We start from the raw sequence: 70,074 nt of genomic DNA on the forward strand, positions 1-70,074 counted from the left end.
CTGTCCATTTCTTACCACCCAAAAACCTCTTGGAGAAGAAGATGAAGAAGAAAGAGGAAGGACAAGAGACAACACCCTAAATCCTTCATCTTGTCTCCTGTTCTCTAAATTAACTTTTTCACCCAGTGATTTAAAAAACTTTCTAATCTACACACACTTTTACCTTTTTCTATCTAAGTTTAACGTTTGTTTTCATGTCTCACCATCAAAACACGCTCATTAATTTCATATTCTATGAAATTCAGTGTTTCTCTTGATCTTATACCCAAGTATCATGAACAAGGGCACTCACTCTGTATCCCAGCCTCCAGCAGAAATCACGAGGCACTGGTGAGAATATTCCTCACCCTACATGGGAAAGCTTTCCTGCCTTGCTGGACAATTCCTCGCGGCTGGGATGGAGGAATCTTCCCCAGAGTCATGTGCAGCAGCTGAGATAATGAACTATTTTCACTTGGCAGCTCCAGGAGAGTTTTCATGAGGTGTTTATAAGGGAAGAGAAAGGAAAAAACATTCCACAGGAGTTTGCCTGGAGTTTCCGACAGCTCAGAGATGTCTCAGAGATTTTTATAAAAATAATATTTATATTATCATAGAAATAAGACTATAAACCATTTATTTATATATATATATATTTATATTTATTTATAGAATATATTTGTATTATACTTATTACTTATATTTGTATAAGTATGTATATCAAATATTTCTATCAAATATTTCTATCAGATATTTCTATCAAATATTTCTATCAAATATTTTTATAAAATATTTCTATTATTTATATTTTTTTTTATACTCATATTTCAGATTTTTCAGATCCTGCACTGCTCTAGTGTATAACTCTAAAATACCACAGCCTGTCAGAAACTGCTGTTCTCCCATTTAATTATTTATGATGTATTTATTAGTATTTATTATTTATTTATATTTATATATATTATAATATATTATATATATTATATAAGATATATTATATCTTGTCTCCTCTAAATTTTTTCACCCAGTGATTTAAGAAAACTTAAATTTAATTATTTATTATATATTTTTAATTATTTATGATATATTTATGATTATTTATTATTTATTTATATTTTATATATATTATAATATATTGGATATAATATATTGGATATAATATATTGGATATAATATATTGGATATAATATATAATATATAATATATACTATATACTATATAATATATAATATATAATATATATATAATATAATATAATATATAATATACAATATCTAATATTATATAATATATATAATATACTATATACTATATACTATATACTATATAATATATAATATATAATATATGTATATTATATATTATATATTATATATTATTATACATATTTATAAATGAATTATTTATATATTTATTATTTATTATTATATTATTATTTATTTTATTTATCTCAGACAAAACTGACAGTCTCAAGCCCAGAAAAATATCAACAAAACGAATTGGTGGGGAGGGAGAACAAACTTTAATAAATGACTTAATTACCTGAAGCTGTAATTGGGGGATTACAGCTCTTATGGCTTTAAATCCCTCTTGGAACTCCTGGTCTGAGCTGTCAGAACTTTGGCAAAGTCTGTGAGAGGGAGCAGTAGGAGGTGAGAAATTCCAAAGGAAATGTCCTGAGCAGCATAAAAACACAAATGTATTTTTAAAAGGGTGATGGGGTTTGTTAGAGGAAACTCTTGTGACAGCTCCTCACAGCGCCTGCCAGGAATTTATTCTGTTTTCTTACAGCTCCTTCTTGAATTAGGATTTCACAGCTGCTTTATTGGGGGTTTTATTTCTCTTATTTTTTTGTCCTGCCCACTCGAGATCTTTATTTATTTTATTATATGGTTTATTTATTTCTCTTATTTTTTTGTCCTGCCCACCCGAGATCTTTGGGTGAAAGAAACTACTCAGTTCTTTTATCTTTATACCTATTTTTATCCAATTAACAATAGACATGTATATTATTTTTCTTAATGACCCAATGACCCATCACCTCTGTGATGCACTGTGGCATTTTCTATCCAATCACTGACTATTACCTAAAAACCTCCAGGAGAAGAAGATGAAGAAGAAAGAAGAAAGGACAAGGGACAACACCCTAAATCCTTCATATTGTCTCCTGTTCTCTAAACTATTTTTTTCACCCAGTGATTTAAGAAACTTTTTAATCTACACACCTACACTTTTTTATCTAACTTTAGCATTTGTTTTCATGTATCACCATGAAAACATGCTCATGAATTTCATGTTATATGAAATTCAGTGTTTTCTTGAATCTTAGAACTAAAAATTAAAAACAAGGGCACACAGTCTGTATTTCAGACTCCAACAGGTGTGAGCAGGGGGTGTAATTAGACAATATTTTCCTGTAGAGTGACTCCTTTTAGCAATTTTCTTCACAAGCAATTGCTGTTCAAAGGTTCTGCTCGATGCTTTAAGTAGAGCCCAGGTTTTTTTTAATTTTAATTTTAAAATTAAACCTCTCCTTTCTAAACCAGCGCAAAGGGAGCAGGTTCTGATGGCTCAGGGATAAAATCCCCTGTTTGGCTCTGATGTTTGGGAATTGTGATGCTGGAATGGTTTTTGGCAAAGAGCTTTTGTGGAGGGGGTGTTAAAACAGGCAGAAACACAATTTCACTCGAGTGCTGCTGTTCCAGCCTAATGGAATCAGCCCTTCCCATTAAATTAATTTGTTTTCCACAGAGCCCCATTAAATAACATTTAATTTCTTTCAATGAGCTTGGGCAGGTTGGATCAAGGCTTGGGATAATCGGGGAGAATCCCTGGGGTTGAAAACATCTTCAAAATGCTGATTTAGACAGAGTTACTGCTCAAAGCAACACTTTTCCTGTCGTGGGATTAAACCTGATGGATCTGGAGAGTTTCCCTTCCCTTCCTCATCCCTGAGAGGTGATGGGGAAATGTTGGAGTCAGAGACACAGAGAGCGTGTCCTTATCTCTGATACCTGGCTCTGACATCCAGGAAAGCGCTGAATTTCATCTAATTTCATATAATTTCATATAATTTAATATAATTTAATATAATTTCATCTGTATTTCATATAATTTCATCTAATTTCATCTGTATTTCATCTATATTTCGTATAATTTCATCTGAATTTCATCTAATTTCATCTGTATTTCATCTATATTTCATCTATATGCCATCTGTATTTCATCTATATTTCATCTAATTTAATCTAATTTCATCTATATTTCATCTATATTTCATCTAATTTCATCTATATTTCGTATAATTTCATCTATATTTCATTTAATTTCATATAATTTCATCTGCATTTCATATAATTTCATCTGTATTTCATCTATATTTAATTTAATTTCATCTAATTTCATCTAATTTCATCTATATTTCATCTATATTTCATCTATATTTAATTTCATCTGTATTTCATCTATATTTAATTTAATTTCATATAATTTCATCTGAATTTCATCTAATTTCATCTGTATTTCATCTATATTTCATCTAATTTCATCTAATTTCATCTAGTTTCATCTATATTTCACCTATATTTCATCTAATTTAATATGTATTTCATCTAATTTCATCTATATTTCATCTATATTTCATTTAATTTCATCTAATTTCATCTGAATTTCATCTAATTTCATCTGTATTTCATCTAATATTATATTATATTACATTATAGTAATACTAATATTAAGAATATTAAGAATATTAAGAATATATATTAATTATAATTTATATAATATATATTTATGTAATATATATAATATATTATATAATAATGATATAATATAATGTAATAACTATATAATATAATATAATATAATAATGATATGATATGATATGATATGATATAATAATGATATGATATGATATAATAATGATATGATATAATATAATAATGATATAATATAATATAATATAATATAATATAATATAATATAATATAATATAATATAATATAATATAATATAATATAATACAATATTATACAATATTATACAATACAATACAATACAATACAATATAATACAATATAATACAATATAATATATTTATAACACCATTCCAAAGGGGATTTTGTCAATCTGCTGCCTTTCCCTGCTCTGCATTCCTGGGAAAAGAAGAGGATCCCATTCCTCTTAATTCCCATTTAAGGCAATTTGTGGCTCAGCACCGAGCTTGGTGTAATTCCATTTTTTGTGAAAACCTGGAGAAGCTTTGTAGGGACCCCAAGGTGTCTCCAGGTTTTTTTTTTGGGATTTTGTCTCTCCCAATTTCCTGGAGAACAGAATTGTGACTCAGCTTTGAGCAATGCTAACCCTGAGTGCTGTTTCTATCCAATATCCTCTGCAGAGCTGCCTTGTCTCCTTCAGGACTTTTGGATTTGGGTTCTTTTTCCCTTTGAACTGAAGATTGATGAGAGGGAGGCAGTTTTCTCTTGTTCGGTCTCAGTTGTTTATTCTTTTCTTATCAGTATTACAAGGAGCTGTGTGCACTATGATAGAAAAGGGGTAAAAAAAAACCTCTTCAAGGTCTTTTTTATGTCCATTTACCCAATTAACAGATGCCAGCTAAATTATTTTTCTTAGTGACCCAACACCTGTGAGCTGCACTGCAGCATTTTTCTACCCAATCACTTCAAACCACCCAAAAAACCCCAGGAGAAGAAGATGAAGAAAGAGGAAGGACAAGAGACAACACCCTAAATCCTCCATCTTGTCTCTGTTCTCTAAACTACTTTTTCACACAGTGATTTAAAGAACTTTCTGATCTACACACTTACACTTTTCCTGTCTAACATTTGTTCTCATGTATCACCATGAAAACATGCACATGAATTTCATATTATATTAAATTCAGTGTTTCTTTGAATCCTAGAACTAAATATTAAAAACAAGGGCACACAGTCTGGATCTCAGACTCCAACAAACACCCTGAATCCTCCATCTTGTCTCCTGTTCTCTAAACTACTTTTTAACCCAGTGATTTAATTAACTTTCTAATCTACACATTTACACTTTCCCTATCTGACTTTAACATTTGTTCTCATGTATCACCATGAAAACACGCCCGTGAATTTCATATTCTATGAAATATAATAATAATAATAATATAATAATATAATAATAATATAATAATAATTTCATATTCTATGAAATTCAGTGTTTCCTTAAATCCTAGAATTAAATATTAAAAACAAGGGCACACAGTCTGGATCTCAGACTCCAACAAACACCCTAAATCTTCCATCTTGTCTCCTGTTCTCTAAACTACTTTTTCACCCAGTGATTTAAGAAACTTTCTAATCTACACATTTACACTTTCCCTATCTGACTTTTTGTTCTCATGTATCACCATGAAAACATGCTCGTGAATTTCATATTCTATGAAATATAATAATAATAATATAATAATATAATAATAATATAATAATAATTTCATATTCTATGAAATTCAGTGTTTCCTTAAATCCTAGAACTAAATATTAAAAAGAAGGGCACACAGTCTGGATCTCAGACTCCAACACTGGGTGTCCTTTATCCTCCTCCCAGACACGAGGCTGAGCCCCAGGAATGACGGAACGCCGCTGGAATGTGATGTGTCACATCTGGGAAAAAAAAAGGGCTGCAGGAAAAGTCAGATTTAACCTTTATTTGTGAATGGATAGGAGGAAAAAATAGAAAAAAATTAAAAAAAAAAAGCCTGGCTAGGTTTGAAATTCATGTTGCTTTTTTTAGAAGAAATTACTAAAAATGTAATAAAAAGCCCCAAAGTCTGGGAGCTTTGGATGAGTCAGGAAAGGGATTTTTGGATGCAGCTGGAAACCATTGGAATTGCTGCGTGGGAGCCAAGAAATAAAGTGAATTTCAAGGAGCAGCTGCAGGGTTCATATCCTGCTCCAAGGATTGGTGTGAAAAACCAGGTTCACATCATTTTTTTATATAGAATTTAAAAGTTTAATTAAAAATTAAAGAAAACAATTAGGAGAAAAAAATAAAGTAAAATATACAGATCAGGCTGGGTGTCTCTGCATTCACCTCCCTTAAAAACAGAATTTTCCTACATATCCATAAATTCTCACACATATTCAGACATTCTTCTTGAATTTTTTTATGTTCTTTTTTTTTTTAGTTTTTACCTTGCCAAGAGGGTTGATCTATTGGGAAGGGGGCAAGAATATATTAGAATGTATGAGAATATATTCTACTCTGATATATTCTAATATATCCTAATATATTCTAATTTATTCTATTCTAATATATTATATTGGAATATATTTATTATGTATTACATATAACAATATATGATTATATATTTGTTATATTGTATTGTATTATATTATATTGTATTTTATTGTATTATATTGTATTGTATTATATTGTATTATGTTATATTATATTATATTATGTTATGTTATGTTATGTTATGTTATGTTATAATATATTATATTATGTTATGTTCTATTCTATTCTATCATATAATATATCATATTATATTATATTATATTATATTATATTATATTATATTATATTATATTATATTATATTATATTATATTATATTATATTATATTATTACTAATATTAAGATTATTAAGAATATATTAATTATAATTAAAATAATTAATATATATTTATATAATTTATATTATATTATATGTAATATGTAATATATAATATATAATATATAATATATAATGTATAATATATAACATATAACATATAATATATAATATATAATATATAATATATAATATATAATATATAATATATAATATATAATATATAATATATAATATATAATATATAATATATAATATATAATATATAATGTATAATATATAACATATAATATATAATATATAATATATAACATATAATATATAATATATAATATATAATATATAATATATAATATATAATATATAATATATAATATATAACATATAACATATAACATATAATATATAATATATAATATATATATTGGGTGCCCAAAGGAGCTGAGGCTGAATCCTTGGAAGTTTCTGGAACAATCTGGGACATTGGGAGATTCCAAGCCCATGGCAGGGCTTGGAATGAGATTTTTTGGGGTTCCTCCATCCCAAAATTCTGCCATTCCCTGTTCCTGGCACGTTGGAGAGCAGCAGGAACGCTGATCCCAATAAAACCCATCTGTTCTGCATTTCCAGTGCCTCCCATCCTCCCACATCCATCACAACTCTGTCATTTTGAGCAGAAAAAAGCACTTTTCTCTCTAATTAACACTTTGTTTCATCTTCCAGATGGGAGGAGGAGCTGAGCAGGAGGATGAGCCTGGAATCCATGGTGGAAACCTTGAGAGAGGTGAGGTTTGGGGTGAAAGGTGCAGGGATTTTCTGCACAGCATTTTATTTGTCTTTTAAATAAAAATAAATCTGCCTTCTGGCTGGAGCAGCTGTGCTCTAAAAAAGTGTTGGGAAGCTGGAGCAGGAAATGAGGAAGTTTGTGATTAAGTTTGTGATGGAGTTTGTGATGAAGGTTGTGATGGAATTTGATGAAGTTTGTGATGAAGTTTGTGATGAAGTTTGTGATGAAGTTTGTGATGAAATTTGTGATGAAGTTTGTGATGGAGTTTGTGATGGAATTTGTGATGGAGTTTGTGATGAAGTTTGTGATGAAGTTTGTGATGAAATTTGTGATGAAATTTGTGATGGAATTTGTGATGGAATTTATGAAATTTGTGATGGAGTTTGTGATGGAATTTGTGATGGAATTTGATGAAGTTTGTGATGAAATTTGTGATGGAATTTGTGATGGAATTTGTGATGGAATTTATGAAATCTGTGATGGAGTTTGTGATGGAGTTTGTCATGGAATTTGTGATGAAATTTTGATGGAATTTGATGAAGTTTGTGAAGTTTGTGATGAAGTTTGTGATGAAATTTGTGATGGAATTTGTGATGACATTTGTGATGACATTTATGATGAAGTTTGTGATGGAATTTGTGATGGAATTTGTGATGGAATTTGTGAAGTTTGTGATGAAATTTGTGATAAAATTTGTGAAGTTTGTGATGGAATTTGTGATGAAGTTTGTGATGGAATTTGTCATGGAATTTGTGTTGAAGTTTGTGATGGAATTTGATGAAGTTTGCGAAGTTTGTGATGGAATTTATGATGAAATTTGTGCTGAAATTTGTGACAAAGTGGGAGGAGGGAGTGAAGTGCAACAATTAAATTTCACTCAAGAAAAATTCCTTTCCATCCCATTTTTCCTGCTGCCTGGCCATCCTGCTGAGGCTGGGTGTGGAATTTTCTGGGCTCTCACCTCTGGGATTTTCCCTTGCAGGAGGCCCAGGAAGCAGAAGCTCTCCAGGAGGAGCTGAATGAGAAGATTGAGAGGCTGAAAGCAGAGCTGGTGGTCTTTAAGGGTCTGATGAGTGATGTAAGTACAAGGGTTTGTGTGTGTGTGTGTGTGTGTGTCCTGCACAGCTTCATCATGGCCAGGTGATTAGCTGCTGTGTTAATTAGTGCTGTGTTAATTAGCCATGGCTGCTGGCATCTCCTGCATCAGACAGATTCTCCCTTTCCCTGCTTCCTGTCTGGTTTGTGTGGAGATGCATTAAGTGCTGCTCACCCCCCTAAGCAGGACTCTCCCCTCCCTTCCCCACCAGGATCTGGGAAAATTCCAGGAAAATCCCAAAAGGGGTTGGAAAATTCCAGGAAAGCCCCAAAAGGGGTTGGAAAATTCCAGGAAAATCCCAAAAGGGGTTGGAAAATTCCAGGAAAATCCCAAAAGGGGTTGGAAAATTCCAGGAAAATCCCAAAAAGGGGTTGGAAAACTCCGGGAAAATCCCAAAAGCGGGATTGGGGTGAAGGTTCATCCTAAAGGAACACCTTGTGTGGGGTCAGGGAATGGTTTGGGCTTAAAGATCATCCTGTTCCACCCCTGCCATGGCAGGGACACCTTCAGCTATTCCAGGCTGCTCCAAGCCCTTCCCAACCTGGCCTTGGGCATTTCCAGGGATCCTCCTCATCCTCACAAGTTTCCCATTTCCCTCAATAAAACCCTGAAAAGATTAATCCAGTAATCCTGGTTCAGGTATTGGATTTGCTTCCAGGTTCAACCACAAAAAAAAAACAAAAAAATTAGAATAAAAAGTTTTGTTTTCTCAGGAATTTCCTCATGTCTCATTAGATACTGAGTTGTCTTTAAAGCCAGGGGATCTTTATTTATGCTTTGGGGGGTTTTTTAATGTTTCTTCCTTCGTTAGGAGCTCTGTGTGAGTGGGAGGATCTGTTAGAAATTAGAATTACTACAAGGCAGTGTTTTCCACAGAGAAATTTTCATGCAGAACTTTTGCTGGGCTGGAGGCCAGGTTAGTGCCGAGGTTTTCATGGATCTCTTTGGATCCAGTCACCATTTGCTGGCTCCATGCTCTGTGTGGAGCCTGGATTCTGCTTTGGATTCTGCTTTTGTGTCTGGAAGAGGGGAAGTGTTAATTCCTGGCTGGAATTTACATTTCATTCTCTGCACAGCCCAGAACTGGGGGTGTTTGACATTTTTTAAAGCGTTTTTTTATGGAATCCCAGAATGGTTTGGGATGGAAGGGACAATCCAGTCCCACCTCAGCCTCGAGCGCTTCCAGGGCAGCTTCAGCTTCTCTGGACATTCCATTGTCCCATTCCTGGAGGTTCCCTGAGCATTTTTGGGGTGGGTACAGGAATTTTTTTCCCCCCTCCGAGTCGGAACTTTGTTGGAATCAGGGCTGAGCCGCGGAGCCGTGCCCGACATTTACCAGCGGTGTGGCCCGGGGTTGCAGAGATCCTGCGGGGTATCTCCTCTTGCCTGAACTGTTTAATAACAGAAGATAATCCCTGCTGTCCTTCCTGCAGCCCATGACAGACCTGGACACAAAGATCCAAGAAAAGGCCATGAAGGTGGACATGGACATCTGCCGCCGAATCGATATCACGGCCAAGCTGTGCGATGTCGCGCAGCAGCGCAACTCGGAAGACGTTTCCAAGATTTTCCAGGTGATCAGGCCCTGAATTTTCCATAGGGTAGGGCAGGAGGGAGCAGAGAAATGTGGTCCAGGTCATTTTTTTTTATTTTTTTTTTTGCCTTTTCTTGAACTCTGTAGCCATAAAACAAAGCCCCCGCTGTCTGTCAGTGTCAGGAGCTGCACCAAGAGCACAAAGTGTGGAGTATTTAACAAAAAAAGGAGTCCCAGGATGATCTTTAAGCCATGCTGAGTTTGATGTGAGTCTGCACTGAATGCAGGGGGAAAAAAGAGCAGAGTTATAGGGTCTAGGTTTGTATAATCCCTCCCTCCCATTTGTTCCCATCACAAGTGAGAGGTTTTAAGCATCTGAGTGTTCTTATTTCTGGCTCGAGCTGCGTGGCCAGAAATAACATTTCTGTGGCTGTGAGCTCTGGCTGCTGCAGTTGCTTCCCTTGGAGCTCCAAGGAAAGTTCTTTAATTTGCTCCAAAAGCGAGCGGTGACAGCTCTGCCTGGCTCAGGGCTGGCACTCCCAGTGCAGCTGGTCTTGTCACAACTGCAGTTCCAGGCTGATTCACCCCCACCTTCCTTCTGCTTCCATCTAAATGTGTCTTGTTCAGGCTTTCAGTAAATCTTTTCTGTGTGTAGTGATGCCACACTGGGTGCTAAATGCTGTGCAAACCACTCTAAAAGATCCTTGTGCTCTCTGCTGGCTGAAATGTTTGATGGGTTTTTTTTTCCCCACCTTGTGTTCTCCAAAAAACTCCTGAGAGGAGAATGATTTCTCTGGCGAGTTGAGCCGCTGTGTGTGTGGTGCCAGTGCTGCTTTCTTGTGTCTGAGTTGAAATGCTGAGTCCCTGTGCTCAGAGGAGATGGCAGAGCACACTCCTGGCCAGGCCTGCAGGGGTTAAAGTGAGCAGGAGAGCAGGGCTGCCAGGGGATGGTTTGTGTGCCAGGGAGAGGGAAACCTGCTCTGGGTTGGGACTGGATGGTGAGTTTGTGGTTCTGGCACCAGCAGGGAGCATCCTGAGTGTTCCCAACCCTATGGGATCATCTGGGATCCTCTGGGAGCATCCTGTGTGTTCACAGCCCTATGGGATCCTCTGGGATCATCCTGTGTGTTCCCAACCCTCTGGGATCATCCTGTGTGTTCCCAACCCTATGGGATCCTCTGGGATCCTCTGGGAGCATCTGGGATCCTCTGGGAGCATCCTGTGTATTCCCAACCCTATGGGATCCTCTGGGATCCTCTGGGAGCATCCTGTGTGTTCCCAACCCTATGGGATCCTCTGGGATCCTCTGGGAACATCTGGGATCCTCTGGGAGCATCCTGTGTGTTCCCAACCCTCTGGGATCCTCTGGGATCCTCTGGGAACATCTGGGATCCTCTGGGATCATCCTGTGTGTTCCCTCTGTGCCCCTTGCAGGGTTCCCCAAATTTCTTCATTTCTTGGGCACTGTCCAGGCTCTCCCATGCCTCATCCAACCCTTCCCACATCCCGGGGATCCTCCATCTGCCTGTGGAATAAAATCTGTCTGGAGAGGTTTCCTGTCTGTTCCTCGCTGGGGTTCCCGTGGTGCTGGCAGGAGAGGGAGAGTTCTGTCACTGGTGCTTTTCCCACCCCTGGCTCACCCCAGGCTGGCTTTGGTGAGCACCCCAAGATCACCCCAGGCTGTGCATGGCCCTAGGCTGGGCTTGGTGAGCACCCCAAGATCACCCCAGGCCAGGTTTGGTGAGCACCCCAAGATCTCCCCAGGCTGTGCATGGCCCTAGGCTGGGCTTGGTGAGCACCCCAAGATCTCCCCAGGCTGTTCATGGCCCCAGGCTGGGCTTGGTGAGCACCCCAAGATCTCCCCAGGCCAGGTTTGGTGAGCACCCCAAGATCACCCCAGGCTGTGCATGGCCCCAGGCTGGGCTTGGTGAGCACCCCAACATCTCCAGAGCAGCCTGCAGCTCACTTTGCTCACTCCAGGCTGGCTTTGATGAGCACCCCAACATCTCCAGAGCAGCCTGCAGCTCTCTCTGCTCACCCCAGGCTGGCTTTGATGAGCACCCCAACATCTCCAGAGCAGCCTGCAGCTCTCTGCTCACCCCAGGCTGGCTTTGATGAGCACCCCAACATCTCCAGAGCAGCCTCCAGCTCGCTTTGCTCACTCTAGGTTGGGTTTGATGAGCACCCCAACATCTCCAGAGCAGCCTCCAGCTCTCTGCTCACCCCAGGCTGGGTTTGATGAGCACCCCAACATCTCCAGCGCAGCCTCCAGCTCGCTTTGCTCCCCCACATCCTCATCCCTGCTCCGCTCCGCTCCTCACCGCCCACCCAGGGAACCCCTGGAGCTCCTCCCAGCCCATCCCTGCTCTCTCCTCACCCCAAAAATCCCCCCCTGGGCACATCCCCGAGCTCACTGCTGCTCCTCTCTCCACCCAAGGTGGCCTCCAAGAAGAAGGAGAGGAAGCTGGCGTCGGACGAGGAGCTGTCGGAGCAGGACGCGGACAACGGGAGGTTCTCGGATGAGGAGGTCAGCTGCTCCCTCAACATCACTGATGAGATGAAGAGGATGTTCAACCAGCTGTGAGTGTCCTGGCAAAAGTCCTGGGAAAAATACTCCTGCCTGAAAAAACGAGGGGCACTCGCTTCAGGAAAGGTTTAAAATAAATAAAATGATAATTAGGAGACAAAGATAATAAAGAAAAAGGGTTAAAAACGGCCCTGGAGCGCTGCCAGGATCACACCTGATATCTTTGGGAAACTCCTTTTATCCCATTCTGTGGGGTTTTGATGCATATTCATATTATTCCAATTTTTTTCCAATTTTTTTCCATTTTTTCCCCCATTTTTTCCCATTTTTTTCCCATTTTTTCCCATTTTTTCCCATTTTTTTCCAGTTTTTTTCCCATTTTTTTCCCATTTTTTTCCCATTTTTTTCCCATTTTTTTTCCATTTTTTCCCATTTTTTTCCACATTTTTTTCCCATTTTTGACAATATTTTCCCGTTATTTTGCATGGCCCCGGATCCTCCTTTTTAGATGTTAAAGATTTTATTTCCCTTTATCACATTTTATTTATCACCTATTTTATTTCTGCAGTCCATCAGTGTTGATAGCAGCCTGGGCACCATCACCTGCAGGTTTATCTGGATTTTTCACTTCTCCAGGCAGCCTGTGTGTGTGTGGGGGGATTTTATTTTTAAAAAAATCAAGAAGTTAAAATATATTTGGGTTTTAATTTTGTTCTGTCAAGCTGGGCTGGAAATGTTGGCTCAGGGTCTTTGTGAAATATAGATATAAAATTATACATATTATATATATATATGTAATATATTTTATATAATATATATAATATAATATATTATTAATATATTATAAATATTTAATTATTATATTATAATATGTTATAATATAATATATTACATTAATACATTATATTATCATATATATTATATAATATATAGTATACATATTATATATTACATATTTTTAAATATAGTAATATATTATAAATAAAATTATATAATAAATATTTAATATATTATGATTAAATATTATTATTAAATATTATATTGTATATAATATAATATATTTATAATATAATAATTAAATTATATAATAGATAACAGATAATGTATAATATATAAAATATATATTATATATAATATATTATACATAATACATAATACATAATACATCATAATATATAATATAGAATATATTATACATTATATACAATATATTACATACTATATATATTAAATTTAATTAATATTATATATTAAATATATATATATTATATAAAATATATACAGCTTAGAAATGGAGCTGGTATCATTAACAGAAACAAACCAATTTGCATTTCTTTTGTTACTATATATATATATACATATACATATTATATATACATATATATATGTATATATATATACATATACATATATATTATATATATTATACATATATATTATATGTATATAATAATATATATAATACATATTATGTATTATACATATATTATATACATATTATATATATATAATAATATATATAATACATATTATGTATTATAATATGTATTATTCATCAATAACAGAAATAACATAAGCTATATTAATACAGCTAAATGATAATATTAATTGTAATTATTATAATATATTTATTCTAATGATTAATTCTAATGACAGTATTTGTGCAAAGGCAGTAATTTAAGGTGTAATTAATTAATGGAAGGAGTGAAGGGTGGGTTAATGAGTGGCTGCTCTGCTCTCCAGGCGGGAGACGTTTGATTTCGATGACGATTGTGACAGTTTGACGTGGGAGGAGAACGAGGAGACGCTGCTGCTTTGGGAAGATTTCACCAACTGCAACCCCTCCATCGACCTCCAGGGAGAGGTGAGTTCATTCCCAGGGTTTATCCAACTCTTCCCCAGCCAGTTCCTCCTTTACAGCCAAAATATATATATAAATATATAAATATATACATTTATAAATACATATTATAAATATTTATAAATATATATAAATATTTATAAATATATATTTATATATATATTTATATATAAATATTTATAAATATATATTATATATATTATATATATAAAAATATATATATTATATAAATAAATATATATATTTATAATATATATAAATATAAATATATATTATAAATATTTATATTTATATATAAATATATATTAAAAATATATAAATATATAAATATACAAAAATATATAAATATATAAATATATATAAATATATAAATATATATTTATATATAATATATATAAATATATATAAATATATAAATATATATAAAAATATATAAATATATATTTATATATAATATATATAAATATATATAAATATATAAATATACATAAATATATAAATAAATATATATATATAATATATTAAGTTATGTTATTAAATTATATTAATTATATGGTATACAGATTATATAAATTATATATATTACATAGAATATAATATATAATTTATCTATTATATAATAGAATATAATATATAATTTATCTATTATATAATAGAATATAATTTATAAATTATATATATTATGTAAAAATAATATTAAAAATATTAAAAATATATATATTAAATAATATTTTAAATTATATTAATTATAGATAATATATAACATATTATATAATTTAATAATTATAATTATTAAATGGAATAATTAATTAATTAATTACATTTAAATGGAATGGGCTGAGAATGACAGGGAATGGCTGGGAATGGGTTGGGATTGGCTGGGAATGGGTTGGGAATGGCTGGGAATGGGTTGGGAATGGCTGGGAATGAACTGGGAATGATGGAATAGCAGGGAACAAACTGGGAATGATGGAATGGGTTGGGAACAAACTGGGAATGATGGAATGGGTTGGGAATGGCAGGGAACAAACTGGGAACGATGGAATGGGTTGGGAACAAACTGGGAATGATGGAATGGGTTGGGAATGTCTGGGAACAGCCTGGGAATGATGGAAGGGCAGGGAACAAACTGGGAATGATGGAATGGGTTGGGAATGGCAGGGAACAAACTGGGAATGATGGAATGGCGGGGAACAAACTGGGAATGATGGAATGGCAGGGAACAAACTGGGAACGATGGAATGGCAGGGAACAAACTGGGAATGATGGAATGGCAGGGAACAAACTGGGAATGATGGAATGTCAGGGAACAAACTGGGAATGATGGAATGGCAGGGAACAAACTGGGAATGATGGAATGGCGGGGAACAAACTGGGAATGATGGAATGGGTTGGGAATGGCAAGGAACAAACTGGGAATGATGGAATGGCAGGGAACAAACTGGGAATGATGGAATGGGTTGGGAATAGCAGGGAACAAACTGGGAATGATGGAATGGGTTGGGAATGGCAGGGAACAAACTGGGAATGATGGAATGGCGGGGAACAAACTGGGAATGATGGAATGGGTTGGGAATGGCAGGGAACAAACTGGGAATGATGGAATGGATTTGGAATAGCAGGGAACAAACTGGGAATGATGGAATGATGGGGAACAAACTGGGAATGATGGAATGGGTTGGGAATGGCAGGGAACAAACTGGGAGTGGCCGTGTCGCTGCATCCCGGAGCAGCGCAGCCCTGGGAGGTGGGAAACATTCCCAGCCAGGGAGGAAGCTGAGGCAGCAGCCTCGGGAGCACCAGCTCCTGTTCCAGCTCCCCATTCCTGGACCATCCATGAGGAGCTCCGGGAGCCTCCGGGGATTTACCGGGAAGCGCTGGGGAGGAACCGCGCTGAGCTGGAGCGGGGATAACGGGAGAGGGATAACGGGATAACGGCAGAGAGACACCAATAACAGCAGCAGAGAGTGGCAGGGTGATAACGAGGAGCAGGAATTAATGAGGGCTCATTTGCATATGCTGGGGCCTGGCTGAGCGCAGCAATAGCGCCGAGCCCAGGCCCCGCGCGGGGAAACTCTTTATATATAAAGATTTTAAGAAGCTTAAATCCTTCTAAATGAAAATTATCCAAGGAAAGGGTAGATTTGGCTTGTAGATGAAGGTGCAGAATAAAGAGTTCTCCGGCTGTGCCTGCTCTTTAACGTGTGCTTTACATGCCGGAATCTTCCTTCCGTGGGTTTTATTCCTTTCAAGTCCTTACGTGCTGCCCTCGCCACCTCCTTTTCTGACCTTCCTCCTTAAAGCTCCTCTGCAGATAAAAGGATCAGTGGGATGATTCTTGTTAACTCCAGGTGGAGGAGAAGCTTTCTGGGGATGGTCTGAGACACAGCAGAGACCTCTATAATTGAGTTGGGTGTTAGGAGTTTATTTCAGGGTGTGGGATGGAGAGAGAGAGCCTGATATGAGCCAGCAGATTGAGCTCAGGGCTCAGAAAGAACAATACAAAAAGGGGGTAAAATATGAATACATGAGCTCAAGAATTGAGAGTGACAGAACAGAAGTGAGAGAGCTGGGAAAAAAGAAGAGCAAGAGTGTAGAGAGAGTGAGACAAGAGAGACAAGAGAGACCAAGAGAACTCAGAAAACCAAGAGACAAGAGAGACCTGGAGAACTTCAGTTAAATAAAATCTTTAGTTATATAAGATGTTTAGTTGAATAAAATCTTTAGTTAAATAAAATCTTTAGTTAAATAAAATCTTCATTTAAGTAAAATGTTTAGTTATATAAAATGTTTAGTTAAATAAAATCTTTAGTTAAATAAAGTCTTTATTTAAATAAAATGTTTAGTTAAATGTTTAGTTAAATAAAATGTTTAGTTAAATAGAATCTTTAGTTAAATAAAATGTTTAGTTAAATAAAATGTTTAGTTAAAATCTTCAGTTAAATAAAATCTTTAGTTATATAAGATGTTTAGTTGAATAAAATCTTTAGTTAAATAAAATCTTGAGTTAAATCTTTAGTTAAATAAAATGTTTAGATAAATAAAATGTTTAGTTAAATAAAATGTTTAGATAAATAAAATGTTTAGTTAAATAAAATGTTCAGTTAAAGGAAATGTTCAGTTAAATAAAATCTTCATTTATCTCCCAAATTCCTGTTTTTCCTTGCTGATTCTTTGTGTTCTCCTTTCCCCTGCAGGAAGAAAACCTGGGAAATTTGATCCACGAAACAGAATCCTTCTTCAAAACTCGAGACAAGGAATACCAGGAGACAATAGGGCAGATAGAGGTGAGGAAGAGGAATTGTTCCTGCAGTGTCCTGTCCAAATATCCAGGAATTCAGAGGCATTTCCCTCTGCTGTGCCCTGGGGGTTTTAATAAATTTATATCTTGAAAAGATAGAAATTGGAAATTTGATATTTCAGCATCAATCTGTGGCTGCTGCAGAGAGAACCTGCAGAAGAAAAGGGAATAAAATAAAAAATATTATTCTTTTTTTCATATTATTCTTTTTTTTCCCCACCTCTGTGTTCTGCATGTTCACCCTCAGGTTGCCAGAAACAGAATTTCTGTATTTGATTAATTAGTGCTTTCATTAATTACTGTTGACAAACAAGGTGCCAAGAGCAGGAGAAACCCTGCAGGGCTGTTGAGGCTCTGCCTGCCCTTCCTGGGCTCATCAGTGAATTGATAATTAGCAATTAATTAGATGAAAAGGTTGAATTTTAATTAAAATTAATTAATTAATTGAAAGAGCTGGGGAGGTTTGGGTGATGTTGGAGTCTGGGATACAGAGTGTGTGCCCTTGTTTGTGATATTTAGTTTTAAGGTCCAGAGAAAACTCTGAATTTCATAGAACATGAAATATGAAAATAAGATGAAAATTTCATATAACATGGCATGTATTTCATATTTCATATAACATGAAATTTAAATATTAAAATAACATGTTTTCATGGTGATACATGAGAACAAATGTTAGGTAGAAAAAGCTGAAAGTGTGTGTAGATTAAAAAATTTTCTCGAATCACTGAGTGAAAAAGTTAGTTTAGAGAACAAGAGACAAGAGAATTTAAAAATTAAAAAGAAATTAAAAATACAAAAAATACAAAAAAATTAAAAATAAAAAAATAAAAAAAATTCAAAGATACAAAAAAAACTAAAAATACCAAAATTAAAAAAAATTAAAAATACAAAAAATAAAAAATTCAAAAATACAAAAAATAAATAAAAAATACAAAAAAAATATTAAAAAATACAAAAATAATAAAAAAAACCCTAAAATTTCAAAAATACAAAAAATAAAAAAATTCAAAAATAGAAAAAATAAAAAAATTTAAAAATACAAAAAAAATATTGAAAATACAAAAAATAAAAAATATTCAAAAATACAAAAAATAAAAAAAATTAAAAATACAAAAAAATATTAAAAAATACAAAAAATAATAAAAAAATAACGAATTTAAAAATACAAAAAATAAAAAATTCAAAAATACAAAAAATAAAAAAATTAAATACAAAAAAAAAGAAAAATACAAAAAAAAATTTTAAAAATACAAAAAATAAAAACAATTCAAAAATACAAAAAAAATAAAAAAAATAAAAAATACAAAAAAATATTAAAAAATACAAAAAAATAAAAAAAATAAAAAATACAAAAAATAAAAAAACACAAAAAAATTTAAAAAATTAAAAAATACCAAAAAAAAAAATTTAAAAAATACAAAAGAGCAGAAAAACAGGGATTTCACCTCATTCTTTGCCCTTTTTTTTTGCCTCCAGCTGGAGCTGGCCACAGCCAAGAGCGACATGAACCGACACCTGCACGAGTACATGGAGATGTGCAGCATGAAACGGGGGCTGGACGTGCAGATGGAAACGTGCCGCCGGCTCATCAAGGGCTCAGCAGACAGGTACCACCCTCCTGCTGCTCCAGGAGACTTCCCTGCCTCTGCAGCACACAGAAAAATCACAGCAGGCAAAGTTTGGGTCTCTTAGGAGGCAAAATTTGCTTTATTTTGGGGTTTTTAGCCCTTTTTTTTGAGGTTTTTTACAAGGAGCAGCAGCCATCCCAATGGTGGGACAAGATAAAAATGCTCTTGTTAGAGTTCAGGAACACTCAAAATCATCAATAATTATATGAATGTGATTTATTTAAAGAGTTCTGGGTGTCAGGGGTTCACAGACCCAAATCTGACCCAATTTAGTTTTGAGTTGAACATATTTTTATACTCTATCATTCTATAATTTACATATTAATTATTAAACTTCCATTGGATGTTCTATTGAAGTTTCACCTGATCTTTAGCAAGACCTGACATTTCCAGGGCTTTCCAAACCCAACTTTCTTTCTAAATCCCAAATTTTCGAAGATTTTAACACCTTTTACTCTCAACAGCAGAAAAAGTTTGGTTTTCTTAGGAGGCAAAATTTGCTTTATTTTGGGGTTTTTAGCCTTTTTTTTTGAGGTTTTTTACAAGGAGCTGCAGCCATCCCAATGGTGGGACAAGATAAAAATGCTCTTGTTAGAGTTCAGGAACACTCAAAATCATCAATAATTCTATGAATGTGATTTATTTAAAGAGTTCTGGGTGTCAGGGGTTCACAGACCCAAATCTGACCCAATTTGGTTTTTACAATCTATCATTCTATAATTTACATATTAATTACTAAACTTCCATTGGATGTTCTATTGAAGTTTCACCTGATCTTTAGCAAGCACAAGACCTGACATTTCCAGGGCTTTCCAAACCCAACTTTCTTTCTAAATCCCGAATTTTCTAAGATTTTAACACCTTTTACTCTCAACAGCAGAAAAAGTTTGGTTTTCTTAGGAGGCAAAATTTGCTTTATTTTGGGGTTTTTAGCCCTTTTTTTTGAGGTTTTTTACAAGGAGCAGCAGCCATCCCAATGATGGGACAAGATAAAAATGCTCTTGTTAGAGTTCAGGAACACTCAAAATCATCAATAATTCTATGAATGTGATTTATTTAAAGAGTTCTGGGTGTCAGGGGTTCACAGACCCAAATCTGACACATCTTGGTTTTTATACTCTATCATTCTATAATTTACATATTAATTATTAAACTTCCATTGGATGTTCTATTGAAGTTTCACATCATCTTTAGCAAGACCTGACATTTCCAGGGCTTTCCAAACCCAACTTTCTTTCTAAATCCCAAATTTTCTAAGATTTTAAGACCTTTTACTCTCAACAGCAGCCAAGGTTTTTTTTTTAGGAGGCAAAATTGCTTTATTTTGGGGTTTTTAGCCCTTTTTTATGAGGTTTTTTACAAGGAGCTGCAGCCATCCCAATGGTGGGACAAGATAAAAATGCTCTTGTTAGAGTTCAGGAACACTCAAAATCATCAATAATTCTATAAATGTGATTTATTTAAAGAGTTCTGGGTGTCAGGGGTTCACAGACCCAAATCTGATCCAATTTAGTTTTGAGTTGAACATATTTTATACTCTATCATTCTATAATTTGCATATTAATTATTAAACTTCCATTGGATGTTCTATTGGATGCACTTTTTTTATTTTGATATTTAATTTTCTGCACTTTTTTATTTTGATATTTCATTTGCTGCACTTTTTTATTTTGATATTTAATTTTATGGCTGCACTTTTTTGATATTTACTTTTCTGCCTGCACTTTTTTATTTTGATATTTAATTTTCTGGCTGCACTTTTTTATTTCAATATTTAATTTTCTGGCTGCACTTTTTAATTTTGATATTTAATTTTCTGCCTGCACTTTTTTGATATTCAATTTTCTGGCTGCTCTTTTTTATTTTGATATTTAATTGGCTGCATTTTTTTATTTCAATATTTAATTTTCTGGCTGCATTTTTTTATTTTGATATTTAATTTTCTGCACTTTTTTATTTCGATATTTAATTTTATTGCTGCATTTTTTTATTTTGATATTTCATTTTCTGCACTTTTTTTATTTTGATATTTAATTTTCTGGCTGCATTTTTTTATTTTGATATTTAATTTTCTGCACTTTTTTTATTTTGATATTTAATTTTCTGCACTTTTTAATTTTGATATTTGATTTTCTGGCTGCTCTTTCTCCCTGCAGGAATTCTCCATCCCCCAGCTCCGTAGCCAGCAGCGACTCAGGAAACACAGACGAAATCCAGGACGATTTGGACAGAGAGACGGACGTGGAGCCCATGGTCAGCTGATAGGAAATGGGAAGAAAATTCAGATTTCCAAACCAATTGCTGGGGGAAAAGGTGAAAAAACTGGAGAGCCCCTGCAGAGGAACTCTGATTCCTACACAAATCCCCTCCCTCCCAAGGATTGGTGCTGTACATTTCTATTCTTCAAAGCATAAATGCAGAATTCTGTAGGAAAAAACGGTGTTTTAAATGTGCCTTTGCCCCAAGCTGAGCCACTTGGAGCTCCAGTGGAATATTAATAGCAGGTGTTTTTATAAAAAGAAATAAATGTATATAATTTAAAATAAAAAGCAAACAACCAAAGGGGGTTTTGGTAGCAGAGGATGGTGATGGAGAAGCTCTGGGTGTTTCAATTTTGTTGAACTGCTGAATTGATTGGTAAAACAACACTTTTGGCAAAAAAAAAAGAGATGATTGTGGTGTAATTAGGAATGTCTAGTCTGGCACAAAAAAAAATAGAAAAAAAATAAAGGAAAAGGAAAATAAAAATGAAAATGTAAAGGAAAGTGAAAAGGAAAAGGAAAATAAAAAGGAAAGGGAAAATGAAAAGTAAAAGGGAAGGAAAAGGAAAAGATAAAGAGATAAAGATAAAGAAGAAAGAAAAAGGAAAAGGAAAAGAAAAAGGAAAAGATAAAGATAAAGAGATAAAGATAAAGAAAAAAAGAAAAATGAAAAGGAAAAGAAAAATAAAAATGAAAAGATAAAGATAAAGAGATAAAGAGATAAAAAGATAAAGAGGTAAAGAGATAGAGATAAAGATAAAGATAAAGAGATAAAGATAAAGAGATAAAGATAAAGATAAAGAAAAAGAAAAAAAGAAAAATAAAAAGGAAGAGGAAAAGGAAAAGAAAAATAAAAATGAAAAGATAAAGATAAAGAGATAAAGAGATAGAGATAAAGATAAAGATAAAGAGATAAAGATAAAGAAAAAGAAAAAAAGAAAAAGAAAAAGGAAGAGGAAAAGGAAAAGAAAAATAAAAATATAGAGATAAAGAGATAAAGAGATAAAGAGATAAAGATAAAGAGATAAAGATAAAGAGATAAAGATAAAGAGATAAAGAGATAAAGATAAAGAAAAAGAAAAAAAGAAAAAGAAAAAGGAAGAGGAAAAGGAAAAGAAAAATGAAAAGGAAAAGATAAAGATAAAGAGATAAAGATAAAAGAAAAATGAAAAGGAAAAGGAAAAGATAAAGAGATAAAGATAAAGGAAAAGAGAAAAATGAAAAGAAAAAGGAAAAGATAAAGATAAAGAGATTAAGATAAAGAAAAAAAGAAAAAGAAAAAGAAAAAAAGAAAAAGAATTGCCTCCAAATCGAACTGCAGACATTTAAAAGTGAGTTTGGAGAGAGCTGGCAGGGCAAAGCAGTTCTAGAAAATTCCCAGGGTTTTTCTCCACCTGACTTTTTTTTGGGGTGAGGGAACCTTTGGGATTTGTCCAAGGTTTCTGCTGGACTCAGCTCGGTGGCAAAGCAAGGAGGGCTCACTGCTGGTGGTGGGGGGAACATCACTGAGTAATTTCTATGCAAAAAACCATAAAAACAAACAAAACAACCACAAAAAAAAGCTGGCCTTATTTCTATGGAATGTTTTATCCCTTGGGAAAAGGAAAATTTGCACACTTGGATGTGTGTGGAGCTCCTTTGGAGGTGGAATTTGTGGATCACAACGCCTTTGTTTCCAGTGGTTGGATTAGGATTGGAATCAGCCCTTCAGCTCCTTGCTGGTTGGTGTCTTTTATTTTTTATTCAGGGTTTTGTTGTGTTATTTTATTTTATTTTATTTTATTTTATTTTTATTTTATTTTATGTTATTTTATGTTATTTTATCTTATTTTATCTTATTTTATGTTATTTTATGTTATTTTATTTTATTTTATTTTATTTTATGTTATGTTATGTTATGTTATTTTATTATTTTATTTTATTTTATATTTTATTTCATTTTATTTCATTTTATTTCATTTCATTTTATTTCATTTCATTTTATTTTATTTCATTTTATTTTATTTATTTTATTTTATTTTATTTTATTTTATTTTATTTTATTTTATTTTATTTTATTTTATTTTATTATTTTATTTTATATTTTATTTCATTTCATTTCATTTCATTTCATTTTTTTATTATTTTATTTTATTTTATTTTATTTTATTTTATTTCATTTTATTTCATTTCATTTCATTTTATTTTATTTCATTTTATTTTATTTTATTTTTGAGCAGTTTGCAGGTTTTTCCTTTGCTGACAGGGAGATATCTCCATTTTCTGCTGATGTGTGGAGCGAGGAGCAGGTGAAGGATAAACCAGATGTGGGAGCCAGGATTTGGGAGAGCTCCAGAACACTGGAAAACGCTGAAAAATCCCTTTTAGGGCATAGAAAACCAAACCCCAAACCTCCCCTAGAGCTGGGGAGGAACTTTCTCTGTGAGAAAAGCAGCAAAACCTTGGCTTTGCCCATTTTTCTGTATTTTTTACCCAGGAAAAGCAGCATCAAAATCAGATCAGGCTGGAGGAAACTCCGAGTAAAAATGAGAATTATTGGAGGAAACTGTTAATTTCTGAATTAAAATGAGAATTGTTGGAGGAAACTCTTAATTCCTGAGTTAAAATGAGAATTATTGGAGGAAACTGTTAATTCCTGAGTTAAAATGAGAATTGTTGGAGGAAACTCTTAATTCCTGAGTTAAAATGAGAATTATTGGAGGAAACTCTTAATTCCTGAGTTAAAATGAGAATTATTGGAGGAAACTCTTAATTCCTGAGTTAAAATGAGAATTATTGGAGGAAACTGTTCATTCCTGAGTTAAAATGAGAATTTTTGGAGGAAACTCTTAATTCCTGAGTTAAAATGAGAATTTTTGGAGGAAACTGTTAATTCCTGAGTTAAAATGAGAATTGTTGGAGGAAACTGTTCATTCCTGAGTTAAAATGAGAATTTTTGGAGGAAACTCTTAATTCCTGAGTTAAAATGAGAATTTTTGGAGGAAACTGTTCATTCCTGAGTTAAAATGAGAATTTTTGGAGGAAACTCTTAATTCCTGAGTTAAAATGGGAATTGTAACACCTCAGCCAGGTAAAAACAGGGTAATAAACCTCAGCCAATAATTTTTTTGTTTGTTTTTAAGCCAAAATTGAGGTTGTAGTTTGCTGCCCAGAGGCAGATGTGGGGTTGGAACTCGGTAAATACCAAATGTGTTTTCTTCAGCCTGCCAGGGAGTTTGGAAAGTGAGGGAAAGGCAGGGAAAATCCCAATTTCAGCGTTATGGAAAAAGCAAAATGAGCTTCCCAAGTGGTGTTCCCAACTTCTGGAGCATTGATCCGGGATCTGTGGATCCACACAGAGCTCAGGTGTGTTGGAAAAGAAACATTCCTGGCTGGAAATTCCTCTGGAATTCCACTCTGGAACTGAGGAGTTCCTGCTGGAACACGGGAATTCTTCCTTCATGGGAATCCTTCATTCCCAGGAATCCTTCCCAGGAATCCTTCCCAGGAATCATTCCTTCATTTGAATCCTTCCTTCCCAAGAATCCTTCCTTCCCAAGAATCCTTCCTTCCCAAGAATCCTTCCTTCCCGGGAATCCTTCATTCCCAGGAATCTTTCCTTCATTTGAATCCTTCCCAGGAATCTTTCCTTCATTTGAATCCTTCCTTCCCAAGAATCCTTCCTACCCGGGAATCCCTCCTGCCCAGGAATCCTTCCTTCCCAGGAATCTTTCCTTCCCAGAAAACAACTCATTCCTGGCTGGAAATTCCTCTGGAATTCCACTCTGGAACTGAGGAGTTCCTGCTGGAACACAGGAATCCTTCCTTCCCGGGAATCCTTCCTTCCCGGGAATCCTTCATTCCCAGGAATCCTTCCCAGGAATCATTCCTTCATTTGCATCCTGCCTTCCCAGGAATCCTTCCTTCCCAGGAATCTTTCCTTCATTTGAATCCCTCCTTCCCAGGAATCCTTCCCGGGAATCCTTCCTTCCCAAGAATCCTTCATTCCCAGGAATCCTTCATTCCCAGGAATCTTTCCTTCCCAGGAATCTTTCCTTCAGGGGAATCTTTCCTTCCCGGGAATCCTTCCCAGGAATCCTTCCCAGGAATCTTTCCTTCCCAAGAATCCTTCCTTCCCAAGAATCTTTCCTTCCCAGGAATCCTTCATTCCCAGGAATCTTTCCTTTCCAGGAATCCTTCCTTCCCGAGAATCATTCCTTCCTGGGAATCTTTCCTTCCCGGGAATCCTTCCCAAGCATCCTTCCTTCTCAAGAATCCTTCTTTCCCAGGAATCCTTCCTTCCCGGGAATCCCTCCTGCCCGGGAATCCTTCCTTCCCAGAAAACAACTCATTCCTGGCTGGAAACTCCCCTGGAGTTCCACTCTGGAACTGAGGAGTTCCTGCTGGAACACGGGAATCTTTCCTTCCCAGAAATCTTTCCTTCCCGGGAATCCCTCCTTCCCAGGAATCCTTGCTTCCCAGGAATCTTTCCTTTCCAGGAATCCTTCCTTCCCAGGATTCCTTCATTCCCAGGAATCCTTCCCAGGAATCATTCCTTCCTGAGAATCATTCCTTCCCGGGAATCTTTCCTTCCCAAGAATCTTTCCTTCCCAGGAATCCTCCCTTCCCGTGAATCCTTCCTTCCCAAGAATCATTCCTTCCTGGCAATCTTTCCTTCCCGGGAATCCTTCCCAGGAATCCCTCCTTCCCAGGAATCTTTCCTTCCCAAGAATCCTTCATTCCCAGGAATCCTTCATTCCCAGGAATCCTTCTTTCCCGGGAATCCCTCCTGCCCAAGAATCCTTCCTTCCCAGAAAACAACTCATTCCTGGCTGGAAATTCCTCTGGAATTCCACTCTGGAACTGGGGGGTTCCTGCTGGAACACGGGAATCCTTCCTTCCCAGAAATCTTTCCTTCCCGGGAATCCTTCCTTCCCAGGAATCTTTCCTTTCCAGGAATCCTTCCTTCCCAGGATTCCTTCATTCCCAGGAATCCTTCCCAGGAATCCTTCCCAAGAATCCTTCATTCCCAGGAATCTTTCCCAGGAATCCTTCCCGGGAATCCCTCCTTCCCGGGAATCCCTCCTTCCCAGGAATCCCTCATTCCCAGGAATCTTTTTCCTTCCCCTCCTGTGTTGCTGGCAGCTCCATGTCCCACCTGGCAGCAGCTTTGCTTCCAGAGGGATCTGAGGATCTCCCAGCCTTTTCCAGCAGATCCATGAGGATCCCCAGGGAGGATCAGCTGAGGATCCACAGATCCTCATTTTCTCCATGGATCCACGGATATTCCCGTGCTGAGGGGCTCCAGAGCCTGCTCTGTCCTGGAAATGTAGATAACTTTTTTTTTCTGGAATAGAAACCTCATTCCTGATATTCCTTAGGTGGCCAAAGTGGTGAATGTGATGTTCACGAGGGGGCTGGGATTGGGAGGGGGGATTTGCGGGATTTTTTGGGGCTGCATGTTTGAAATCTGTGATCTGAAGGGTTTGGAAAGGTTTGGAATCTGCAATCTGAAGGGTTTGGAATCTGCAATCTGAAGGGTTTGGAAAGGTTTGGAATCTGCAATCTGAAGGGTTTGGAAAGGTTTGGAAGGGTTTGGAAGTTCAGCTGCTCCTGAGGCTGAGGAATTGTCCGCCAGGAATGTTCCTGGAGCCTGTTCCTGCTCCTCTTCCCCCTGGGAATGTTCCTGGAGCTCCAGGAATGCTCCTGGAGCCTGTTCCTGCTCCTCTCATCTTGGGAATGCTCCTGGAGATCCAGGAATGTTCCCAGAGCCTGTTCCTGGCTCTCTTCCCTCTGGGAATGTTCCCAGAGCCTGTTCCTGCTCCCCTCACCTTGGGAATGTTCCTGAAGCCTGTCCCTGCTCCCCTCATCTTGGGAATGCTCCTGGAGCTCCAGGAATGCTCCCAGAGCCTGTCCCTGCTCTTCTCATCCCAGGAATGTTCCTGGAGACTGTCCCTGCTCCCCTTCCCCCTGGGAATGTCCCTGGAGCCTGTTCCTGCTCCTCTGACCTTGGGAATGTTCCTGGAGCCTGTCCCTGCTCCTCTCACCCTGGGAATGTTCCCAGAGCCTGTTCCTGCTCTTCTCATCCCAGGAATGTTCCTGGAGCCTGTCCCTGCTCCCCTTTTCTCCAGGAATGTTCCTGGTTTGTTCTTTTTCCTTAAAACTCAGCATCCCAGTAGGAAAAAGGCCGAGTGTTCCCAAACCCAGGAGCTGGAGCTGTTGTGCTGAGGACAGGGAATTCCCAGAGCAGGAATTTGGGATAGAGTGAAGAGGAACACCTGCAGTTAAGGACAGGGAATTCCCAGAGCAGGAATTTGGGATAGAGTGAAGAGGAACTCCTGCAGCTGAGGACAGGGAATTCCCAGAGCAGGAATTCGGGATAATGTGAAGAGGAACTCCTGCAGCTGAGGACAGAATTCCTGGAGCAGGAATTTGTGATAGAGTGAAGAGGAACTCCTGCAGTTAAGGACAGGGAATTCCTGGAGCAGGAATTCTGTGTAGGATAAGGGAGGACAGGGAATTCCCAGAGCAGGAATTTGGGATAGAGTGAAGAGGAACTCCTGCAGCTGAGGACAGGTTTTCTGTTTTCTTTCTCCATTCCCAGAGCAGGAATTCTGTTTGGGAAAAGGGAGGACAGGGAATTCCTGGAGCAGGAATTTGGGACAGAGTGAAGAGGAACACCTGCATTTAAGGACAGGGAATTCCTGGAGCAGGAATTCAGGATAATGTGAGAAGGAACACCTGCAGCTGAGGACAGGGAATTCCCAGAGCAGGAATTCTGTTTGGGAAAAGGGAGGACAGGGAATTCCTGGAGCAGGAATTCAGGATAATGTGAGGAGGAACTCCTGCAGCTGAGGACAGGTTTTCTGTTTTCTTTCTCCATTCCCAGAGCAGGAATTCAGTGTAGGATAAGGGAGGACAGGGAATTCCCAGAGCAGGAATTCTGTTTGGGATAAGGGAGGACAGGGAATTCCCAGAGCAGGAATTTGGGATAGAGTGAAGAGGAACACCTGCAGTTAAGGACAGGGAATTCCTGGAGCAGGAATTCAGGATAATGTGAGGAGGAACTCCTGCATTTAAGGACAGGGAATTCCCAGAGCAGGAATTTGGGATAATGTGAAGAGGAACTCCTGCAGCTGAGGACAGGGAATTCCCAGAGCAGGAATTCTGTTTGGGAAAAGGGAGGACAGGGAATTCCTGGAGCAGGAATTCAGGATAATGTGAGGAGGAACTCCTGCAGTTAAGGACAGGGAATTCCCAGAGCAGGAATTCAGGTATAGGATAAGCGAGGACAGGGAATTCCCAGAGCAGGACTCTTGTGACTTTGACAGATCAAAACTTGCCAGAGAGAGAAAAAACACCACCAACAAAAAGAATTTAATTGTAAAAATGCTGGAAATGATTTTGATGACCTCTTTCTTTTTTTTTCCTTTGTAAAGCTGTAAATACTTTATTTTTTGTTTTCTATTCTTAATGGGGTGTCATATTGACACGTTTTTAGATTTACAATCAGGAAAAAATCCTCCTCATCCTTTCTCATTTTTTTAAAAGGGGATTTCAAGGAAGCAAATTTTTTTTTTGCTCGTTAGGAGTGTAATTAATAGATCAAATTCCTAAACTGGGTTTGTACAAAAAAAAAACGTTTTCAGTGAACAAAATGGCAGTTTGTGGATGCATGTCCTTCAAAAATATCCAAAGAATAACGTGGTACAAATGTTTTAAAGAAATAACGTGGTACAAACTTGTTTTTCAAAGATGTAGTGATCATCTTAGTTCACACAAGATAAAAAAAAAAAATCAAAATTCTTTTAAAACAAAAAAAAAAAGTGTTTGGGGAGGGGAGAAATGTAATGAAACTCATCTAAGCTAAAGGTGGAACCTATTTATAAAAACACAGGATATATTCTATTTTTATTAGAAGTTTTTAAAGTGCAAACAGATCTCTGTTGGCAGATGCAGTCGTTCCCTTGTAAATTCTCTCCTGCTGTGATGGGATCCCTCAAATTCTCTGATGTTTCCAAGAGTCAGGGTGGAAATAATCGGGACAGGTTTGGTTGTGGAGCACTCACAGGTTGCTTCCTCCAGGCCAGGCTTTTCTGCCTCTTCTGTGATTTAATTCCCCCAATTTAATAAATAATTATTCAAATTATTGAAAAAAAAAATTATTGAAAAAATTTTTAAAAATTATTATTATTATTTAATTCTCCTTCCCTGTGGATTTATTCCATTCCCCTGCCTGGGAGGAAAAGGTGAATCCTCCTGAATTGTGGGAGTGCAGAAACACAGGGGTTAAACTTAAATATAAATGACATTTGTACCTGCAGAGATCGGGGTTAACACCACCAAACAAAGGCTGAATATGCACCCAAAGCTGCTTCTAAATTGAGATTATTTGAGTTTTCTTTTCCCCTGATCATTCCTGCCAGGAAAACCAGGAGCTGAGGAAAAGCTGGAGTGCTCCCAGAGTGTTTCCCTTGGCTCTGGGAACACCAGGGAATGTTTGTGTTGGAAGAGTTTTCACTTTTGGAGTGCTTCATTTTAGAGCTGAGCATTTAAAGAATGATTTATCCTGGTTAAATGAAGAGATTCCACTTCCTCCACCAGGCTGGAACATCCCAGGGAGGATTTCCCACCTTTAAAATCAGGAATTTTGGGGTTTTTTTGGTTTTTTTTTTAATTCTTCTGCAGGGGGACACGCAGCTTTTAAAACTCTTTTTTGGCTGGCAACACCAAAAGCAAAAAAAAAAATAAAATAAAAAAATTCAAAACTAATCAAAAGCAAACTGTTGATTCCCAGTTTGAGGCTTCAACCTGGGAATTCCTCCTGGTGGGAATTAGAGAGGGGAGCTGAGCACTGCCTGCCAAATTCCTGCTGGGAATGGGATGGGAATGGGAACACTCAGTGAAGGAAAATCTGACCCTTCCCTGCTTTCAAAGCTTTTCAAAGCTTCTCTTTGGAAGGAGCAGCAAAAAATTGTGTTTTATTGTGGTTGTTTGATTGCAGAAATCACAATTTCCCCCTAATTTGAGGCACTCCAGAGTGAAGCACTCGGGGAAGGGGGTGTTTGTGTTGTGAAGCTCCCTGTTTATTTATTTTTGGGGGGAAATCACGGTGTTAATGGTTAAAACAAACCCTGGGGTGGCTTCAAACCGTGGCAGAACAATCCCAGAGCACGGTGCCACAAACCCAGACTTCCACCCCCCCAAAAAAACCCCCCAAATTTCTGTTTTATTGAAGATTTAGGGCAGCTCACACACTCCTTCGTGTAACACCAAAAAAAAACTCAACAGCCCAGTCCCTAAAACGCCTTCCCCTGGTTAAATGTAACGACCTTCTGCCAAAAAACGATTATTTATGATTTAAATGTTAAATAATATTTAATATTTAAATATTAAATAATATTTATTATTTAAATATTAAATAATATTTATTATTTAAATATTAAATAATATTTATTATTTAAATATTAAATAATATTTAATATTGTGTCGGAGTGGAGGGGAATCGACGCCTCGTCCCTCCTGCTGTGTCACTTCTTGTTGTTGGTTCCTCTTGAGGTTTCTTTTATCCCCAAGGAGCTGCTGATGGTGCGGGAACAGCCCCCCTGGTTACCCTGTAAATATTGTGCTTTATATTCTGTATATTCGCTCATTTTAATGACAAAGACTGGACTGATGCTGGTGAGGGAAGGCCGGAGGATGAGCCCGGGATGGGGCTGGAATTCTGCGCTGGGAAGGGAAAGCCCCGCTGGATTTGGGACCGAGAAATGCTCTGAGAATCCAGCAGGGCAGGAGGAGCCCCGAGAACTCGCCGGGACCTCCCTCCCGCCCTGCGCCGAGGATTTGCTGCCTTTCCCTTTTTTTAGTGCCAAAACCGAACCCATCGCCCCCTCCCGGGACTGCTGGTGGCTCCCTGGCCAGATGTGGTGGCCAGATGTGGTGGCCAGATGTGGTGGCCAGATGTGTCCAGCTGTGTCCTGCCACATCCAGCTGTGTCCTGCTGTGGTGTCCAGCTGTGTCCTGGCTGTGTCCAGCTGTGGTGTCCAGCTGTGGTGGCCAGATGTGTCCAGCTGTGTCCTGGCTGTGTCCTGCTGTGGTGTCCAGCTGTGTCCTGCTGTGTCCTGGCTGTGTCCAGCTGTGTCCTGCTGTGGTGTCCAGCTGTGTCCAGCTGTGTCCTGGCTGTGTCCAGCTGTGTCCTGGCTGTGTCCAGCTGTGTCCTGCTGTGGTCAGCTGTGTCCAGCCATGTCCAAACAGTGTCCAGCTGTGTCCAGCTGTGGTGTCCAGCTGTGGTGTCCAGCTGTGTCCAAGCAGTGTCCAGCTGTGTCCTGCTGTGTCCAACCAGTGTCCAGCTGTGTCCAGCCAGTGTCCAGCTGTGTCCAGCTGTGTCCAGCCAGTGTCCAGCCATGTCCAGCTGTGTCCAGCCAGTGTCCAGCCATGTCCAGCTGTGTCCAGCCAGTGTCCAGCTGTGTCCAACCAATGTCCAGCTGTGTCCAGCTCCATCCAGCTGTGTCCAGCTCCGTCCAGCTGTGTCCAGCTCCATCCAGCTGTGTCCAGCTGTGTCCATCTCTCCGTCCTGCCCAGGCCAGCGCTCAGCCCCCAGGGGTGGGAGCTGTCCATGAAACAGGTCCCAGTCGGTCTCTGGTGACGAGGAAAACCACAAAAATCTATCAAATAAACACCAGGCTCCTGGTTGAACGGCTCTGCGTGTTAATCCTTGGGGTGGAAAACAAGGAAAACATGGAAAAGCAAAAGGATTCGTGTCTGGGGAGGGAGGGACAATCCTCATGTCTGAAAATCTGCCCAGCCCAGGTCCTTTGGGGTCCTAAAATAACCCAAACTCCCCTCAAAACGAGGCTCCTTCAGCTGCTGCTCTTGAAACTCGGCTCTCCTTGGAAATTAAAATCCCCCTGCCCACCTCAGCCTTCTCCTGGCCACTTTTGGGTTAAAATCTCCCCTTTCTCGGGAATTCTCCGTCGCCAAAGGGACTCTCGGTTGCTTTTCTCTTTCTCCCCGCCCAGATCCTCTCCCGGAGGGCTCAGTCCCAGCCGCTGTTCTCCTCGCTTTGTTTTTGTTGTTGTTTTTTTTTGCCCGAATTTTCCCTTTTTTAAACCATTTTTGGCTCCCGCCCGCGCCCCGCCCCTTCCCGCGCGCCGCGCGCGCCACCGCCCCCCGCTCCGGGCGCAACCATCGCCGCGCTGGGGGGGGGGGTGGACGCGCCGCTGGGGACACCCCACAAATACCGCGCTGCCTTGGGGGGGGGGCACGGCCCTCACCCTCACCTACAGCGAGCGGTGAGTTTGGAGCCGCCCTCGGGGTTTAATTAATTTATTAATTAATTAATGATTGTGGTTTTCCCCCCCCGCACCCCCCCCCCCTCAGCGCGGTGGGTAGTGGCGGCCGCGGGCCGGGAGCGCGGCGGGGCCGGGATGTGGCGGCGGCTGAGGGCGCTGAGGGGCTGTGGGTGAGTGTGGGGTCCTTTCCTTTCCTTTCTTTTCCCTTCCTTTCCTTTCTTTTTTCCCTTCCTTTCCTTTCTCTCCCCTTCCTTTCCTTTTCCTTCCCTTTCCTGGCTCCCTTCCCGGGTGCCGCTCCTGCCATCCCCGCTCCCGCCGGGACCCGTCCCGCTGCCAGCCGCGGGCACCGCCAGCCCTCAGTTCCCCTTGTTTTCCCCTCCTTCCCAGTTCCTCTTGTTTCCTCCTCTTTTCCTGCCCTTTCCCCCCTCATTTTCCCCTTTGTTTTTTCCTCCCTCCCCCCGTTTTCCACAGTTTACCCCGTGTTTCCCCTTTCACCCTTGTTTCCACCTGTTTTCCACTGCTTCCTCCTGCTTTTCCCCCTTGCTTTCCCCCCTTTCCTCCTTGCTTTCTCTTTTTTCCTCCCTCTTTTTACCCTTGTCTCCCCGCTTTCCCCCTCGTTTTTTCCCCTTGTTTTCCCTTCCTTTTTCTCCCATTTCCCCCGTTTTTTGGTGGGTGTTATCCTGAATTACAGCCAGGGCTGGGCGGCTGCCAAGGCTCCGCTGTCCCCGGGGCGTTTCGGGGGTGCCAGGCCGGCTTTTGCCCCCTGGACTTTGCCAGGAGCCGGCGGAGCATTGCGATATTGGAGCTCATCCTGGCCTCATCCTTTAGAAATCCCTTTCCCAGCGCTTTTTTCCCCATCGTGGAGAAGGGGTGGTGGGGCTGGGGGCTCGGCTCTGGCATCCCCATGCAGCGGGAGGGATGGAGCGGGGGATGAATGGGGAAGGCAGCCCGGGATGGAGGTGTCCCCGGGATGGAGGTGTTCCCAGGACTGAGGTGTCCCCAGGACTGAGGTGTCCCCAGGACTGAGGTGTCCCCGGGATTGAGGTGTCCCCAGGACTGAGGTGTTCCCCAGGATTGAGGTGTCCCCAGGACTGAGGTGTTCCCCAGGATTGAGGTGTTCTCAGGACTGAGGTTTCCCTGGGATTGAGGTGTCCCCAGGATTGAGGTTTCCCCAGGACTGAGGTGTTCCCAGGACTGAGGTGTTCCCAGGACTGAGGTGTCCCCAGGATTGAGGTGTCCCCGGGATTGAGGTGTCCCCAGGATTGAGGTGTTCCCGGGATTGAGGTGTCCCCAGGACTGAGGTGTCCCCAGGACTGAGGTGTCCCCAGGACTGAGGTGTCCCCAGGATTGAGGTGTCCCCGGGATTGAGGTGTTCCCGGGATTAAGATGCTCCCAGGACTGAGGTGTCCCCAGGACTGAGGTGTCCCTGGGATTGAGGTGTCCCCAGGATTGAGGTTTCCCCAGAATTGAGGTGTCCCCAGGATTGAGGTTTCCCCAGGACTGAGGTGTCCCCAGAATTGAGGTTTCCCCAGAATTGAGGTGTCCCCAGGATTGAGGTGTCCCCAGGACTGAGATGTCCCCAGGACTGAGGTTTCCCCAGGATTGAGATGTCCCCGAGACTGAGGTGTCCCTGGGATGCTGGGGAAGGAGGGAACGGGGGGATTGCAGCGGTTCCTGTCCTGCCCCTGTCCCAGGCGGAGATGGCAGCACCTCCCGGCCATCCAGGTGACCAACGAGCCCATTCTGGAGTTCAAGCCGGGGAGCCCCGAGCGAGCGGCGCTGCAGAAGGTACCAGCGCTGGCATTTGGGGATTTTTGGGGCTGGAAGGGTCTGGTTTGTGCTGCACTGCTCTCCCTGGTGTGACAACCCCATCCTGCCCAGCTCCTGTGGGCACCCCATGCCCCTGGAGCCTGTTCCCAGTGGGAAGGGGGATGGAGGGCAGCTGGAGCAGGTGGGAGCTGCTCCCACCACGTTCTCTCTGCCAGGCCCTCGCTGACCTGAAGGGCAAGACCGAGGAGATCCCGTGTGTCATCGGGGGGGAGGAGGTGTGGACACCCACAGTGAGGTACCAGCTCTCGGTGAGTCCTTAAACTCTCATTAAATGGGGGAGAACAGAGCAGGAGGGTCCTGGAACTGCTTCCTACAGAGCCTTTTCTTCTCTTCCCAGCCCTTTAACCATGCACACAAGGTGGCCAAGTACTGCTATGCCAGCAAGGTGAGTGCACCTCTCTGTCCCTGCCCCCTTTCCTGGCTGTTTTTTGGGGAAGCAGCAGCACTTGGCCTGGGTCTAGCAAGTGAAAGGCATTCTGTGAGCCTTTCCAAGCCCCTGAGATCCTGGAATAAACCCTCACCTGCACATTTGGGGTTGTGATGGCACCAGTGGTTTGTGCCTGGGGTGGATGGTGACCCCTCACTTTTCCCTGAGAGCTGATGGTGGAGAGGAACCTGGAGAAGTTCCTCCTTGCTGCCTTTTCCCCTTTGCCTCCGCAGGAGCTCATTAACAAAGCCATTAACGCTGCCTTGGCAGCCAGGAAGGAATGGGACCTGAAACCTGTGCAGGACCGGGCCCAGATCTTCCTGAGGGCGGCCGACATGCTGAGCGGCCCACGGCGAGCTGAAGTGCTGGCCAAGACCATGGTGGGACAGGTAGGAGGTGCAGGAGAAGCTGGGGGAGGAGGGGGGAGCTGGGGGGTGCAGGAGGGAGCTGGGGGGAGCAGGAGGGAGCTGGGTGGAGCAGGAGAAGCTGGGCTGAGCAGGAGAGAGCTGGGGGAAGCAGGAGGGAGCTGGGGGAAGCAGGAGAAGCTTTGGGGAGCAGGAGGGAGCTGGGGGAAGCAGGAGGGAGCTGGGGGAAGCAGGAGGGAGATGGGGGAGCAGGAGGAAGCTGGGGGGAGCTGGGGGAGCAGGAGGGAGCTGGGGGAAGCAGGAGAAGCTTTGGGGAGCAGGAGGGAGCTGGGGAAGCAGGAGGGAGCTGGGGGGAGCAGGAGAAGCTGGGCTGAGCAGGAGGGAGCTGGGGAAGCAGGAGGGAGCTGGGGGGAGCAGGAGGGAGCTGGGGGGAGCAGGAGGGAGCTGGGGGGAGCAGGAGGGAGCTGGGGGAAGCAGGAGACGCTTTGGGGAGCTGGGGGAGGAGGAGGGAGCTGGGGGAGCAGGAGAAGCAGGAGGGAGCTGGGGGAGCAGGAGGGAGCTGGGGAAGCAGGAGGGAGCTGGGCTGAGCAGGAGGGAGCTGGGTGGAGAAGGAGGGAGCTGGGGGAAGAAGGAGGGAGCTGGGGGAAGCAGGAGGGAGCTGGGCTGAGCAGGAGGGAGCTGGGGGGAGCAGGAGGGAGCTGGGGGGTGCAGGAGAAGCTGGGCTGAGCAGCAGGGAGCTGGGTGAAGCAGGAGTGAGCTGGGGGGAGCAGGAGGGAGCTGGGGGGAGCAGGAGGGAGCTGGGGGAAGAAGGAGGAAGCTGGGGGAAGCTGGAGGGAGCTGGGGGAGCTGGAGGGAGCTGGGGGAAGCAGGAGGGAGCTGGGGGGTGCAGGAGAAGCTGGGCTGAGCAGCAGGGAGCTGGGGGAAGCAGGAGGGAGCTGGGGGGAGCAGGAGGGAGCTGGGGGAAGCTGGAGGGAGCTGGGGGAAGCAGGAGGGAGCTGGGGGAAGCAGGAGGGAGCTGGGGGAAGCAGGAGGGGATGCCTGGGTGGGTTTTGGCCGTGGGGAATGGCTGGAGGTGCTCAGGGTGATCCTCACTCCTTGCTGCTCAGGATCAGCGTTGAGGCCATGCGGGATCTTTGGGATCTGAGCTTGGGAGGGGCACCCCACAGCAGAACTGCTGCATTCCCCCTTCCCCTCACAGCCTGGGACCTCTCCCCTTGCAGGGTAAGACGGTGATCCAGGCGGAGATCGACGCCGCTGCCGAGCTCATCGACTTCTTCCGCTTCAACGCCAAGTACGCGCTGGAGCTGGAGCAGAGCCAGCCCCTCAGCGTGGACATCAGCACCAACTCCATGGTGTACCGGGGGCTGGAGGTGAGCTGAGCCCCCCCTGCCCCACGTGGGGTCACTCCTGGGGGGCAGGAGGCTCCCAATGCTCCCTGTCCCTCCACAGGGGTTCGTGGCTGCCGTGTCCCCCTTCAACTTCACGGCCATCGGGGGGAACCTGGCGGGGGCTCCGGCGCTGATGGTGAGTCCTGGGGGGACAGGGGGACAAGGGGACAGGACAGGGGGACAGGGGCACAGGACAGGGGGACAGGGCAGTCCAGGGAGAGGTTGGGACAGAAATCCCAGCCCTCAGGTTCAGCTGGGCTGGGCTGGGGTGGGCAGGGAGGGAGCTGAGCCTCCCTGGGGCTGTTCCACAGACACACCTGGGGCCTCTCGGACCCCTTGACCCAATCAGCAGTTAGACTTTAATTAAAACATCCCAGTGTCTGCATTTTCTGTGTGATGGGAGAAGTGCTGGAAAAGCTCAAACTGCCCAAACCTGGCCTTGTGAGGTTTTTGTTCTGAAGCAAGGTGTGCTTTCCTTCCCAGGCTGGGTTTGGGATCTGGGAATAAACACAGCAGAGGTTTGATTTCCTACCTGGGATCTGGGAATAAACACAGCAGAGGTTTGATTTCCTACCTGGAATCCAGGAATAAACACAGCAGAGGTTTGATTTCCTACCTGGAATCTGGGAATAAACACAGCAGAGGTTTGATTTCCTACCTGGGATCCAGGAATAAACACAGCAGAAGTTTGATTTCCTACCTGGAATCTGGGAATAAACACAGCAGAGGTTTGATTTCCTACCTGGGCTCCAGGTGCTGTCAGGACATGAAAGTGTAACCAGTTTGTAGCTGCTCACATTCCTCTGGGATGACACTTCTTGGGTGCAGTGGTTGTGTTAGGGCCAAGGAAGACAAGGGCAGGCCCAGGAGCTGTGAAAAAATATAAAAAAAAATTCAAAATATTGGTAAAAAGCATTTCTGCACATTCCTGTTTGTGTCCCAGCCCATGGAGCACAGGAGCCTCTGTGACAGTAATAACCTGGTGAATTGGGGCCAGGAATAATTAATTTATTGTTGCACTAGGAAAGAAAAGAAAAACTCAACAAATTGTCCTTGTCTTTGCTAATTAGGCTCAGATTTCCTGCTGGCCCCAAAGAGGCTGGAGAACACGGAGCTTTTATTTGGGAAGATCACATTTAAGTGAGAGTGGAGCATTTGTGTAGGGGGAGAGGGCAAAGTCACCATGGGAGGATTCCTGGGGAGAAATCTCCCTTCTTCCCACCCCAGGATCCGAGGGAGACACCCCTTGGCTTTGGGAAATCTGGCGATGAGCTCCTCCCAGAGCGGCTGAGCCCTGCTGGGACGGCACAAACAGCTCGGTGTGACAATCTGGGACATCCCGTGGCTCACCCTGCTCGGGGTGACAATGAGTTCCCAGCAGGGTGAGGCAGCAGAAGGCAGCAGGACATGGAAAAGCTCAGCAGCAGGGGGCACCTGGAATTACAGTTTGCTTTGTAGGGGGATGTTAATTAGAGCCTGAGTGTTTCCATCATCACAGGGGGATTAGACGCTGGAGAGATCCATGCAGGCAGTCCTGGGGATGGGATTTCCTCGGGATCAGAGCGGTCCAGGATGCTGGGAATGCTGTGGCTGGGATTTCCCAGCTGCCTGCGGGTTTCTGCAGGGTGTGGATTATTCCTCTGGGTGTTTGCTGTGGATTATTATTCCTCTGAATGTTTGGTGTGGTTTATTCCTCTGAATGTTTGCTGTGGATTGTGGATTATTCCTCTGAATGTTTGCTGTGGATTGTGGTTTATTCCTCTGGATGTTTGCTGTGGATTATTCCTCTGGAAGTTTGGTGTGGATTATTCCTCTGGAAGTTTGGAGGGGAAGGATTGGAGAGGCCCAGGAAGGATTGGAGGGCCCCAGGAAGGATTGGAGTGATCCAGGAAGGATTGGAGGGGCCCAGGAAGGATTGGAGTGATCCAGGAAGGATTGGAGGGATCCAGGAAGGATTGGAGGGGTCCAGGAAGGATTGGAGAGGCCCAGGAAGGATTGGAGTGATCCAGGAAGGATTGGAGTGATCCAGGAAGGATTGGAGTGATCCAGGAGGGATTGGAGGGATCCAGGAAGGATTGGAAGGGCCCAGGAAGGATTGGAGTGATCCAGGAAGGATTGGAGGGGCCCAGGAAGGATTGGAAGGGTCCAGGAAGGATTGGAGGGGTCCAGGAAGGATTGGAGGGGTCCAGGAAGGATTGGAGTGATCCAGGAAGGATTGGAGGGGTCCAGGAAGGATTGGAGTGATCCAGGAAGGATTGGAAGGGTCCTGGAAGGATTGGAGTGATCCAGGAAGGATTGGAGTGATCCAGGAAGGATTGGAGGGGTCCAGGAAGGATTGGAAGGGTCCAGGAAGGATTGGAGTGATCCAGGAAGGATTGGAGTGATCCAGGAAGGATTGGAGTGATCCAGGAAGGATTGGAAGGGTCCAGGAAGGATTGGAAGGGTCCAGGAAGGATTGGAAGGGTCCAGGAAGGATTGGAAGGGTCCAGGAAGGATTGGAGGACCCCAGGAAGGATTGGAGTGATCCAGGAAGGATTGGAGGGGCCCAGGAAGGATTGGAGTGATCCAGGAAGGATTGGAGTGATCCAGGAAGGATTGGAAGGGTCCAGGAAGGATTGGAAGGGTCCAGGAAGGATTGGAGTGATCCAGGAAGGATTGGAGTGATCCAGGAAGGATTGGAAGGGTCCAGGAAGGATTGGAGGGGCCCAGGAAGGATTGGAGTGATCCAGGAAGGATTGGAGGGGTCCAGGAAGGATTGGAGTGATCCAGGAAGGATTGGAGGGATCCAGGAAGGATTGGAGTGATCCAGGAAGGATTGGAAGGGTCCAGGAAGGATTGGAAGGGTCCTGGAAGGATTGGAGTGATCCAGGAAGGATTGGAGTGATCCAGGAAGGATTGGAAGGGTCCAGGAAGGATTGGAGGGGCCCAGGAAGGATTGGAGTGATCCAGGAAGGATTGGAGTGATCCAGGAAGGATTGGAAGGGTCCAGGAAGGATTGGAGTGATCCAGGAAGGATTGGAGTGGCCCAGGAAGGATTGGAGAGGCCCAGGAAGGATTGGAGAGGCCCAGGAAGGAGCAGTGCCCAGGAGGGAGCTTTTCCTGCACAACAAAAGGATTTTCTCCTGGAAAAAACAAGAGTTTTCTCCTGGAAATCAGGAGACAAGAGTCCAAACTCCCCGTGCAGCCCTCCCCAGGGCTGTGACCCCGTGCAGCACAGGCCAGGCCGTGTGACAGGGACACCGGGGGGTCACAGGGAGGTGGTGGCACTGGGCCAAAGGGGTGGAGTGTCACCAGCAGAGCTCTCCAGCCCCTGCTGCTGCTCATTAATCCGGGCACGAGGTTTGGTTTCACAAACACCTGCTGGGCCAAGCTCCTCCTGGGGAAGGGAGGGTGTGGAAGGCTGGCACAGCCTCTCTGCTGAGAGAAAAGGGGGGATTTGTGCCCCCTTTTCTCTCAGGGTGAAGGTGGGGTGTGGCTTTTTTTCCCCCCAAGCTGGAAAAGAAACTCCAGATCATTTTAATAAGGAGGTGATACAGGAGCAGATCTTTGTTTGGAGGCAGGGGCAGTCGTGGAGAGGCGCCCACAAAATTCACACGGGGTGAACACATCTTCATGGGTTAAAAAAATCAGCATAATTGATCAAAAATGCTAATTAGGAGGACAAGCAGTGATGCTCAAGCCCTGGCTGTGTTCTGTCCATGAAATTCATCTCCCAGAAGTTGTTCTTGGCTCTCAGGAAGAGCCAAGACAGCGCTGGGGCCGCGTTCCCCCCAGGGCTTGGAGCTCTGGAATTTTTGCCTTTCCATGGAAAAAAAAACCAGCCACTAACACAACAGGCTCCAAACAGATATTCAGAGGACACAGGGGAGCACAGAAAAGAACAAAAGGCTGTGAATGCCCTCTCTGGCCCGGTTTTCCAGGGAATTCTCCTCCTCCCAGGGGAACGTGGTGCTGTGGAAGCCCAGTGACACCGCCCTGCTCTCCAGCTACGCCGTCTACAAGATCCTGCTGGAGGCTGGGCTGCCCCCAAACGTGGTGCAGTTCGTGCCCTCGGATGGCCCCGAGTTTGGGGACACTGTCACCAGCTCTGAGCACTTCTGTGGCCTCAACTTCACCGGCAGCGTGCCGTAGGTTTGGGGACAGGGGACAGGGAGGGCTGGGGGCTCCTCTGGTGCCAGCTGGGGACGCCAGGCTGGCCTTGGGAAGGGCCTTGGTGGCAGGGTTAGATCAAAACTGGGGTTAAACTGGTGACAAGAAGTGTCTGAGCCGGGTTTTGGTGCTGGCAGGGAATGGTTTTAGTTCTGTGGCTGAGCTTGGGGTACAGGAGCGGCCAGAGTGGCAGTGACACTTCCAGAGCTGCTCTGAGGCTGCTCCAGCTGGGCTTTCCCCTCCAGGTGAGTTTTTCCCCAGGTGGGTTTGCTCTCCAGGTGAGTTTTCCCCTCCAGGTGAGTTTTCCCCTCCAGGTGAGTTTTCCCCTCCAGGTGAGTTTTCCCCCAGGTGGGTTTTCTCTCCAGGTGGGCTTTCCCCTCCAGGTGAGTTTTTCCTCAGGTGGATTTGCTCCCAAGGTGGGTTTTCCACCCCAGATAGGTTTTCTCTCCAGGTAGGTTTCCCCCCATGTAGGTTTTCCCCTCCAAGTGGGTTTTCCCTCAGGTAGATTTTCCTCCAGGTGGGTTTTCCCCCAGGTAGGTTTCCCCTCCAGGTGAGTTTTCCCCCAGGTAGGTTTCCCCTCCAGGTAGGTTTCCCCCCAGGTGGATTTTCCCCCCAGGTGGGTTTCCCTTCCAGGTAGATTTTCCCCCCAGGTAGATTTTCCCCCCAGGTAGATTTTCCCCCCAGGTGGGTTTTCTGTCCAGGTAGATTTTCCCCCCAGCTGGATTTTCCCCCCAGGTGTTTTCCCCCCATGGGTTTGCTCCCCTGTGCTCTGGCTGTGTCCCCTGGGGTGTCAGAGGTGCTGAGGGGTCCCTGCAGGAGCTGCCAGACCCCGGGACCCCTCCCCAGGGCCGGGCCACGCTCGGCTGAGCTCGGGCTGGGCAGGTGGGAGCTCAGAGCTCCGTGTTTGTGCCTCCTGCTGCGAGGCCATTTCCATTTTTATTGTTTTCCAGACGGGTTTGTCACAGTAAGGCCTGAGGGGAAGGGGGGAAAGGGGAGGAACAGAAACTTCTGGATGCTCACCCCCTGCTCCTGCAACAGTTCATTTTTAAAGCCAAGGAGCTGCTGTGGGGAGCCTTTGTTTGATACCTGTGCTCTCAGTCCCACTTCCCTGTGCAGGACATCCCGTTTGTGGGAGGGATTTCCATCAGGACATCCCATTTTTGGAGGGATTCCCATCAGGACATCTCATTTTTGGGAGGGATTTCCATCAGAGCATCCCATTTTTGGGCAGGTTTCCCATCAGGGCATCCCAGTTTTGGGAGGGTTTCCCATCAGGACATCCCATTTTTGGGAGGGTTTCCCATCAGGACATCCCAGTTTTGGGCAGGATTCCCGTCAGGACATCCCATTTTTTGGAGTGATTCCCATCAGGACATCTCATTTTTGGAGGGATTCCCATCAGGGCATCCCATTTTTGGGCAGGTTTCCCATCAGAACATCCCATTTTTTGAGGGTTTCCCATCAGGGCATCCAATTTTTGGAGGGATTCCCATCAGGACATCTCATTTTTGGGCAGGATTCCCATCAGAACATCCCATTTTTGGAGGGATTCCCATCAGGGCATCCCATTTTTGGGAGGGATTTCCATCAGAGCATCCCATTTTTGGAGGGATTCCCATCAGGACATCTCATTTTTGGGAGGGATTTCCATCAGAGCATCCCATTTTTGGGCATGTTTCCCATCAGGGCATCCTTTTTTGGGAGGGATTCCCATCAGGACATCCCAGTTTTGGGCAGGTTTCCCATCAGAGCATCCCATTTTTGGAGGGATTCCCATCAGGACATCTCATTTTTGGGAGGATTCCCATCAGGGTATCCTTTTTTGGGGGGATTCCCATTAGAGTATCCAATTTCTGAGGGGTTTCCGGTCAAAGCATCCCATTTTTTGGAGTGTTTCCCATCAAAGCATCCCATTTTTGGAGTGTTTCCCATCAGAGCATCCCATTTTTTGGAGGATTTCCCATCAGGACCCATCACCTCCCTGTGTGCAGAACCAGGAGTGCCCTGACCAGCTCCTCCCTCCTCTTCCAGGACTTTCAAGCGCCTCTGGAAGCAGGTCTCGGAAAACCTGGATCGCTACCGCAATTTCCCACGCCTGGCTGGAGGTACCAGCCCTCATCCCACATTTTTTGGGGGATGCAGGGGTGAGGGGGCAGAGGAAATCACTGGATATTCAGAGCTGTGGGCACAGGATGGGATTTTAGGGCAGGAAACCTCACAAGGTTTGGAGTCCCAAAGTAGGAGTCTGAATTCTGAATAGTTCTAAGGAATTGCAGGATTCTAAATTCTAAAGAGTTCCAAAGAACCTCAGGATTCTAAATTCTAGAGTTCTAAACAACCTCAAGATTCTAAATTCAAGTTCTAAAGAACCTCAGGATTCTAAATTCAAGTTCTAAACAACCTCAAGATTCTAAATTCAAGTTCTAAAGAACTGCAGGATTCTAAATTCAAGTTCTAAACAACCTCAGGATTCTAAACCCTGAAGAGTTCTAAGGAATTGCAGGATTCTAAATTCTGAATTCTAAAGAGTTCTGAAGAACCTCAGGATTCTAAATTCAAGTTCTAAAGAGTTCTAAGGAATTGGAGGATTCTAAATTCTGAATTCGAGTTCTGAAGAACCTCAGGATTCTAAATTCGAGTTCTAAGGAGCTGCAGGATTCTAAATTTGAGTTCTAAGGAACTGCAGGATTCTAAATTCGTGTTCTAAAGAACCTCAGGACTCTAAATTCGAGTTCTAAAGAACCTCAGGATTCTCAATCCTAGATTTCCAAAGAACTTCAGTATTGAAAACACGTTAAAGCACAAAACTCCAGCACTGTTCCCCTCCAAACCCCACCCAGGGATCCTCAGGCACATTTCCCCACCTGCCACACTCTTCCCTCTCCTCCTTTTCCATCTCTTTTCCCTTTTCCCCTGCGTTTTAGAGTGCAGAGGGAAGAATTTCCACGTGCTGCACTCTTCCATCTCATCCTTTTCCCTTTTTTCCTGTACTTTAGAGTGCAGAGGGAAGAATTTCCACATGGTGCACTCATCCATCTCCTCCTTTTCCCTTTTTTCCCTTTAGAGTGCAGAGGGAAGAATTTCCACGTGCTGCACTCTTCCATCCCCTCTTTTTCCCTTTAGAGTGCAGAGGAAAGAATTTCCATGTGCTGTGCTCTTCCCTCTCCTCCTTTTCCCTTTTTTCCCCTGCTTTAGAGTGCAGAGGGAGGAATTTCCACGTGCTGCACTCTTCCCTCTCCTCCTTTTCCATCTCTTTTCCCTTTTCCCCTGTGTTTTAGAGTCTGGAGGGAAGAATTTCCACGTGCTGCACTCTTCCCTCTCCTCCTTTTCCCTTTTTCCCATTCTTTAAAGTGTGGAGGGAAGAATTTCCACGTGCTGTGCTCTTCCATCCCCTCCTTTTCCATCTCTTTTCCCTTTTCCCCTGTGTTTTAGAGTCTGGAGGGAAGAATTTCCACATGCTGTGCTCTTCCCTCTCCTCCTTTTCCCTTTTTCCTATTCTTTAAAGTGCAGAGGGAAGAATTTCCACGTGCTGTGCTCTTCCCTCTCCTCCTTTTCCCTTTTTTCCCTTTAGAGTGCAGAGGGAAGAATTTCCACCTGCTGCACTCTTCCATCTCCTCCTTTTCCATCTCTTTTCCCTTTTCCCCTGTGTTTTAGAGTGCGGAGGGAAGAATTTCCACGTGGTGCACTCTTCCCTCTCCTTTTCCCTTTTTTCCCTTTTTCCCTGTGTTTTAGAGTCTGGAGGGAAGAATTTCCACGTGGTGCACTCATCCATCTCATCCTTTTCCATCTCTTTTCCCTTTTCCCTGTGTTTTAGAGTGCAGAGGGAAGAATTTCCACGTGGTGCACTCATCCATCCCCTCCTTTTCCCTTTTTTCCCTTTTCCCCTGTGTTTTAGAGTGCAGAGGGAAGAATTTCCACGTGCTGCACTCATCCATCTCCTCCTTTTCCCTTTTTCCCTGTGTTTTTGAGTGCAGAGGGAAGAATTTCCACGTGCTGTGCTCTTCCCTCTCCTCCTTTTCCATCTCCTTTTCCCATTTCCCCTGTGTTTAGAGTGCGGAGGGAAGAATTTCCACGTGGTGCACTCATCCATCTCCTTTTCCCTGTGTTTTAGAGTGCGGAGGGAAGAATTTCCACGTGGTGCACAGCTCCGCGGACCTGAGCAGCGCCGTGAACGGGACCCTGCGCTCTGCCTTCGAGTTCGGCGGCCAGAAATGCTCCGCCTGCTCCCGGCTCTACGCTCCGGCCTCGCTGTGGCCCCACATCAAAGAGAAGCTGCTGGAGGAGCACGGGAAGATCAAAGTGGGAGATGTGAGCGGAGCTGCCGGGCTGCTGAAGGGCTTTGCGGCTCAGCGGGAGGCTGATGGGATTAGGGGCTGCGGGAACCGGCTGCTAATTCCCATTGAACCGAGCTTTTCATCCCCGCCTGCTCTGCTGCATCTCCCCCTCTCCTCCTCCTCCTCCTGGCCGTGATTAGAAATTAACTTGTAGCCGGGAGTCTGCGGGGAGGGCTCTGCCAGGAGAAGGGCGGCTCCTGGGAGGCTGGGGATGAGTTTTTGGGGGATGTTGGCAGCTCTGGGGTGCGGGGTGTGCTCTCATCCCCTCCCTGCTGCCTCCCCGCAGCCCACCCAGGACTTTGGGACCTTCTTCTCGGCGGTGATCGATGACAAGGTGAGCTCAGAGCGGGCCCCGGGCTCCCCCAGCTGTGGGGTTTGGGCAGCTGGGGCCGGCTGTCAGCTGAGCCCTCCTTGCTGCTCCTGAAAAGTGGGGAATTTCCCCCAGAAATCCTCCTGGATGTGAGGGGTTTGTGTGTGTTCCCTTCTCCCTGCCAGGAGGGCACCGAGAGGAGTGACCCAAACCCCTTTTTAAACCCCCAAACGCCCTTTTGAACCCCCAGACCCCCAAACCCCTTTTTAAACCCCCAAACCCCCTTTTTAAACCCCCAAACCCCCTTTTTAAACCCCCAGACCCCTTTTTAAACCCCCAAACCCCCTTTTAAACCCCCAAACCCCCTTTTTAAACCTCCAGACCCCTTTTTAAACCCCCAAACCCCCTTCCAGACCACAAAATCCCTTCCAGACCCCCAAACCCACTTATTTCCTGTCATCCCTGACCCAAACCCCTTTCCAGGCCCCCAAATCTGTTTCTAAATCCCAAAACCCCCTTTTAAATCCCCAAACCTCCTTGCAGACCCCCAAATCCACTCATTTCCTGTCATCCCTGACCCAAACCCCCTTCCAGACCCCCAAACCCCCTTTTAAACCCCAAACCCCCTTTTAAACCCCCTTTCAGCCCCCTCAAACCCCCTTTTAAACCCCAAATCCCCATTTAAACCCCAAATCCCCATTTAAACCCCCAAACTCCCTTCCAGTCCCCCAAACCCCCCATTTAAACCCCCAAACCTCCTTCCAGCCCCCCCAAACCCCCTTTTAAACCCTCATATCCCCATTTAAACCCCCAAACTCCCCTTTTAAACCCCCAAACTCCCTTCCAGCCCCCCCAAACCCACTCTTTTCCTGTCATCCCTGACCCAAACCCCCTTCCAGCCCCCCCAAACCCCCTTTTAAACCCTCATATCCCCATTTAAACCCCCAAACTCCCCTTTTAAACCCCCAAACTCCCCTTTTAAACTCCCAAATCCCCATTTAAACCCCCAAACTCCCCTTTTAAATCCCCAAACCTCCTTCCAGCCCCCCCAAACCCCCTTTTAAACCCCAAATCCCCATTTAAACCCCCAAACTCCCCTTTTAAACCCCCAAACTCCCTTCCAGCCCCCCCAAACCCACTCTTTTCCTGTCTCCCCCGTGTCCCCAAGTCCTTTGCTCGGATCAAGAAGTGGCTGGAGCACGCCCGGAGCTCCCCCAACCTGAGCATCCTGGCGGGCGGCGGCTGCGACGACAGCGTCGGCTACTTCGTGGAGCCCTGCATCGTGGAGAGCAGGGACCCCCGGGACCCCATCATGAGAGAGGTGTGGGGACCCCCAAATCATCCCCAGAATCCCTGCTGGGATCCCCAAATCATCCCCCAAATCCCTGCTGGGATCCCCAAATCATCCCCCAAATCATCCCCCAAATCATCCCCCAAATCCCTGCAGGGATCCCCAGATCATCCCCAAAATCCCTGCTGGGACCCCCTGGGACCCCATCATGAGAGAGGTGTGGGGACCCCCAAATCATCCCCAGAATCCCTGCAGGGATCCCCAAATCATCCCCCAAATCATCCCCCAAATCATCCCCCAAATCCCTGCAGGGATCCCCAAATCATCCCCCAAATCCCTGCAGGGATCCCCAGATCATCCCCAGAATCCCTGCAGGGATCCCCAAATCATCCCCAGAATCCCTGCAGGGATCCCCAAATCATCCCCAGAATCCCTGCAGGGATCCCCAAATCATCCCCCAAATCATCCCCCAAATCATCCCCCAAATCATCCCCCAAATCCCTGCAGGGATCCCCAAATCATCCCCCAAATCATCCCCCAAATCCCTGCAGGGATCCCCAAATCATCCCCCAAATCATCCCCCAAATCCCTGCAGGGATCCCCAAATCATTCCCCAAATCATCCCCCAAATCATCCCCCAAATCATCCCCCAAATCCCTGCAGGGATCCCCAAATCATCCCCCAAATCCCAAATCCCTGCAGGGATCCCCGGGATCCCATCATGAGAGAGGTGTGGGGATCCCCAAATCATCCCCAAAATCCCTGCAGGGATCCCCAAATCATCCCAAACATCCCAAATCTGGGGTGTTCCTGCATTGGGATTGGGGTGGGGCAGCCCCTGCTCGATCCTGGCTCTCATCCCAGCCTTTGGATCCCAAAAATGGGAGATTTTTCTGCCAATCTGGGAGATTTTGGGGCTGATTCTGACATTTTTTGTGGTTTTTTGGGTCCAATCCTGACGATTTGTGATATTTTCTGGGGCTGCAGATGATTTTTGGGCCGATCCTGACATTTTTTATGATTTTTTTTGGGATGATCCTGATGATTTGTGATATTTTCTGGGACTCCAGGAGATTTTTGGGCCAATCCTGACGGTTTATATGGGATTTTTGGGTCCAATCCTGATGGTTTATATTGGATTTTTGGGGCCGATCCTGATGATTTGTGATATTTTCTGGGGCTCCAGGAGATTTTTGGGCCGATCCTGATGGTTTATATATGATTTTTGGGGCTGATCCTGATGGTTTATATGGGATTTTTAGGGCTGATCCTGATGGTTTATATGGGATTTTTGGGGCCAATCCTGACGGTTTGTGATGTTTTCTGGGGCTCCAGGAGATTTTTGGGCCAATCCTGACGGTGTGTGGGGTTTTTTTTGGGGCTGATCCTGATGGTTTGTGATATTTTCTGGGACTCCAGGAGATTTTTGGGGCCGATCCTGACGGTTTATATGGGATTTTTGGGACGATCCTGATGGTTTAAATGTGATTTTTGGAGCCAATCCTGATGGTTTGTGATGTTTTCTGGGACTCCAGGAGATTTTTGGGTCCAATCCTGATGGTTTATATATGATTTTTGGGGCCGATCCTGACAGTTTGTGATATTTTCTGGGACTCCAGGAGATTTTTGGGCCAATCCTGACGGTGTGTGGGTTTTTTTGGGGGCTGATCCTGACGATTTGTGATATTTTCTGGGGCTGCAGGAGATTTTTGGGCCAATCCTGACAGTTTATATGGGATTTTTGGGGCCGATCCTGACGATTTGTGACATTTTCTGGGACTCCAGGAGATTTTTGGGCCAATCCTGATGGTTTATATGGGATTTTTGGGCCGATCCTGATGGTTTATATGGGATTTTTAGGGCTGATCCTGATGGTTTATATGGGATTTTTGGGGCCAATCCTGACGGTTTGTGATGTTTTCTGGGGCTCCAGGAGATTTTTGGGACCAATTCTGACATTTTTTATGATTTTTTTGGGGATGATCCTGACGATTTGTGATATTTTCTGGGGCTCCAGGAGATTTTTGGGCTGATCCTGACGGTATGTGGGGGTTTTTTTGGGGCTGATCCTGACGGTTTGTGATGTTTTCTGGGACTCCAGGAGATTTTTGGGCCAATCCTGACGGTTTAAATGTGATTTTTGGGTCCAATCCTGATGGTTTGTGATGTTTTCTGGGGCTCCAGGAGATTTTTGGGCCAATCCTGAAGGTGTGTGGGTTTTTTTGGGGGCTGATCCTGATGGTTTGTGATATTTTCTGGGGCTCCAGGAGATTTTTGGGCCAATCCTGACGGTTTATATATGATTTTTGGGGCCAATCCTGATGGTTTATATGTGATTTTTGGAGCCAATCCTGATGGTTTGTGATATTTCCTGGGGCTGCAGGAGATTTTTGGGCTGATCCTGACGGTGTGGGGGGTTTTTTTTGGGGCTGATCCTGACGATTTGTGATATTTTCTGGGGCTGCAGGAGATTTTTGGGCCAATCCTGACGGTTTTCGTGTACCCCGAGGATCGCTACAAGGAGGTGCTGGAGCTCATCGACACCACCACCCCCTACGGCCTCACGGGGGCGATCTTTGCCCAGGAGAAGTGAGTCCCAAATTCCCTAAAATTCCCCCAAATTCCCTAAAATTCCCCCAAATTCCCTAAAATTCCCCCTGAAAAGCAGCCAGAGATGCTTTTCCCATCTGGGCCGAGCCACAAATCTTCTCTCCAGAGGAGGAAAAAAGCATTTCCCACCGAGTTTGTGCTGCTCCTCCTGCCAGGAGGGAAAGGAATGGTTTGAAGGTGGTTTCTTAGCCCCTAAAAAAGTTGATTTAAGTGAGGAATTATCCCAGAGGAATGTTTGGAGCATGGCCCACTCCTGCAGGAGGAGGGCAAAGAGCTCTCAGAGAGAATCACCCAAAATGATCAGAGAGTTCTGGGGTGGTTTAGAGAAAGAAAATGAAAAAAAGAGCCCCAAAGCAGGGAAAATGCAGGAGGTGTGTGTGTGTGAAACCCCTGAGGCTGGAGCTGAGCATGAGGGGACACAAAACCCCTCTGGAGGGGACACAAAATCCTCTGGAGGGGACACAAACCCCTCTGGAGGGGACACAAATCCCTCTGGAGGGGACACAAAATCCTCTGGAGGGGACACAAAATCCTCTGGAGGGGACCCAAACTCCTCTCAAAGGGACTCAAACCCCTCTGGAGGGGACAGAAACCCCTCTGGGGGGACACAAACTCCTCTCAAAGTGACACAAACCCCTCTGGAGGGACCCAAATCCCTCTCAAAGGGACCCAAACCCCTCTGGAGGGGACACAAACCCCCATGGAGGGACCCAAACCCCTCTGGAGGGACCCAAACCCCTCTGGGGGGACCCAAACTCCTCTCAAAGTGACACAAACTCCTCTCAAAGTGACACAAACTCCTCTCAAAGTGACACAAACCCTTCTGGAGGGACGCAAACTCCTCTGGAGGGGACACAAACCCCTCTCAAAGGGACCCAAACCCCTCTGGAGGGGACCCAAACCCCTCTGGAGGGGACCCAAACCCCTCTGGAGGGGACACAAACTCCTCTCAAAGGGACACAAACTCCTCTCAAAGTGACACAAACCCCCTTGGAGGGACCCACTCCCCTTTTTGGCCGGTTTTGGTGGCCCTGCAGCAGCCACAGGCTCTGTGTGCTCAGGGCTGGCCCTGTCCTTGCCCAGGGCTGTCATCGAGGAGTCGCGGAGGCTGCTGCGCAACGCCGCCGGAAACTTCTACATCAACGACAAATCCACGGGGGCCGTGGTGGCCCAGCAGCCCTTCGGGGGCTCCCGGATCTCAGGTGACACCAGGGCTCCCCCCCTGCTCCCCTCTGTGTCCCTGCTGTCCCCTGGGGCCCTCCATGGCCTTCCTGTCCCTCCCATCCTCCTTGTCCCTGCCTGTCCCTCCTGTCCTTCCATGTCCCTCCTCTCCCTCCCATCCCTTGTGTCTCTCTTGTTCTGTGTCCTTTCCGTCCCTCCTGTCCTTGTCCTTCCACATCCCTCCTGTCCTGTGTCCCTCCTGTCCTGTGTCCCTCCTGTCCTGTGTCCCTTATTCTCTGTGTCACTGCTGTCCCCTGTCCCTCCTGTGCTCCATGTCCCTCCTCTCCCTCCCATCCCTTGTGTCTCTCTTGTGCTCTGTGTCCTTTCCATCCCTCCTGTCCTTGTCCTTCCATGTCCCTTGTCCTGTGTCCCTCCTGTCCTGTGTCCCTTATTCTCTGTGTCACTGCTATCCCCTGTCCCTCCTGTGCTCCATGTCCCTTGTCCTGTGTCCCTCCTGTCCTGTGTCCCTTATTCTCTGTGTCACTGCTATCCCCTGTCCCTCCTGTGCTCCATGTCCCTTGTCCTGTGTCCCTCCTGTCCTGTGTCCCTTATTCTCTGTGTCACTGCTATCCCCTGTCCCTCCTGTGCTCCATGTCCCTTGTCCTGTGTCCCTCCCATCCTCCTTGTCCCTGCGTGTTCCTCCTGTCCTTCCATGTCCCTCCTCTCCCTCCCATCCCTTGTGTCCCTCCCATCCTTCTGTGTCCCTTGTTCTCCATGTCCCTTGTGTCCTCCTTGTCCCTCGTGTCCCTCCTGTCCTTCCATGTCCCTCTGTGTCCCTTGTGTGCTTGGTGTCCCTCCATGTCCTTTGTGTCTGTGTCCCTCTGATCCTCTGTGTCCCTCAGTGTCCTTCCCATCCCTCCTGTCCTCCTTGTCCTTCCATGTGTCCCTCCTGTCCCTCTGTGTCCCTCTTGTGCTTGGTGTCCTTTCATGTCCCCATCCTCTGTGTCCCTCAGTGTCCCTCCCATCCCTCCTGTCCCTCCTGTCCCTTGTGTCCCATATCCCTCCCATCCTCTGTGTCCCTCAGTGTCCTTCCCATCCCTCCTGTCCCTCCTGTCCTTGTCCTTCCATGTCCCTCCTGTGCTCTGTGTCCCTCCATCTCCCTCCCATCCCTCCTGTCCCTTGTGTCCCATACCCCTCCCATCCTCTGTGTCCCTCCTGCCCTCCTTTTCCTTCCATGTCCCTCCTGTGCTCTGTGTCCCCATCCTCTGTGTCCTCCTTGTCCCTCCCATCCCTCTGTGTCCCTCCTGTGCTGTGTCCCTCCATGTCCCCATCCTTTGTGTCCTCTGTGTCCCTCCCATCCCTCCATGTCCCTCCCTGTCCCTCCTTGTCCTTCTGTGTCCCTCTCATCCCTCCCTGTCCCTCCTGTGCTCTGTGTCCCTCTGTGTCCCTCCTGTGCTCTGTGTCCCCATCCTCTGTGTCCTCCTTGTCCCTCCCATCCCTCCATGTCCCTCCTGTCCCTTGTCCCTCCTGTACTCCGTGTCCCTCCATGTCCCTCCTGTGCTGTGTGTCCCTCCATGTCCCCATCCTCTGTGTCCCTCTCTGTCCCTCCTTGTCCCTCCTGTGCTCCCATGTCCCCATCCTCCGTGTCCCTCCCACCCCTCCATGTCCCTCCCACCCCCCCGTGTCCCTGGCTGTCCCTGCCACCCTGGCTGCTGTCCCCAGCCCTTTCTGCTGTCCCCTCACAGGCACCAATGACAAACCCGGGGGTCCCCACTACATCCTGCGCTGGACGTCCCCTCAGGCCATCAAGGAGACGCACGTGCCACTGGGGGACTGGCGCTACCCCTACATGCAGTGACCCTGGGGACAGCTGCCTGTCACCCCCAGGCAGCCCTGCAGCCACTCAGCTCTCACCTGCCCTGCTTAGCAGCTATTTAACAATTATAATTAATAATAATAATAATAATAATAATAATGTGTTGTTAAATTGTAAAGCTCGGAGGGTCCTGGTGGTGGCCTCGGTCAGGTGGCACTTGGGGACACCATGGTGGGTGTGGCAGTGGTTGGATTGGATGACCTTAAAGGTCTTTTCCAACCTCGGTGATTGGGTGTGAGTGTGCTTAATTAGGTCAGTTGTTAATTAAGGGGTGGCTGCAGAGGCACAGCAGGACCCTGGCTCCCTTTTCCTCCCGGTTCTCCCATGCCCAGAGCGGTTCCCTTGGGGCTGAGCAGGAATCAGGGCAGGGGAGGAGCTCAGGAGGTGCTGTCCCTGTCCCTGTGTCCCTGTGTCCCTGTCCCTGTGTCCCTGTCCCTGTGTCCCTGTCCCTGTGTCCCCAGCACCCCAATCCCTGCCTGTGCAGGGGTGTCCTGGGCTGGGCAGCAGCAGGAATCTGGCACCAGGAGAGGGAAACTGCTCCCTGGAGTGGAGCTCCAGTGCCTGATCCCAGCCTGATCCCAACCTCATCCCAGCCTGATTCCAGCCTCATCCCAGCCTGATTCCAGCCTCATCCCAGCCTGATTCCAGCCTCATCCCAGCCTGATTCCAGCCTCATCCCATCCCAGCCTGATTCCAGCCTCATCCCAGCCTTATCCCATCCCTCATCCCAGTCCTCATCCCAGCCTGATTCCAGCCTCGTCCCAGCCTGATTCCAGCCTCATCCCAGCCTCATCCCAATCCTCATCCCAATCCTCATCCCAGCCTGATTCCAGCCTCATCCCATCCCAGCCTGATTCCAGCCTGATTCCAGCCTCATCCCATCCCAGCCTCATCCCAATCCCTCATCCCAATCCCTCATCCCAATCCCTCATCCCAGCCTCATCCCATCCCTCCATCCCTCCCTCCTTCCCTCCCATCCTGGGAGCTGCTGTCCCACCCAGCCCCAGCCCAGTTCAGGACTTAAACCAGGCCTTAAACCAGGTGTTAAATCAGGCCTTAAACCAGGAGTGAAACCTGGAGTTAAACCAGGAGTGAAACCTGGAGTTAAACCAGGCCTTAAACCAGGCCTTAAACCAGGTGTTAGATCAGGCCTTAAACCAGGAGTGAAACCTGGAGTTAAACCAGGCCTTAAACCAGGAGTAAAACCTGGAGTTAAACCAGGAGTGAAAGCAGGAGCTAAATCAGGCCTTAAACCAGGAGTTAAATCAGGCCTTAAGCCTGGAGCTAAATCAGGCCTTAAACCAGGAGTTAAATCAGGAGTTAAATCAGGAGCTAAATTGGGCCTTAAACCAGGATTTAAGCAGGGCTTCAGTCAGGCCTAGCCCTGGGCTCTGGCTCAGCCAGGCTCAGGACCTGCAGTGTGAACAGGGATCCACAGCACCAGGCCAGTTCTAACTCACAAAGCTGTTTGTTTCTAACCCCTAGGATTAATTAGTGCTCAATTAACAGCGTTTGCAGGTGCTGGAGCCCTGGGACCAGCGCTGGGTGTTGGGGTCAGGGCAGGGGGGGAGTGCTTGGAATTCCTGTGGATATAAAAATGTGCAATAAATTAATTTTCAAGCCTCTTTGCATTGCTTTTTTTATGAATTATTTCCCCAGGTTGCTGTCAGATAAAGAGTGAGAGGGAGTTGGCATCGGGGATCTTTAAATAAAATCAACCCAGCTTTAAATTTTAAATTTAAATGTTTTAAATTTTCTGTTGAAATGATGGGGAGAGAGAGGCAGGAAAAACGAGGGGCCTCATTCAGAACCCCAGGATGGGTTTGGTGGGAAGGGACCTTAAATCTTAAATCCAGGGACACTTTCCATTATCCCAGGCTGCTCCAAGCCCTGTCCAGCCTGGCCTTGGGCATTTCCAGGGATCCAGGGGCAGCTCCAGCTTCCCTGGGCACCTGTGCCGGGGTCTGCCCACCCTCCCAGCCAGGAATTCCTTCCCAAAATCCCAAAATGACGCTGCCTCCCTTCAGCTTAAACCATTCCCTCATCGGGTCAAAGCAGACGGGTGCTGGGAGGGCAGAGGGAGCCCAGCTCGGCCCCAAACCGGCCCCAAACCCACCCCAAACCTCAGCAGAGAGGAGAGAGAACCCCAAACCCATCCCAAACCCATCCCAAACCTCAGCAGAGAGGAGAGAGAACCCCAAACCCACCCCAAACCCACCCCAAACCCACCCCAAACCTCAGCAGAGAGGAGAGAGAACCCCAAACCCATCCTAAACCCCAGCAGGGAGGAGAGAGAGCCCCAAAACCCCGGCAGTGGGAAGAGAGAGCCCCAAACCCACCCCAAACCCCGGCAGGGAGGAGAAAGAACCCCAAACCCATCCCAAACCTACCCCAAACCCCGTCAGGGAGGAGAGAGAACCCCAAACCTGGGCAGGGAGGAGAAAGAACCTCAAACCCACCCCAAACCCACCCCAAATCCCAGCAGGGAGGAGAGAGAGCCCCAAACCCACCCCAAGCCCACCCCAAACCCCGGCAGGGAGGAGAGAAAACCCCAAACCCCTCCCAAACCCATCCCAAACCCACCCCAAACCCCGGCAGGGAGGAGAAAGAACCCCAGACCTGGGCAGGAAGGAGAAAGAACCCCAATCCCCTCCCAAACCCATCTCAAGCCCACCCCAAACCCCGGCAGGGAGGAGAAAGAACCCCAAACTCATCCCAAACACACCCCAAACCCCGGCAGGGAGGAGAGAAAACCCCAAACCCATCCCAAACCCACCCCAAACCCCGACAGGGAGGAGAGAGAACCCCAAACCCACCCCAAACCCCGGCAGGGAGGAGAGAGAACCCCAAACCCCTCCCAAACTCATCCCAAACCCACCCCAAACCCCGGCAGGGAGGAGAAAGAACCCCAAACCCCGGCAGGGAGGAGCGAGCCCCTCCCTGACTGCCGGGATTGTCCCCAAAGCACAGCCCGGCTGTGACCGCAGCTCTGTCCCCTCCAGCCCGGTCACCCTCTTTGGGATCAGCCCCTCCAAAGCTTCCCCCAAACTCCGTCCCCGACCCTGCCCGGGCTCTTCAGCCTCTCCCGGGGCTCAGCCCCGGCTCCTGCCCCGGGCTCGCTCCTTTCACGCCTCGAGGCCGCAGCCTCGAGTGGATTTTTGAGCCTTAACTCTGAATTTCATGGCTTTTGTGGCTCCAAATCAGGCCCCTAATGCCATTTAAACATCGGCTTTGGGGAGCTGAGAAACGCCTGGCGTGGGGAGAGGTCCCGGCACGGGGAAAGGAACCTGGGGAGGGCTCGGGGGGGCTCTGAGTGACCCCAAAAATGAGCAGCAACAGGTCTGGAGTGTCCCGGTAGCGCTCCCATCCCATTCCCCGGCTCTGAGCGCATCCCGGAGCCGGAGGCTGAGCCAGGTTCCAGCTGGGAATGCGGAATTTTCCCTGGATAACGCCCGGCTCCACCTGCTCCCTGTCAGGGATAAACCCCCGATCCAAGCTCGCCTCGGGAGCCAGCCAGGGATGAATTCCCAGTTTTTCCCACAAGCACGGGCTGGATTTTCCCTGGATTTGCTGCCGCGGCGTTCTCGGGAGAGCTCCCGGCTTTTCCAAGCTGGAAAATCTCCCGGCGCAGGTGTGGGATGCAGGGATAAAGGGAATATCCCACAGCTGGGAGCGGGACCACTCCCAAAATCATCCCCTCCTTCCCTTCCCTTCCAGGGCTGCCCCTCCAGGCAGGGATTTTTGGGAAGAGCCCGTTTTTCCTTCCCGGTTTTCCATCATAAAAGGATGATGAGGAGAAAAGCGCCACGGGAGGAACGAGGGTGAGGACAGGAGAGGGAAAATCGCAGAGCTGGGAACCCTGAGAGGGAAAACCCGGGAGTTTTCCAGGGAAAAGGAGCCTCCCCGGCTTGGTTTTCCTCCTTTTTTTTCTGCTTTATTTTATTTCTTCCTCCCGCCGTTTCTTCCCGGGGCTGCTCGGATTTGGGAGAGGAGCGGAGAATCCCCGGGAGTTTGCAGTTCAGGGAGTCAGCGGCAGATGGAGATCTTTATCCCGCTCTCCTCCAGAAAAAAAACCGGGAATTTTCTATATTGAGGGGTTGGGGGGCACCAGGGCTGGCAGGAGGAGGCTCCGTGGGGCCGGGGTGGGTTCAAACCGCGGGGGAAGAAAGGGAAGAGCCCCGGGGTTCAGCTCTGGAGCCGGATTTTTCCCACTGGGAGAGTGGGAAGAAGCGAGGAGAGAAAGGGGAGAGGGTTTGGGGCGTCCACAAACAACCCGGGGGTTTCAGAGCAAGTGCCCGCTCTCCCCTTCCCTCCCAAAAACGCTGCGAAATGACGGAGAGGTTTCTAATATTTAACATTTTTTGTTAAAGCCCCGGGTCCTGGAGTCATGAGAATGCAGCAGGATGTCAGCTTCCAGCTAAAACAAATAAAGAGGGGATTCACATCCCCGGGGCTGACACTGCGGAGCGGGAAGGAGACGTGACCCCACCTCAGGGCAGGGAAAAAAAACCCTGGAAAAAATAAAGGGGATGGGGGCGGAGAACCCCTCAAACACCCCCAGACTCATTTACCCAACCAAAGCTCGGCGGGGAACGCCCTCCTTCCCACCTGGAATCGCTCGCAGCCGGGGATGCTGAGGCTCGGGAAGGGCTGGGGAGCGGAGCCGGCGCCTCCCGCTGTCCCCGGGGAGGGTTCGGCTGCGATTCCTCCGGAGCCAGCCCGGCCCAGAGGGGAGCAGGTGAAGCCCCCGGGTATAAATCGCTCCCTGCTGGCTCGGCAGGAGCTGGAGAGGGGCGGTTTTGGGATTAGGAGGGAATTCCTGCCCTGCCCGGCCGCTCCTTCCAGCTGCGGGCCCGGGATGGGAGAGGCTGGGGCTGGGAGGGGGCACGGAACAGCTCCGGGCAGCCCCGGTCCATGGGATGGGACCTGGGAGGTTCGGAGCTGATGGAGAGCCATCCAAAGGGTCCTGGACCATCCAAAAACTGGATCCTGCTCCATCCAAAATCTGGATCCTGCTCCATCCAAAGGGGTGGATCCTGCTCCATCCAAAATCTGGATCCCAGCCCACCCAAAAGCTTGATCCTTGCCCCTCCTTGACCCTTGCTCCATCCAAAATCTGGATCCTGCTCCGTCCAGAGGGGTGGATCCTGGGCCAGGGTGGGCAGGGGGAGCTTCAGCCCTTTGCCCCTGGGAGCAAAAAAAAATCCTCGTCCTCCTCGTCCTCCTCATCCTCCTCACCCTCCTCATCCTCCTCATCCTCCCAGAGCTCCAGGCCTGCAGCACAGCCCTCATCCCCTCGGATTCTTTTCCCTGGAAGCCCTTTGATCCCAGCGAGGCCCCTCTGCCCCCGCACTCCCTGTCCTGGGGTTTGTCCCCCCCAATCCTCTCCTGTCCCTCCAGCCCAGCCCCCCCCGCTCAGCCCCGGCGCAGAGACCCCCCCGCCCCTCCCTCTCGCATCCCGCAGCCCCTCCCGGGCTCTTTGAGATGTATCAGCGCTCCCATCTCAGCTGCTGTTTTCCATCCCTCAGCGATAAGGATCTGCGTGTACACAGCGCCCAGGGACCGCTCCGCTCCTTCCCGTGGATGTTCCCCCCTCCCGGGGGCCGATTATCCGCATCATCCCAGCGGCAGCCCCGCTCCGCCCTTGAGGATTTTATTTTATTTTATTTTAATTTTATTTTATTTTATTTTATTTTATTTTATTTTATTTTATTTTATTTTATTTTATTTTATTTTATTTTATTTTATTTATTTTATTTTATTTTATTTTATTTTTTTTATTATTTTATTTTATTTTATTTTTTATTATTTTATTTTATTTTTTATTATTTTATTTTATTTTATTTTTTTATTATTTTATTTTATTTTTTATTATTTTATTTTATTTTATTTTTTATTATTTTTTTTATTATTTTATTTTATTTTATTTTATTTTATTTTATTTTTTATTATTTTATTTTCTTTTTATTTTATTTTTTATTATTTTATTTTATTTTATTTTTATTTTATTTTATTTTATTTTATTTTATTTTTTGTGGTGGATTTTTTTTCCCCCCTCTTCGGCTCTTTGCCCCCGGCCCGAGCGGTGCTGGCAGATCTGAGATGACAAACCTGACATTTCGGCGGCTGTGCCGCAGAGCCGGCCGGGCGGAGCTGCCGGGGACAATCGATTCTCCCCGCTCCGGCTCCCGGTGCCGTCCGAAACATTCAATCCACGTGAGATCATTCCCGCAGCTCCCCGGAGCTTTGTACCCCCGGATCGGGGGAAATGTGGATCCCCAAAAACCGGGAATGCCGCTGAGACGGGCAGGAACACAAGGAAAGGAAAGGAAAGGAAAGGAAAGGAAAGGAAAGGAAAGGAAAGGAAAGGAAAGGAAAGGAAAGGAAAGGAAAGGAAAGGAAAGGAAAGGAAAGGAAAGGAAAGGAAAGGAAAAGGAAAGGAAAGGAAAGGAAAGGAAAGAAAGGAAAGGAAAGGAAAGGAAAAGGAAGGAAAGGAAAGGAAAGGAAAGAAAGGGAAGGAAAGGGAGAGGAAAGGAAGAGGAAAGGAAAGGATAAAAGGAAAAGGGAACAGCTCGCAGCAGGGGAAAGCTGTGCCCGCTGCACGGCCAAACTGGGCTGTGCTGGGATGGCAAACTGGGACCAGTCTCTCTCCAGTGCCACACCCGCACAGAGAGGGGCGATAATGCAGGGAAAGAAGATTCCAGCCTGTGGAAAAGCACACGATGGGAACCTGGGGGGCCTGTAGGGAACAGGGAAAATTGGATTTGTGGCTCCCAGGGAGATTCGCTGGGTGCCAAATCCCCTGAGCTCCAGAGGGTGCAGCCCTCAGGGGCCGGGCTGGAGGCTCAGGGTGGGTGCGGTGGAAACATCCAGAGGTGTTCCCAGAGGGATTCCAAACCCCGGAATCCCTTCTCAGGTGTTGGATCCCTGTGGGGATGGGGAAGTTGAGGCACAGCACCGCGGGAGCGAGCCCGGGTCGGGGATGAAGGCTCTGCCATCGGCACGGAGACAACCGGGACCCCAATTCCTGCGGGAAGGGCTGGGATGGGAGCTCTGGGAGCTCTGGGAAGGGCTCAGGGCTGGAAAGCCGGGGGTGACATCTCCGTCCCTGCCTTGCTCTGCAGACCCCGCGGGGAGCGGCTGCGGGAGCGGGGCCGGAGCGGGGGCCGAGCCTCACCCTGGCTCGGTGGGGAGCGGCGGTGACACCCCAGGAATGCGGCCCCGGCTGTCCCGGTCCCGGCTGTCCCGGTCCCGGCTGTCCCGGTCCCCGCTGTCCCCGGTCCCGGCTGTCCCGGTCCCCGCTGTCCCCGGGTCCCGGCTGTCCCGGTCCCGGCTGTCCCGGTCCCGGCTGGTCCCGGCTGTCCCGGTCCCCGCTGTCCCCGGTCCCGGCTGTCCCAGTCCCGGCTGGCCCGGTCCCGGCTGGTCCCGGCTGGCCCCCGGTGCCGGTTGGTCCCGGCTGTCCCGGTCCCGGCTGTCCCAGTCCCCGGCTGTCCCGGTCCCCGCTGTCCCGGTGCCGGTGGCAGAGCGATGTGCGGGGACAGCTGTGCCCGGGCCCGGTGACATCAGCCCCGGCTGGGGATCCTCATCCCGGGCTCCTTCTCCAGGGGAAAGAGGGGGAGAGGATCCCGTGCTGCCTTTAACCCTCCCCTTGCCGGCGGGTCCCGCACACAAATCCCGGTGCTGGGAGCACCAGCCGGGCTGGAACACGGAATGACCGCGGTGTTCCCCCCTCCAGCTGCCCAAAATCGGTCTGCGGACTCAGCCCCGGCTCTCTCGGCTGCTGCCTGCAGGCAGGGAATGGCAGGAGGGCGGAGAGAGGGGAGGGATGGAAGGGAGGGATGGGAGGGAGGGATGGGAGGTATGGAGGAGGAGGGATGGAAGGGATGGGGAGGGATGGAAGGGATGGGGAGGGATGGAAGGGATGGGGAGGGATGGGGAGGGATGGAAGGGATGGGGAGGGATGGAAGGGATGGGAGGGATGGAAGGGATGGGAGGGATGGAAGGGATGGGGAGGGATGGAAGGGATGGGGAGGGATGGAAGGGATGGGGAGGGATGGAAGGGATGGGAGGGAGGGATGGGAGGGATGGAAGGATGGGAGGGAGGGATGGGGAGGGATGGGAAGGGATGGGTGAGGGTGAGGATGGGAGGGAGGGGAGGCTGAGTGGGAGGGAAGGGAGGCAGCTCCAGCTGGATGCAGGCGGAGGGAGCCGGGGGGAGGCTCGGAGCTGCTCCTGCTGCCCTGGGCTCCTCTCCCTCTGCTCGGGGGGTTGCACATCAACAGCCAGGGGAGGTTTGGCTGTGCCGAGGAGAGGATGTGGGTGCCCAGGAGCTCTGGCAGCACCCCCTGCTCCATCCAGCAGCTCCCGGGTTTGCTCAGAAGGCTTTGCTGGACACTGGGATTGTCCCGGGGTGAAGTGGGAGGGCACTGAGGCACCCCAGATGTGCTGCCACGTGTGGTGAGATTCATAAATCCACGGAGTGCTTTGGGATGGAGGGACCTTAAAGCCCATCCAGTGCCCTCCCTGCCACCATCCACCGTCCCCGGCTGCTCCAAGCCCTGTCCAGCCTGGCCTTGGGCACTCCCAGGGATCCAGGGGCGGCCCCAGCGCTTCCCACAACCCCAAACCTCCCCCTGAGCTGCTGCTCACCCACCCGGGGGTGATCTCCGAGCCCCCAAGAGACGCTGCTCCCCCCTTTTCCCCTCCATCCCTGCCTGCAAACGACTGGGGCCGGGCCCAACTGGGCCCAGCTTTGCTGCTGGGCTGGCGAGGGGGGGCTGGGGAAGGGTGGGATGGGGTTGGATGTCAGCCCTTGAGAACGTGATCCCCCTCCCCTGATGTTCCAACCATCAATCAGGCAGAGCCACGATCGGGTTTTACAGCCGGAGCCGCTCGTGAAACCCAAGCTCGGCTCCCTGGCAGGGCAGGGGGGAGCCTGGGCTGGGCTTTAACCCCTTGTGGGGGTCCCTGGAGCAGCCTCAGCCCCCTGATCTTGGGGGTTTAGCCCCTTGTGGGGGGTCCCTGGAGCAGCCCCAGCCCCCTGATCTTGGGGGTTTAACCCCTTGTGGGGGTCCCTGGAGCGGCCCCAGCCCCTGCTCCTGGGGTTTTAACCCCATTGTGGGGGTCCCTGGAGCAGCCCCCGAGCCCCCTGATCTTGGGGTTTAACCCCTTGTGGGGGTCCCTGGAGCGGCCCCAGCCCCTGCTCCTGGGGTTTAACCCTTGTGGGGGTCCCTGGAGCGGCCTCAGCCCCCTGATCTTGGGGTTTAACCCCTTGTGGGGGTCCCTGGAGCGGCCCCAGCGCCCCCTGCTCTTAGGGGTTTAACCCCTTGTGGGGGTCCCTGGAGCAGCCTCAGCCTCCTGGGGTTTAACCCCTTGTTGGGGGTCCCTGGAGCATCCCTCAGCCCCCCTGCTCTTGGGGTTTAACCCCTTGTGGGGTCCCTGGAGCAGCCCTCAGCCTCCTGGGGTTTAACTCCTTGTGGGGTGTCCCTGGAGACATCCTCAGCCCCCGTTCCTGGGGTTTAACCCCTTGTGGGGGTCCCTGGAGCATCCTCAGCCCCCTGCTCCTGGGGTTTAACCCCTTGTGGGGGGTCCCTGGAGCGGCCCCAGGCCCCCTGATCTTGGGGTTTAACCCCTTGTGGGGGTTCCCTGAGCGGCCCCCAGCCCCCGTTCCTGGGGTTTAACCCTTTGTGGGGGTCCCTGGAGCATCCTCAGCCCCCCTGCTCTTGGGGTTTAACCCCTTGTGGGGGGTCCCTACAGTGCTGCCCTGGTTTTGGGATTGTCCCCCCCCCCCCCCCACGGGTGACACGGAGCTGCTCCTTCCCACGGCATTCCCAGCCCACAACCCCCCAAAATCTGCTGGAAATGCCCCCAAACCAGCAGATCTGCTGCTTCTCCCCAGTTCCCCACGGGCTGCAGGGCCCGGGATATTCCCAGGAGGCAAAAAAAACCAGACATGGCACAAGGCGGCTCCTTCCTTCTCTGATCGCGAACACGGGGAAATCTGGGTCTGGAAAAGAGAAATTCCTGAAGAACTCAAGGGAAATCTGGACCTGGAAAAGCAAAATTCTTATCAAACACAAGGAAATCTCTGCCTGGAAAAGCGAATTTCCTTTCTAACCCAAGGAAATCTCTGCCTAGAAGAGGGAAATTCCTGTCGAACACAAGGAATTCTGGACCTGGAAAAGCAAAATTCTTATCAAACACAAGGAAATCTCCGCCTGGAAAAGCGAAATTCCTGCTGAACACAAGGAAAAAGTGTGCTTAGAAAAGTAAAATTCCTATCGAAACCTGGGACCTGGAAGAGGGAATTCCGTATGGAACACAAGGAATTCTGTGCCTGGAAAAGCGGGATTCCTGTCGAACACAAGGAATTCCGTGGCTGGAAAAGCGGGATTCCCATCAGCAGAGCTGCCCAGCGCCCAGCGCCGGCCCTCGGGCGGTTCCTGCCTTTGTTCCCCCTCCCCTGGGGGAGCTTGTTCCTGGCCCTGGTCCCACTGCGCGGAGCTGTTCTCCGGGAATTGCCTGTCCGGGAACAAAGCGGCTTTCCCGAGGCTCGGAATCCTCCCTGCGGGGCTCAGAATTCGGGGAGGTTCGTGCTGATGGATTGCTGGTGGGGAATGAGATGTCCGAAGCTGGAAGAGGCCACGAATGTCGCTGTTATAAATTCCCTGCGGGAATGAGTGCGAGCGAGGGCAGGAGGAGCTCCTGGGGGAGGATTTGGGATGGTTTTTTTTGGGATTGGAATCTCTGCATCCCAGAGATCCCTCCGGATAAATCCCAGGCTCAGGGAATGTCCTGAGCTGGAAGAAACGCCCTGGGATCGCTGATCCTGGCCCTTGCACATGATCCCGACAATCCCAGCCTGGGATTGTCCAAACGCTCCTGGAGGAGCTCCTGGAGGCTCGGGAATGTCGCCATTCCCTGGGGAGCCTGGCAGTGCCCTCTGGTGAGATCCCCGATCCCATCCCAACCCTCCGCGCAGCTCCAGCCGCTCCCTCAGGTTCATTTTTCCACCTCAGTGAAGAAATCAGTCTCGGGAAGGAGCATCTCGTGCCCAAACACAGCTTTGGGGTGAAATGATGGGGGTGAATCAGCCAAAATCCCCATCCTGACCCATTCCTGCCTCGGAGGAGCCCGGAACGAAGGGTTTATTCCATCCCAGGAATAAAAGGGGTTTGGATCCCTTTGGATGCCGTCCCTGCTCCTCACCTGCGCAGGGCTGGAGAGGAGGGAGCGGCTTCGGGCAGGAAATCTGCGCTCGGAGCCTGCTGAGGGGCAGGGGCTGAGCATGGGAGAAGGAAAGAGGTGAAATCCTCTCATTTCCTGCTGGTTCGGTCCCTAAAACGGGAATTCTTTTCCCAGCCGGGGCTTTGAGCCCCGCTGGGAGAACACGGAGCGCCCACCCAGGCGCGTTCCTGCCCCTTGGGAGCTGCTCCCTGTCCCATTCCCGGGCCGAACCCCGTCCCAGAGCCCCTCGGTCCCTCCCTGTGCCCCGAGGATGAGGAGGGGGTGATTTGGGCTGCGGAGAAGGCGATAATTCCCCGCCAACACCTGCACTTACAGCCCACGCCGCCTCCCCCGCTGTCAGCTCCTTTTAACAGCGCTGACAGCTCGCCAGAGGCTCCCGCCGCTCCTTTCCCCGAGCTGGGCAATGTGGGGAGCAGCTGCTGCCGGGGGAGGGTCTCATCTTTCTCCTGCAGCCGGGGAGAGCCCGCCTGGAACCTTCCCGGCTCCCGATTTCATCGGGAACGCCGCGGCTTTGGCAGCGCTTCAGTCCCCGGCCGGGAGGAACCAGCTGCGGCTCCTCCTCAGCCTGGGAAAACATCCCGGGCTCCGCTTTTCCCCGAGAGGAATGAAATCCAAGCGGCCCGCAGCTCCGGTTCCCCCCTCCATCCATCTCCCGCTCCTTTTCCATTCCCCCTTTTCTCACCCCAACCGCACGGACCTGGGAAATCCAGAGCATTCCTTGGGGACAGCAGGTCACCGTCCCTTCCAGGTCACCCATCCCATCCCGGTCACCATCCCATCCCGGTCACCAATCCCATCCATGTCACCCATCTGGTCACCCATCCCATCCACTGCCGGGAGCCTGACTGATCCCACACCTCCTCTCCCTAAAAAAATTAACCTGTTCCCTCCCCACCGCGTGATTTTGGATGCAGACACTCCCTAAAGCTACATCTCAACTTCCCATCCCGAGGGTTTGGATTCACCCCAGTTGTCCCCATCCCCACCCCAGGAGTTTGGGTTCACCCCAGTGTCCCCACCCCAGGAGTTTGGGGTTCAGCCCCGGTGTCCCCATCCCGGGTGTTTGGGTTCAGCCCAGTGTCCCCATCCCGGGTGTTCGGGTTCAGCCCCGTGTCCCCACCCCAGGAGTTTGGATTCACCCCGGTGTCCCCCATCCCGGGTGTTTGGGTTCACCCCGGTGTCCCCATCCCAGGAGTTTGGGTTCACCCCGGTGTCCCCATCCCAGGAGTTTGGGTTCACCCGTGTCCCCATCCCGAGGGTTTGGGTTCAGCCCCGTGTCCCCATCCCAGGAGTTTGGGTTCACCCCGGTGTCCCCATCCCAGGAGTTTGGGGTTCAGCCCCGGTGTCCCCATCCCGGGTGTTTGGGTTCATCCCGGTGTCCCCATCCTGAGGGTTTGGGGTTCACCCCAGTGTCCCCATCACAGGAGTTTGGGTTCAGCCCCGTGTCCCCATCCTGAGGGTTTGGGTTCACCCCGGTGTCCCCATCCCAGGAATTTGGGTTCACCCCGGTGTCCCCATCCCGAGGGTTTGGGTTCAGCCCCGTGTCCCCATCCGAGGGTTTGGGTTCACCCCGGTGTCCCCATCCCAGGAATTTGGTTCACCCCAGTGTCCCCATCCCAGGAATTTGGGTTCAGCCCAGTGTCCCCATCCCGGGTGTTCGGTTTCAGCCCCGTGTCCCCATCCCGGGTGTTTGGGTTCATCCTGGTGTCCCCATCCTGGGTGTTTGGGTTCATCCCGGTGTCCCCATCCCGAGGGGTTTGGGTTCATCCCGGTGTCCCCATCCCGGGTGTTCGGGTTCAGCCCGGTGTCCCCCTCCCCGCCCCAGGAGTTTTCCCTGCCCGGCACACCTGGAGCGCGGGGGCTGGCGCAGGACACGGTGGCAGCAGTGACAAACAAGGCAGAACAGCGCGTGTGACACCCCCGTGAATTAATCAGGGAGCGGGGCCGGCAAACGAGCGCTGGAATCGCGAACCCAGCCTTGATTAAATTAGAAAATCTCCAGTAACACAAACAGCCTCGGTAAACAGGGAGCGGAGCCAACCCACGGATGGGCCCCTGACAGGGGACGGAGGGAGGGATGGAGGGAAGGGGTTTGGGCAGGGATTGGGGCACGGACAGGGATTTGGGCAGGGATTGGGGCAGGGATTTGGGCAGGGATTTGGGCACGGGCAGGGATTGGGGCAGGGATTTGGGCAGGGATTGGGGCAGGGATTGGGGCAGGGATTTGGGCAGGGATTTGGCAGGGATTGGGGCAGGGGATTTGGGCAGGGATTGGGGCAGGGATTTGGGGCAGGGGATTTGGGGGCACGGGGGCAGGGATTGGGGGCAGGGATTTGGGCAGGGATTGGGGCAGGGATTGGGGCAGGGATTTGGGCAGGGATTGGGGCAGGGATTGGGGCAGGGATTGGGGCAGGGATTTGGGGCAGGGATTGGGGCAGGGATTGGGGCAGGGATTGGGGCAGGGATTGGGGCAGGGATTGGGGCAGGGATTGGGGCAGGGATTGGGGCAGGGATTTGGGCACGGACAGGGATTGGGGCAGGGATTGGGGCAGGGATTGGGACAGGGATTGGGCAGGGATTTGGGCAGGGATTGGGGCAGGGATTTGGGGCAGGGATTTGGGCAGGGATTGGGGCAGGGATTTGGGCAGGGATTGGGGCAGGGATTGGGGCAGGGATTGGGGCAGGGATTTGGGCAGGGATTTGGGCAGGGATTGGGGCAGGGATTGGGGCAGGGATTGGGGGCAGGGATTGGGGCAGGGATTTGGGCAGGGATTGGGGCAGGGATTTGGGCAGGGATTTGGGCAGGGATTTGGGCAGGAATTGGGGCAGGGGATTTGGGCAGGGGATTTGGGCAGGGATTTGGGCACGGACAGGGATTGGGGCAGGGATTGGGGCAGGGATTTGGGCAGGGATTGGGGCAGGGATTGGGGCAGGGATTGGGGCAGGGATTTGGGCAGGGATTTGGGCACGGACAGGATTGGGGCAGGGATTGGGGCAGGGATTTGGGCAGGGATTGGGGCAGGGATTGGGGCAGGGATTTGGGCAGGGATTGGGGCAGGGATTGGGGCAGGGATTGGGGCAGGATTTGGGCAGGGATTTGGGCAGGGATTGGGGCAGGGATTGGGGCAGGGATTGGGGCAGGGATTTGGGCAGGGATTGGGGCAGGGATTTGGGCAGGGATTGGGGCAGGGATTGGGGCAGGGATTTGGGCAGGGATTGGGGCAGGGATTTGGGCAGGGATTGGGGCAGGGATTGGGGCAGGGATTTGGGCAGGGATTTGGGCAGGGATTGGGGCAGGGATTGGGGCAGGGATTGGGGCAGGGATTTGGGCAGGGATTGGGGCAGGGATTGGGGCAGGGATTGGGGCAGGGATTGGGGCAGGGATTGGGGCAGGGATAGGGGCAGGGATTGGGGCAGGGATTTGGGCAGGGATTGGGGCAGGGATTGGGGCAGGGATTTGGGCAGGGATTTGGGCAGGGATTTAGGCAGAGATTTGGGCAGGGACAGGGATTTGGGCACAGGGAGGGATTTGGGTACAGGCAGGGATTAGGGCATGGGAAGGGATTTAGGCAGAGATCTGGGAAGGGATTTGGGCAGAGATTTGGGCACAGGCAGGGATTTGGGCACGGATTTGGGCAGGGTCAGGAATTTGGGCACGGATTTGGGCAGGGTCAGGGATTTGGGCAGGGATTTGGGCACAGGGAGGGATTTGGGCACAGGCAGGGATTTGGGCAGGGATTTGGGCAGGGTCAGGGATTTGGGCAGAATCAGGGATTTGGGCAGGGATTTGGGCAGGGTCAGGGATTAGGGCATGGGCAGGGATTTGAGCAGAGATCTGGGAAGGGATTTAGGCAGAGATTTGAGCATGGACTGGGATTTGGACACAGGGAGGGATTTGGGCATGGACAGGGATTTGGGTGGGGATTTGGGCAGGGATTTGGGAAGGGATTTGGGCAGAGATTTGGGCAGGGATTTGGGCAGAGATTTGGGAAGGGATTTGGGAAGGGATTTGGGAAGGGATTTGGGCAGAGATTTGGGCAGGGTCAGGGATTTGGGCAGGGTCAAGAATTTGGGCAGAGATTTGGGCAGGGTCAGGGATTTGGGCAGGAGGAAAGGGAGAAGGAGGCACGGCTGGACAGGAATGGGGAGAGGGAAAGGCTGGAGGGGGACAAGGGGAAGGTGATTTCCATTTCCCTGGAAAGCCACAGCACAAAGGAAGGGATGTCTGTGACGGCTCGGGTGGACACCCGAGTAGGGGAGACTCGGGTAAACACTCGAGTAGGAGAACGGTTCTAGAGCGGTTCTGGAACGTACCTAGAACGGTTCTGGAACATACCTAGAGCGGTTCTAGAGCAGATCTAGAACGGTTCTAGAGCAGTCTAGAACGGTTCTAGAGCAGTCTAGAACGCACCTAGAACGGTTCTAGAGCAGTCTAGAACGGTTCTAGAGCAGTCTAGAACGCACCTAGAACGGTTCTAGAGCAGTCCAGAACGGTTCTAGAGCAATCTAGAACGCACCTAGAACGGTTCTAGAGCAGTCTAGAACGCACCTAGAACGGTTCTAGATCAACCTAGAACGGTTCTAGAGCAATCTAGAACGCACCTAGAACGGTTCTAGAGCAGTCTAGAACGGTTCTAGAGCAGTCTAGAACGCACCTAGAACGGTTCTAGGTCAACCTAGAACGGTTCTAGAGCAATCTAGAACGCACCTAGAACGGTTCTAGATCAACCTAGAACGGTTCTAGATCAACCTAGAACGCACCTAGAACGGTTCTAGAGCAATCTAGAACGCACCTAGAACGGTTCTAGATCAATCTAGAACACACCTAGAACGGTTCTAGAGCAGTCTAGAACGCACCTAGAACGGTTCTAGAGCAGTCTAGAACGCACCTAGAACGGTTCTAGAGCAGTCTAGAACGGTTCTAGAGCAGTCTAGAACGCACCTAGAACGGTTCTAGAGCAGTCTAGAACGGTTCTAGAGCAGTCTAGAACGCACCTAGAACGGTTCTAGAGCAGTCTAGAACGGTTCTAGAGCAGTCTAGAACGCACCTAGAACGGTTCTAGAGCAGTCTAGAACGGTTCTAGAGCAGTCTAGAACGCACCTAGAACGGTTCTAGAGCAGTCTAGAACGCACCTAGAACGGTTCTAGGTCAACCTAGAACGGTTCTAGGTCAACCTAGAACGGTTCTAGAGCAATCTAGAACGCACCTAGAACGGTTCTAGAGCAATCTAGAACGCACCTAGAACGGTTCTAGATCAACCTAGAACGGTTCTAGATCAACCTAGAACGCACCTAGAACGGTTCTAGAGCAGTCTAGAACGCACCTAGAACGGTTCTAGAGCAGTCTAGAACGGTTCTAGAGCAGTCTAGAACGCACCTAGAACGGTTCTAGAGCAGTCTAGAACGCACCTAGAACGGTTCTAGAGCAATCTAGAACGCACCTAGAACGGTTCTAGATCAACCTAGAACGGTTCTAGAGCAATCTAGAACGCACCTAGAACGGTTCTAGAGCAATCTAGAACGCACCTAGAACGGTTCTAGATCAACCTAGAACGGTTCTAGAGCAATCTAGAACGCACCTAGAACGGTTCTAGAGCAGTCTAGAACGCACCTAGAACGGTTCTAGAGCAGTCTAGAACGGTTCTAGAGCAGTCTAGAACGCACCTAGAACGGTTCTAGAGCAGTCTAGAACGCACCTAGAACGGTTCTAGAGCAATCTAGAACGCACCTAGAACGGTTCTAGATCAACCTAGAACGGTTCTAGAGCAATCTAGAACGCACCTAGAACGGTTCTAGAGCAATCTAGAACGCACCTAGAACGGTTCTAGATCAACCTAGAACGGTTCTAGAGCAATCTAGAACGCACCTAGAACGGTTCTAGAGCAATCTAGAACGCACCTAGAACGGTTCTAGATCAACCTAGAACGGTTCTAGAGCAATCTAGAACGCACCTAGAACGGTTCTAGAGCAGTCTAGAACGCACCTAGAACGGTTCTAGAGCAGTCTAGAACGGTTCTAGAGCAGTCTAGAACGCACCTAGAACGGTTCTCGAGCAATCTAGAACGCACCTAGAACGGTTCTAGAGCAGTCTAGAACGGTTCTAGAGCAATCTAGAACGCACCTAGAACGGTTCTAGATCAACCTAGAACGGTTCCAGAGCAATCTAGAACGCACCTAGAACGGTTCTAGAGTGTACCTAGAGCGGTTCTAGAGTAGGTCTAGAGCTTTTCTAGAA

The 70,074-nt window shown here is 47.5% G+C and overlaps 3 protein-coding genes across 14 annotated transcripts in view; all 3 read left to right on the forward strand.

Annotated features, from left to right (window-relative positions):
- IFFO2 (intermediate filament family orphan 2) overlaps nt 1–22,010 on the forward strand; it is a 33,169-nt gene extending 11,159 nt beyond the window's left edge. The window contains exons 2-9 of the mRNA XM_058855413.1: nt 7,307–7,367; nt 8,353–8,448; nt 9,900–10,040; nt 12,438–12,580; nt 14,271–14,391; nt 17,586–17,675; nt 19,169–19,299; nt 21,477–22,010. Of these exons, the coding sequence (XP_058711396.1) occupies nt 7,307–7,367; nt 8,353–8,448; nt 9,900–10,040; nt 12,438–12,580; nt 14,271–14,391; nt 17,586–17,675; nt 19,169–19,299; nt 21,477–21,582 (889 nt within the window). The 3' untranslated portion in view covers nt 21,583–22,010. The remainder of the gene's footprint in view (nt 1–7,306; nt 7,368–8,352; nt 8,449–9,899; nt 10,041–12,437; nt 12,581–14,270; nt 14,392–17,585; nt 17,676–19,168; nt 19,300–21,476) is intronic.
- A 10,853-nt stretch (nt 22,011–32,863) lies between these two features.
- ALDH4A1 (aldehyde dehydrogenase 4 family member A1) lies at nt 32,864–52,691 on the forward strand. Its single transcript, XM_058854999.1, has 15 exons — nt 32,864–33,021; nt 34,546–34,639; nt 34,837–34,929; nt 35,019–35,066; nt 35,342–35,497; nt 36,694–36,843; nt 36,923–36,997; nt 40,801–40,988; nt 43,042–43,115; nt 45,122–45,318; nt 45,631–45,678; nt 46,823–46,975; nt 49,413–49,534; nt 50,639–50,757; nt 52,462–52,691. Exons 1-15 carry the CDS (start codon nt 32,900–32,902, stop codon nt 52,572–52,574), a joined length of 1,752 nt encoding a protein of 583 aa, XP_058710982.1. The 5' UTR covers nt 32,864–32,899; the 3' UTR covers nt 52,575–52,691.
- Nucleotides 40,995–43,034, forward strand: LOC131587304 (uncharacterized). Of its 12 annotated transcripts, none has more exons than XM_058855010.1 (4): nt 40,995–41,255; nt 41,325–41,362; nt 41,449–41,511; nt 41,544–43,034. In XM_058855010.1, the coding sequence occupies exon 4, from the start codon at nt 41,759–41,761 to the stop codon at nt 43,016–43,018; it is 1,260 nt and encodes a 419-aa protein (XP_058710993.1). In that variant the 5' UTR covers nt 40,995–41,255; nt 41,325–41,362; nt 41,449–41,511; nt 41,544–41,758; the 3' UTR covers nt 43,019–43,034. The 12 variants fall into 12 exon arrangements, with proteins under 12 accessions (XP_058710993.1, XP_058710992.1, XP_058710991.1 ...); XM_058855009.1 differs by having other exon boundaries at nt 41,577–43,034; XM_058855008.1 differs by having other exon boundaries at nt 41,343–41,362; nt 41,577–43,034.
- Nucleotides 52,692–70,074: the final 17,383 nt, after the last annotated feature.

The sequence above is a fragment of the Poecile atricapillus genome, chromosome 22 (genome assembly GCF_030490865.1).
Source record: "Poecile atricapillus isolate bPoeAtr1 chromosome 22, bPoeAtr1.hap1, whole genome shotgun sequence".
Lineage (NCBI taxonomy): Eukaryota > Metazoa > Chordata > Aves > Passeriformes > Paridae > Poecile > Poecile atricapillus.

What these genes read in the sequence shown, in the direction of transcription:
- LOC131587304 (XM_058855002.1), top strand. Translation starts at nt 41,759, where the DNA reads ATGGGTTTGCTCCCCTGTGCTCTGGCTGTGTCCCCTGGGGTGTCAGAG.
- ALDH4A1 (XM_058854999.1), top strand. Translation starts at nt 32,900, where the DNA reads ATGATTGTGGTTTTCCCCCCCCGCACCCCCCCCCCCTCAGCGCGGTGG. An exon ending in CGGGGGCTCCGGCGCTGATG is followed by an intron (nt 36,998 to 40,800) that starts GTGAGTCCTGGG and finishes TCCTCCTCCCAG; the next exon opens with GGGAACGTGGTGCTGTGGAA. An exon ending in GCGATCTTTGCCCAGGAGAA is followed by an intron (nt 49,535 to 50,638) that starts GTGAGTCCCAAA and finishes GTCCTTGCCCAG; the next exon opens with GGCTGTCATCGAGGAGTCGC.